We start from the raw sequence: 72089 nt of genomic DNA on the forward strand, positions 1-72089 counted from the left end.
TACTAGACTATTGCGGACATTAAAAGACAAACTGATCCAGGAATTAGAGCAATATAGGTTAGGTCATGTCCTGGTTTTGACTTGAGTGAATTCAGAGGTGATTGTGTCTTGACACTTGGAGAATGGAATATTCAGAATCTTTGGAAAAGGACTGGAATACTCTGTCGGTATAATATTTTGGCCTGCAACATTTTAACTTTAGCAGATTCACTTTTCCAAAGTTTCAATCCAAGCTGCACGCATGGTTAGAATATTTGCTTTCTGTGATGAAATGATGCGCTTGCGCCTCCTGACGTGTCAAAAAGATTATCAGCTCTGTCATCGTCTTCTAAAGAAGGGGGATGCTTTTTAGCTCCTCTGTGTCAATAAGATTTTATTCAGGTTGTCTGACAAGAGTGACCACTCTAGAATACAACCAGGCTCAATACTACGATAATAGCTAATATCTTACGACAGATGCTGTATGAATATAAAATCCTGCCCGTGTACAGAGGCAGAAAATCAGAGCAGTAAGAGCAGTGTGACCTTAGAATGAATTTCCCTCTCTGACATGATGATTCCCACTCCTGACAGAACAATGGCCAGCATTTCCCTTGACCCCGATTTTCTTTCCTGTTGGCTTGCTCAACAATTATCTTCATGTGTAATATTGATCAGCTCATTCCTATACTCTGGAATTTCTGCCAAACACGTCACAGCCGCTACTACAGGGTTAGCAAGATTTTTGTCCCTGGAAGAAGATTTTTCAGCCTCTGTCACTTCTTCACATGCAGTTTAAAAAGCTGCAGTCCATGTCCTAGCCTGGGCACAATTCACCCTCCTCTTATAGGAAACTCTAAGAGAAGTCAGCCAGTGTGGGGCAGAAAATATCATTGCTCACATTGCCATGTTTTCTAAGGAGCATCCCCTCAAAGAAGGAGGATTTGGGATGTGGGAAGTGGTGTCCTGGTCCACACTGCTTCCTGAAGCTCCCTTGGCCAGGAATGGCTATCCGTAGACGTGCAAGTAAATAAAGTGAAAGCAGCCCACCAGGGACTATCCCTGGTGAACTGCCTCTGGTCATTGCCCACCCCAAGCTAGAATATGTGCTCAGATGCTGGCTGTTTCCCCTCCTACCATGAATGAATTCCTTTGGAGCACGTCAAGGTGAAAGAATACAGGCTGGGGCAGTGATGTGCCACCCCTTCTACATAGCCCTAGATAGCTGAGCCTGCGTAAGTTCTCACCTATCCACAATAATCAGGAGGGAGACGCTGCAGTTTAGGAGATTAGGATATTCAACTCCTAACTAGAGCTTCCAGTCATTTGGTCAGTGGGAGGAGTATGTTACAGAGCATCTGGCTTAAAAGCTTTGGCTCTAAGCCACAACCTCTAGAAAGGGAGTATTACAGCTTTTGCCAAAGCACTGAGTCACTAAGCTGGCGTGCAAGTTCAGGTATTTAAACATTTGGACAGCTTTAATATTAATTAAATTCCTTGATGTGCAGCTGCTGGCTGCCTGCTATATTCAGTATCTTGCTTTCTAAATTCAATAAACTCTATTTCTGGATGCTAACGCAAAGTCTTAAGTAATCTTTTTTGTAACCGGGAGATGAGGCACGCTGCTCTCTGGAGGCATGACTCTGTCCATCTCCCACCCTGCTTTCAGATACTATAGCTGCTGTACTTGTGAATAAATTGAAATTGAAATGTTCGTTCTCATTATTTGTCATAGGATGGCCATTTCCAAGTCATCGGCAACGGTAGCAGACGAAATTGTATTTGCACTTCTCAAGGAAGGCATGTCAGAAGCCTGGCCTAAGTATAGCAGTACTTTAGTGACCACAAGTATCTGTTGCCACTTAAAACAACTCTGTGGCTGCTCTCAACTGAAGCAGAGTGCAAAAGGTCTCCTGTCTGGCCTCAGGATTGGGAGGCAGTAAAGGTGGAATAAGCCACCTTCACTCAGCTTGATGCTGGTGCATGAAGCTGAAGGTGTTGCCTTATAGTTCAGTGTTTAGATGTGATAGTATATTTAAAAATCTGGTAAATCAGTATTTCTTAAAACAAGTTCCCTGTGGCCCTATTTTCTTGCCATTTCAGATGTCGTATACTAAAATCCTTGATTTGGAACTGTAGGCCTAAAAGGGACCTAGAGAGGTCATTTTGCCCATTCCTCTGAACTCGTGGCAGGACCAAGTTTATTTCTAATCTCCAAAGTACACCTCCCTTGCTGCAATTTAAACCCCTTGTTTCTTGTCCGATCCTCAGGGGATGAGGGTAGAACTTTTCTCCCACTTCTTTGTAACAGCCTTTTATACGCTTGAAAACAATTATCATGTCCCCCACTTCAGTATTCGTTTGTCTAGAATAATAAACTCTTTATTCAGTTTTCCCTCCTAGGTCGCATTTTCTAAACTTTTAATCATTTTTGTTGCTCTTCTCTGGACTTTCTCTAAGTTGTTCACATTTTTCTGAAATTTGGCACACAGCTGGAGACAATACTCCAACTCATGCTTAATCTGTGTGGACTAAAGCTGAAGAATTACTTCTCATGTCTTGCTTACAGCACTCCTGAATGATGTTTGCTTTCTTTGTAACAACATTCCACTGTACACTTATATTTAATTTGTGATACACTATAACCTGCAGATCCTTACTCCTAGGCAGTCATTTCCTATTTTGTAAGCATGCAGCTGATTGTTTCTAAGTGCAAATACTTCACATTTTTCTTTAACTTTCATTCCTCTGATTTCAGACCATTTCTGCAGTTTGACCAGATCATTTTGAATTTAATCCTATCCTACAAATTACTTGACGCCCTTCCCCAGTTAGTATCATCCACAAACATTGTAAGCATACTTGGTATAATATTATCTAAAATGTTATTGAAGATATTCAGCAGAACCAGTCTCCAACTGATTCCTGTGGGAGCCCCCTTGATATGTCCTTGCAGCTTGACTGTGAACCACAGATAACTGCTCTGTGGCAATGGCTTTGCAACCAGTCATGCACCCACTTTTTAGCAGTTCCATCTAGGTTGCATTTCCCCAGTTTGTTTCTGAGAAGGCCATCAGACAATATAAAAGCCTTACTGAAGTCAAGATTTACCACATCAACCGTTGCCCCCATTCATAGGGCTGCTTATAATGGATAATTATAGGAACTTACTGTTTGCATCTAGGTTGCTTTCAATGTTCTTCAGGCCAGAGAGAGAGATGACATCCAATTTATTCTTGTTAATCATACAAGGAATCCTGGTCCAGTGATTCTTCTGTTGGGTCATAGAATAGGCGATTCTGGAGATATGTGTAGAAATTGCACTAGGCATGAGATGAACAATCTGAGCTCCATATCAGTTCATGCTTGCACATTAATTAATTGCACTTGAATTTTTGCACAGCTCTCTCTTAATCCAGAAGATGCGGTGGGGTGGGGTGGAGGGTGTAAGCATGTGGAGTATAACTAGTGTTTGGAGCAGATGACTGAAGGATAAAAATTAGGATTGCCTGAAAAACACAATTTTAACATCCCCAACCCCCTATTCTTTATCCCCCGACGAAGAGGTTCAAAGTTACAGTATTAAGTTAGGCAAGTTGTTTTTTTATCTAATTCTCCATTTGGCCTTTTTTTGTTTTGTTTTGCAGCTCTTAATAGACTTGATTATCTTTCTGGTCATTCCCACTGATTTGATTGTTTTATTATCATTTAATTATGGTCTTTTTTATTGAAAGAAGTATTTTGTTTACTTTGGTACTGTCTTCTTCTATATGACTGTTTTAGGCCGTTATAAGCCATATATTTTCTTCTTACTTTAATTTGATTTGTACCTCACCCTGTTATAATTCCTCCAAGCTCACCCAGCAGGCCAGTAGAAGAGTGGGCAATGGAATCCAGGATTTACATGGTTACTGAGAGCAAAGAAATTTGTCCTCCTTGCAGGGGTGTGTTGGCTGTTTTTGTTTCTCATATGGGCAGTGTACATCGCAATACATATATATGACCTTACAAAGGGTAAGATAATGTAGTTTATGGCAGCATAACCATGGAAATTATATAGAAGATGCGTATTTCTGGCAGACTGGGAGGGAGTTGAAGTTAACATACTTGTTCTGCCCACAGGCTTGCTGCTACTCTTGATCAACTATGTGAGTGAAATTGAGCATTTAATAAAGTACTAATTAAAGTAAATACTATAAAAGCATTAATGTCCATAAGGTGTTTAAATTGAATTCCTGGGTACTTTGGCATCTTTCCAATTTTAAATAAGTTCCGATCTAACTGTATCAGATCACCAATTCAAAGGGCCTGATTTTAGTTTATGGAATATTCCCGTTAATAATGATACCTTAGACATCCATTAAGTTTGGGACATTAATTTTATGGAAAACTTCCAATACAACTCCATTAGATTTTTTTAAACTAAATTAGCAATATAGGCTTTTAATAAGTGTCATAAATAGCTGTATTTAATGAGAAGATTACCCAAATTAAAACCAGACCAAAATAGAAAATACAGTTCCCTCTGTTTAAGTCATGCCCTTCAGAATCCATTTAAAAGTTACAACCAAAATGAAGCCACAAGTGATTCAAACTCCTTGTTTTATTGTTGCCTGGTGTAAAAGTGAAGGGTTGATGTAAAGTCATTGAGGCTAACATTTTCTATAAGGCAATCCTTTTGCACATACAAAACTGCACACTTACTTTGTCATGTTCAATTACTTAATTGTGTGTGCAAACTGAGTAACGTGAGTGGCTATGCAGACTTGTGTAAGGACCACACAGACAGTCTGTGACATGTAGCTTATCTGTCAGCTCTAACATTTATGCTTAGACCATTCTGCTTCCTTCTCCAGTGAACTAAATGGAATTGCATAAATGTATAGAGGTACTTGAGTCTTAAAGATTTATGTAGGAAGGAGTCATTTGATCAGCTGGTCTAATTTCTTGCATATCACAGGCTACAATGCCACACTGCATCCACACCCAAAATCCAACAACTGTCAGTATGTGTATGTGAGGTCAGACTTAGGGCCCTTGTATTAGATCAGAAAGAGACTTCATACCCACATGTAGCCAGTTCTCTCCCTAACTAAATCCTTCTGACCCACTTCAATGAGAAAAGTAAATGTGTTGTCCAAAGGCTGGCTCTATCCTATTTGACTATTTTAAAAAATACACTGGAACAAAACTTTTTTCTCCCTTCAGAATTTCACTGTACTTGTTCAAACTATTGCGCTAACAATAATTCTGCTTTGCATCTGGCCAGAGATAGTTACTGCCTTTGAAGTATTGTGAAGTTTGATGAATGGCAAAATAGAGATGTTTGGAATAAACAAAGACAATATCCAAAGACCATATCCCTTTTTAAGTTTGCCTATCAGTGCTTCTCTTATGGGCAAATATATGAAAAAAGAAGAAACATCACCAAAGTTTTAATCCTTCTGGCTCCAACACAATCATAAAAGTTTAGGTTTGGAAGTGCCCTCAGGATGTTATCTAGTCCATTCTCTTTCTCAAAACAGGAGTCATCCCAGCCAGGGCTTTGTCAAGCTGGTACTTAAATACCACTAAGGATGGATATTTCTTATGTAATTTATATGGCCCCAATTAATTTAGCAACCATGAATCTTGTATTTGGCTTTACAACATCTGTGTGAGGTAGGGAAGTACAAATAGTATCATTTGGTTTGACTATTGGCCTGCTAAACCCAGGGTTGTAAGTTCCATCCTTGAGGAGGCCATTTACGGGTCCGGGGCAAACAGATTAAAAAAAAATCTGTCAAGGTGCTTGGTCCTGACAAGAGGGCAGGGGACTGGACTCGATGACCTCCCAACATCCCTTCCAGTTCTGTTACACGTATATCTCCATATACAACTGAAAAACTGAATCACGGTGAGACAGTGATTTGAGCAGGATCATAGAGAAAGTCTGTAGCAGACTGAGGAAGTGAATTCAGGATCTTGCCCTAACCCCTGCATGGTCCATCTTCAGATAATCTCCTTTTGTGTCTAGATGTACTCTGTTTAAATTTCATTGAGTAGAAGCTTACAAAGCTGCCCTGAATGAGTCCTGGGCAAAACAAAGGGCAGTTTTCAATGTTTGCCCTGTGAATAGATAACTATTTGGATGGAAGAATAAAACATTCATCATGAACAGGATGGAAGCAGCAGACTATGCTCCTATATATACTGGCAATGGGATGTTTAATAAAAAAAAAACAAACCCTAGTAGTAATAACTTGTTAGCTTCAAGCAGGCTTGCTGTCTTTTCAATTGAAATCACTTGATCCTCCTTGCATGAAATGTAATCGCACCCATGTGGATCTGGGAAGCCAGTTAGGTTTCTTGGATGCACGTGAATAGAGGGTTTGTGTGTGTGTGTGTGAGTTGGAGAAACAGAATGGGGCCAGAAGGGGGTGAGGAGGAAGTCCAAAGTAGCAGAAACCCTGGGATCCTCTCTGCACTACAGGTGACTGGCAAGCAGACCCCAGCAGTGTGCCCTGAAACAAGGCAGGGTTTGGATTGCCAGGGAGGAAGAGCCTTGGCAGATGCCTCAGGGAAAATGGCATAAGGGATGTTGAGAGCAAGCCTGAGAAGGGCTGGATAGGAAGGATCCCAGGGAACAGCAGCAAAGATTGGATCTGCAGAGACCTTGGCTGCTGGCTTTACAGTCCCTGTGCGGGAACTTGGTATAGTGGTAGGGCAAGATGGCATGCGTCTGTGCCTGCAGAAGAGAAGAAGGCCTTAGAAAGCACTGAAGCAAGATGAGGACTAGGGCCTGGAGCTGAAGCCAAGGATCCACCTGTTGACCATTTTGTGTTGGGCGTTATTGCTCTGAAAGAGGTGGACTAAACAGCAGTTTTGCTGGAGAGCTGAGTAATAAGCAGAGAGACTACTGTAGCAACACAGTTACCATTAGTCGGGGGAGACACATGGAGACAGAACAGCTACAGTATACCTAGAGCTGACAAGGTGCTTCTGCAGCGAGTTTACCCTTTCATAAACCCATAAAAGCTAGAGAAGCTGCTGCATTTCCTAAGGAGATTTGAGCATCTAATTACCAACGAGTGTGGCATATGTCTGATCTGCTGAGAAGCATTCACTGTCAGCTTTGATAGGCTTAGTTTTTCTGTAGGTTTGAATGCAGGTCTCTTGAGCTCAAGACTGATTAAAGATATCTCTCTGCTGCCCATTTCTTTGAGGGATCGGTATTTTTTTTCATTCCCATCTGCAATGGTCTGTCATTACTGCTTCACTTGTTCCTAAAATAATTGTCTAGACTAACTAAATTACAAAACAGAAACTACAGAAATCTTGTCTTGCCAACTCTCTAAATCTGGCCCAGTATCTCATGGTAGTGTGTTCTTTTTAACTTGCTTTCAGACATATATTGCTTTTTGGCAAACTCAGATTCATGAACCAATACCTTCAGAGTCTCAATACCAAAAATGTTGGCCAGCTAATGACACTTAGATTACTTAAAACTGCTTCAAGTTTCCTGTTTCTGATTTGTTTTCTGTGAGTGTCTTTCATATGTCTCCTGGGCCATCATTATGGAAAATACCACACTGTAGCTTTTGTATATTAGCTGGGATGCATGGAGTGAAGTCATAAGATTATGATTAATCCAAGGCCTACCAGTGTCTAACAGATATATAATCAGTTTATTTAGATGTGGATAAAAGCAGTAATTATTCAGTAACTTTAGTAAGGACAAGGACCACGTTCGAAAGCCAGGGAAGGTTCACTGAGATAACATATTGTAAAGAAATAGAAGTATCCCAGTGGCTTTTACAAAGCAGCCAATGGTTAATCTTGTTAGAGATTTTTATCGCTATTGTTCAGCGAAAGGATTTCTGAGGAAGCAGGCAGATAAGAATTGGGACTAATCCAAATATTAGCAAAATTCCTCTTCCATTCTTATTATATTTTGTAGCTAAAATTAGGTACTAGTTTCACTGTTTGAACTCTCATGAAACTTACCGTGTAGGTAAAGTATAGCTGAAATGTTACATGGCCTATTTTGAAATCCCCAGGTTTGTAGAATTAAGGGCATGATCCTGCCACCAGTATTTGGGCAAAATCCTCATTCCCCATAAAATTTACCATGGGGGACAGTTCACAAGGAGCTTTGATGTGAAGTCCAGAGGTTTACAAGTCTGCTTGTTGTCATACACTGGATCATGAAGATGACAACAACAGGGAAAAGAAATGGGATTCAGTGGACAATCCTGGACCCAGCTGGATGACCTGAAATTTGCCAGCAATCTGGCACTTCTGGCCCACAGCCACCAGCAGATGCAAGAGAAGATGTCAGACCTTGCTGGCATCTCATCTACAGTTGGCTTGAACACCCACATGGTAAAAGCTTAGCTCTTGAAAATCAACAGCAGTCATACTTGGCAGCAGGGCTCTGGAAGAAGTGGAGGTCTTTACATATCTGGGCAGCACCATCAATAAATAGTGGGGCACCGCTGCTGATGTGAGAGCGCAGATTGGGAAAGTAAGAGCAGACTTTCTTCTCAGGAAAAACATATGGAATTCTAACTAGATTAGAACTCAGACTAAGATCAGGTTATTCAACTCAGTGTCAAACACCAACTACCAACATCACAGGGCAAGCCTTGAGTTGGAACTCATAAGGAAAAAGGAAGAGAAGGTGCCCAACATACACCTGGCATAGAAATCTGAAGGCAAACACTCAAAAGACAGGCTGTGCCTGATCAGAGCTGGTAAAGATCCTCTACGAGAGGAGATGCTGGTAAATGGTTGTCAATGGCCTATGCTCCAAGATATGAGAGTGGAAGAGGCTTACTACCACTACTACTTCTACTCATTCCCTGAGTTAGGACAGCATGATCTACAAGCACCTTTCCCCTTGTAAGGTGTAATATATCTACAGTACAGTAAAAATACACCATGGGCTTGTCTACATTTCCCCCACCTTTGAAGGGGGCATGGTAAGCAGGGCTATGGGAGATTACTAATGAAGTGCTGAGGTGGATATGCAGCACTTCATTAGCCTAATTCCTCCCTGTGGCAACTTTGAAGCATAAAACTTCCAAGTGCTGGTGTGCATATAGCCGTGGGCACTTTGTAGTGCCTCTGCTACTTTGAAGTCCCTTTCCCCCTGCTTACCATGCCCTCTTCAAAGTTGCGGGCAAGTGTAGACCCAGCCCATGTTCAATTAAGAACTGATTCTGTATGATCCTTAGTGACGTCATCTCCCATTGCCTTATGAGTACTCCCAGCACCTCACCTTGTAGGACTGGGGCTTTAGTTAATAAAATGAGAATATTTTGTTACTTCCCAGTCCAAAGAGAAGTTATCTGCCTAAGTGTTGTGACGAGAAACCCTGTTCTAGATATGGGAGTTCTAAATATTCTCTCTTACCACTGCAAAATCAGGATTAATCCAGTCAGATCAATGGTATAATACATTAGGATAAGTGGTGTGTGTGTGTGTGTTTTACCAGAAAATGCTGGTTAACTGAAATCAAAACAGCTTATGGAAAAGTGTTGTTTTTGTCAAACTTCCTGTTTAAGGGAAGGAGGAGAATAGTTAAACATGGTATAAATGGAAAGACTCTATTTCTGTTGGAAACAGCTTTTCATTTTGGAATTTAAAGGGGGGTTTAGTATAGCAAAATTAAAAGGCTGATATCACAACAAAATATTTCTGTTGACTTGATGAAAAACTTTTGGGGGACTTTTGATTTGTGAAAACTTCTGAGATTTTCTTTTTACTTTGTCCCAGTTCAGGACTGGCCAGTGGCAGACCCCTCCCAATAGGTGAGTTGGGGCTGGAGGGGGTGGGGAGAAAGAGGAAGCTATTGTCCAGGAGCCTGGGTAATTAAAAAGGGTCCATGGGCCTCCAGCTGCTCCAAGCCATGCACTGGGACTAAGGCAGCCCCCACTATCCACCCACAGTTCGTGCTGCTCCTTGGAGCAGGTAGCAAGCCCTGTGGCCTTTGTGGGGGAAGGGCATCTCTGTGCACTGCCCCTGCTCTGAGCACTGACTCTGCGACACCCATTGCTTGCAGTTCTAATGGGAGCTGCAAAGGCAGTGCCTGCAGTCAGTGGCACGTAGGGACCCCTTGGCTCCCCTCAGCCACTGCAGGTCGCTTTTGGGACCTGCCCAAAGGAAGCAGTGATCCCCTCCTGTACCCAAACTTCCTTCCAGAACCTCCACTGCCCAAACGTCAGAAGGGCCCCATCCTTACAAGCATGGCCTGGGCATATATGGGGGCCCATTGACGGTTCAGCCCTGGGGCCTGGGATTGCTGTTGCTCATCCTGGAGGGTAGATTTCAACATCTCAAACTGTTAGAACAGGAAATCTGTTCCCACAGAGCTCTGTGTAATCACCTCAATTTTGATGGAATAAAAGGACCTTCCACCTGTCAAGGTGAAATTAAAGGTTTCATGTCAACTGCCAGGAAAAGAAGGGAATAAAGGTGTGGTCTTTGCCAGCGTTCTGCCTCAGGAAAACTGTTTCTAGTGAGCAAGGGTGCAGAACACGTGAGCTGTGTGTGTGAACAGTGGTGCCTTGCTTGCCTGTACAGTCGCTGTCCTGCTAGTAATTAACTCGTTATTTTATAAAGCAGCCTGAGAGAGATGAAGCATTAAAAGTATCACGGAAAGCCCAGTTCTTTACTATTAAGAGCCTTAAAGGCTCCTGCAGATGAACAGAAATGCAGGGATTGGTCAGTCACTCTATCTTTGATTCGGATCATTGCTCACAGTTCATGGGACTGTAAGATGGAGATGAATGTATGCAAATGATTACAGAATGAAAACTTATGTTGGCCATTTTTCCACTAAACATTTTTTGGTTTTTAATTTTTATTTTTTTGAACATAGAGTGGAGGGTGGGGGTGTCTCTGGCAGTTACATGGCAGAAAAGAGGTTTTGGGAACTAAGCGGTAAATCAAGGAAGAAAACCTCTTCATCTATTGCAATATGTCTTTATAGAAAGAAAAAATATCCATTTCTAGTAGTGAATGGATATTACCTGTCATGCAAAAATAACATAAATATATTCTTCTCATGCAAAAATATGATTGCCATGCTGGAAGTAATCCCTATCCATTTTTCTTGGTGGTCTGTCATGTTCGACCATGACATCTTGAGCTTGAACAAGCTCTGCGGTTGTGGACTTGCATGTGGCTGAGGAATCCAAGTCTTCAGCAGCATGGGTGTTCACAGTACGGGCAAGGGAATTCTACTGGCTCTGTCGGTGTGGCTCCAAGGCAGCTGACACATCCCTTTGTCCCCTGGGGGGAGTTAGAGGGTCCCATTCACTGAGAATTGCATCTGATGAGAGCTGTGGGGACAGTGCCAGCAGCTGAAGGCATTGTGTGGACCTACATGACAACCACTTCCAGGAACAGCTTGGGGGCAGGGCAGGCAGAGATTGCCAGGTGGGAACTGCCTGAGGTAAATGCTGCCCAAACAGTCTTCACATCTCTTCACACCCCTTCCTTTCCCTGCCCCTTTACCCCAGCCTGGTGGAAGTGGTTGATGGTGGGGAAGATGAAGCAATGGAGCAAGTGGGTAGAGACTCAGGGAAGGAGCAGGGTGGGGCAAGGGTGTTTGGGTTTCTATAGTTAGAGAGTTGGCAACCCTAAAAATAAGTAAGGACTTCAGTCTTCTGAATTTTTATTTAAAGTTAATTCAGGGTTCAAACAAAATGACCAGAAACCTGATGAGGCAGGTTGTCCCATACATAACATGGTGTAAGTATCGTATCTATAGAAATGGTCCTCAGAGATGCCTATGATACATACAGACAGTGCTTTTTTTGTGCTGGTACTTGCCAGTACTGAGTACCAGAACCTCGGCAGCCCCAGCCATGGAATTAGCTGGGGGTGAGGGGTGGGGAGGCCGCTGAGTACCAGCACTTTTTTTTTTTTTTTAAAAACAAAAATGGCACTGCATACAGAAGATGCTTAAACAGAACTGAGGAGGATACTGGCTCTTTGTTTCTTGTGGACTTCCTGAATACTAATTTACTTCCTTGAAGTACTTCCTGAATATGAATGCTTTGTGATGTCTCAAGTAATAAATGCCCATGGTCAGTCGGATAAAGGAGAAACATTGAGGAGCAATGTAAGCATAGGCTTTATGTGAAAGAGATGCATCAAAAGACAGTGAAAAGGCCTGTAGAACCACATGTAGGCTTCCTGAGTATCTCCATCCTCCCAAGTCACCCACAGGAAGAAGTATCCCTGCAGGTTATTTCAGGTCATTCATCTTGTTCTCAGTGTCACCCATTTGTTGTCATTGTCATGGCTTGATACAAACTGAAATGGTAAGGTGAGAGGATCACAGAGGAAGTATTTTGTCTTAAATAATTAAATGTCTCTCCTCTGATCACTGCTTCATTTTCATTGCTCATTTGCATAAAGGAGTGTTAACATATGGTGCTACCTGCTAGCTAAATGAGAAATGGGAAAGACAATACAGAGAAGCAGCTCACAGGCATTGCCATTAGTAATCTGTCTTCCTACCTGTTGTGGGAAACCCCAATTAAAATATTCCTAAACATAGAACTTCTTTAGTAACAGAGAGTAAGCTGTGCTAGTCTATACACTATCAAAACAAAAAGCAGTCAAGTAGCACTTTAAAGACTAGCAAGATAGTTTATTAGGTGAGCTTTCGTGGGACAGACCCACTTCTTCAGACCATAGCCAGACCAGAACAGACTCCATATTTAAGACACAGAGAACCAAAAACAGTAAGCAAGGAGGACAAATCAAAAAAAGATAATCAAGGTGAGCAAATCAGAGAGTGGAGGGGTGGGGGGGAAGATCAAGAATTAGATTGAGCCAAGTATGCAGACAAGCCCCTATAGTGACTCAGAAAGTTCCCATCACTATTTAAACCATGTGTTAATGTGCCGAATTTGAATATAAAAGTCAGCTCGTCCACTTCTCTCTCTAAAACGGTGCGATAATTTCTCTTCAGTAACACACATGCACTCGGACACACCATCTGAGCCGCAGCCTGGATTATTCTATTTACTTCCCAAAATCCACAAACCTGGAAACCCTGGACGCCCTATCATTTCAGGTATTGGCACCCTTACCACCGGACTATCCTGTTACGTGGACTCCCTCCTCAAACCCTATGCCACCAACGCTCCCAGCTACATCCGAGATACCACCGACTTCCTGAGGAAATTACAAAACATCGGAAAAGTTCCTGATAATGCCATCCTTGCCACAATGGATGTAGAGGCTCTGTACACTAGTATTCCACATAAAGACGGATTACAAGCAATCAGGAACACCATCCCTGATGCCACCACAGCCAATCTAGTGTCTGACCTCTGTAACTTTGTTCTCACACACAATCATTTCCGTTTTGGGGACAATTTATACCTCCAGATTAGTGGAACTGCTATGGGCACCCGCATGGCCCCACAATATGCTAATATATTTATGGCTGACCTGGAACAATGATTCCTCAGCTCTCGTCCCCTATTACCACTCCTCCACTTAAGATACATTGATGACATCTTTATGATTTGGACCCATGGTACAGAGGCTTTAGAAGAATTCCACAGAGACTAACAATCTACACCCCACCATCAACTTATGCCTCGATTACAACATGCAAGAGATACATTTCCTGGACACTACAGTACTAATCAAGGATGGCCTGATCAGTACCACACTGCACTGAAAACCTGCATGATCGCTATACTTATCTACACCCTTCTAGTTTCCATCCTGCACACGTGACTAGATCCATTGTTTACAGTCAAGCTCTTAGGTACAATTGCATTTACTCTGATCCAACTGACAGAGACCAAAAACTACAAGAACTTTACCAAATATTCATAAACCTGAATTACCCACCAGGAGAAGTAAAAAAACAAATCAACAGGGCCAGATGCATACCCAGAAACCAGCTACTCCAAGATCGGCCCAAAAAAGCCAAGAACAGAACACCACTGGTCATCACCTACAGCCCCCAACTCAGACCACTGCAACGAATTATTAAATACCTACAACCTATTCTTAATCAGGATGCTACACTCCAGAAGGCCCTGGGTGACATGCCTGTTCTCTCCTACAGACAACCTCCCAACCTCATGAGGATCCTTACTAACAGCCACAGTCTATACCCCAGGAACACCAGTCCTGGAACCTTTCCCTGCAACAAAGCCCGCTGCCAGCTTTGTCCACGTATCTTCTCTGGAAATACCACCACTGGACCTAACCAGGTTACTCACAGAATCACGGGCACTTTCTCATGCTCCTCTACTAACATCATATATGCCACCATGTGCCAACAATGCCCAGATGCTTTGTATATTGGACAGACTTCTAACTCCCTTAGACAAAGGGTCAACGGGCACAAAACAGACATCAAAACACTCCAGATCCACAAACCAGTGAGTCAACATTTTAATGGAATGGGGAATTCTGTCAATGACCTCAAGGTATGTGTGTTACTGAAGAGACATTATCGCACCGTTTTAGAGAGAGAAGTGGACGAGCTGACTTTTATATTCAAATTCGGCACATTAACACATGGTTTAAATAGTGATGGGAACTTTCTGAGTCACTATAGGGGCTTGTCTGCATACTTGGCTCAATCTAATTCTTGATCTTCCCCCCCACCCCTCCACTCTCTGATTTGCTCACCTTGATCCTCTTTTTCTGATTTGTCCTCCTTGCTTACGGTTTTTGGTTCTCTGTGCCTTCAATATTGAGTCTGTTCTGGTCTGGCTATGGTCTGAAGAAGTGGGTCTGTCCCACGAAAGCTCACCTAATAAACTATTTTGCTAGGCTTTCAAGTGCTACTTGACTGCTTTTTGTTTTGATAGAACTTCTTTATTATTCTGCCTTTCGGCTGCATATTTTACCTGTACAGTGCTGAGAAACTGTCCTCAAACATGAGCTATGGAAGTTAGAGCAAGGTTGATTTCTGAGCATATCCCATTGAATGTTTACTACAGAAATCTATGGCTTTCTGGGGCTATTGTGGAATAGAATGTGTCTATAGAAGCACTGTGAATATAATTGACACTCCTGCCAAGAGGAATAAAAATGGAATTATGCAGATGTTCGGGAGGTGTGGCAAACTGCAGTGCATAACATTAGTATAGGGGCTGATTTTTAAGTAACAGCAGGTATTTTTAGTGCCTGAACACATAAGTGTTTCAATGAATGCATTAGTACCATAGAACCTTTACTGCAGCCTTTTTAGAACTTCAAAAAATGTACAAATTCAAGCACAAAAATCACAACAGCAGCTCAACATACGAGCAGCCTTTTCCAGGGATGAGATCAATACAGAATGAGACAGCAATAAATTACAGCTATAAGAAACTGCACCTTGTAGGTTAATGATACACTACCCAGCTCATATTTTCCTGAATGTTATCTAGACCCTGACTCTGCATTGCTATGTAGGATAGTCATCTCCAGATATTACAGCTCTTAAATTATTCGTGCCCCATGACATTCCCAAGAAATGAAGGAGCTCAAATATTGCTTAAAATTATATTGCCTCCACTTGTCCTCAGCTACCTTGGCTGGAGCTCTGATGCAGTGGAGGATTAAAGTCTGGGAGGAGCTCAGGCTGCAGCTGATTTTCTCTTTTCAAGAGCTCAGGGAAATCAATCCTTTTGTATGGAATACTAGATGTGCATTAGTAGCTGAATTTACTTCATTTGTGTTTTAACCATTGCGTTTTGCTTTCTTTGTGATCAAAGCAGAATTATATTCAGATTGCCGCATGTTGCAGTCTGTTATGCTGTAACTTGCAGGGTCTAGTTCTTGTAAGGAGATACATTTATTTGCCTGTTTGTGCAGGGATGTTAGAAAGTAGCGTGTATCTCCATACACTACAAGATTATATGCCTTTCAGAAAGAGGATCTCACAGAGACTGTCTGAGGGGAGATTATTCCCATCATCTTTATGATGGGGAATTATAACGCTAGGGCTGGATAGTTTTCTTCCTGAGGCAGCTTTTTTGGCAGTGGGTACTACCTGGGGAGGCACTTTACTGAAACAGCTACATCTGCCCCTTTCTTTTGCACGTTCACATCCTGGATTGTATATTTGTTCAATAAAGTTGCAATCTTTGTTATTTCTTATTTGTGTTACGATATCATGTACAAGCCCCTCTCATGAGCAAAGTCCTGTTGTTCTACGCAAACACAGAACAATCTTAGCCATACACTATCCATGGATTGTGCAGTGTCTTTTTCAATAATATCAACAGGAATAATCAAAATGGGATTTCATTTCTAATACAGCTACATTTTTTTTCTCTAACAGGATACCTGTTAGGATCATGTTATGCAGGCCTTGCTTTGTTTCTGTGGTATGTACACTAAGGCTTAGTTTCTTAAGCAGAGGAATGGGAGCTGTGCACAGCCAGGAGTTTTCTAATAAAGAACGAATCAAATATTCACTGTGTGACTTTGGCCAAGTCATAATTTGACCGACTTGTGGCTCATTCAACCCAACTAGTGCTTGGGTAAGTGCCCACCATGATATAGTTGTTACTGCAATAAAGGTAAGAACTATACACAAACATGATTGGCATGTTTCTGGAAGTGTTTCGGGTACCCCGTATAAGCATAGTATCAGAACATGAATAGAATAAAGTTGTAACACACAGGTCCAGAGAGCAGTGCTTGTCTTGGACTGCTGCAAAGGAGCTCAACCAGACATTGTGGGAGGGAGAGGAAGACATCCCATTTGAATGAAGAAAGCCCCCTCCACAACCACACTTAGAGGGACCTGGAAGAACTGACTATAAAATCAGGGCCCAATTCTGGACCTTTCCTGTTATTGCTGAGGATTCTGTTGCAAGAATTGCCCTTAGGACAAGGGAGTGCTCCCCAAGGCAAGAAGAGGATTCCGAAGTTGGTCCCACAGGGTATACAACCCTCTCTTATATCTTCATGGGGCAGGAAAAGGAGCCTCTTGCCACAGATATTTCTTAAAAGTTAAACAAACTCAGGTTGCAACACTCAAATCCAGGATTCTCTTGTTCTACCAGGACCACGGGTGTCCCAAGACTAGAGAGCCCTGGGGCTGAGGCCAGAACTGGCATTCCCTGGCCAACGTTCAGTAGTCTGGCTGAAGTCAGTGATGGCAGAGCCAGCCAGAGCTGGAGCAGTGACCAGCAGTGAAGGCCAGGAGCTGGAGACAGAGCCTCTGTCTGCCCCAGGGCAGTACAGGGCCTGTGACTGGAGTAGGAGCCTCTGCCTGCCCTGCAGCAGTACAGGCCCAGGTCCGGAGTCCCTCAGCAGCCCTGGAGAGCCCAGGCTGCGGCTGGAGTCCCCAGGAAGTGGGAGACTGCGGCCGGTAGCCCCACAAACACTGGCTGCCTTCACGTATTGACCATGCTGGACCAGGGAGGTGCAAGGTGTACCTTCTCTTCAGACTGTGCCAGAGGATCCAAGTGGACATAGTACAGTGCTATGGCTGAAGAAACTCCCTCTCTCCAGTGTCAGGAGGTGCAGAGGACTAGACAAGCCATGGAGAAGGCAGGGCAGATTCTCAGCTGCATGAATTCCTGTAGCTAATAGATGTTAATATCTGGAAATACCATGTCATGGTGATAAGCATTATGGCCAGTGGATATTGCACTGAACTGTTGCTTGAGTCCTCTCTTCTCTTCTTAACTTTGCTACTGACCTGCTGGGTGACCTCGGACAGGCCAACCTTCCCTCTGAAGTCTCGGTTTCCCCATATGTAAAAATGGGGCTAACTATATCTTCTTTGCAAAGCTTGCTGAGATTTATGGATAGAAATTGCTATGCATGAATGAGACATCATCTGCCCCGGGATTGGTCAGGGCAAGAATTCATTTACATACAATTTCCAACCTTGAACAACTCACCATATGTCCAACAGGCAGCATTTTTTCCTCCCTCTCTCCTTCAACTTTGCCCAAAACAGGTTAGCTAAATGTGTAACCAGCTGTCACTCTTGAAAGCTTATGTACCCTCAAAGCCTTCCAACTGCTGTAAAAGCTGTTCAGGACCCAGGCAGAAACACTACACAACCAATCCTCATCTACTCAGAAACCGTTTGAGTAAATCATCCATGAGCTCTGACATTTGCAGTGAGAAATACTGTATACTGTTGCTGCATTAGTTCTACTTTGCCTAACAGTTTGGTTGCTCTGTGTAGAGGAAGTACAGATGGTGACTCCTGGCAGGCAGTTTTACTGGCAGACATTATGCTGCATGTGTACGGGTTGTTAAGCTGACAGTTTTTACATGGCATAGACTGCAGCATTTTCTCTTTTTTTAAAAAAAATCACAAAATTACTGGTTGGAAGTCCGAGGTCAGCTGTTTCCATGGGAGACTTAAAATTGTACTGGTGTGGCAATGCAGCCATATGTTCCTTGCTGCTTTTTTGCCTTGAAATTATGGAAGTGAGAATAAGAAATCACTTGTCCATATCTTATTGCAATCTGATTAAAATAGACATACTGCTCATGAGCTGTGAGGTATACAGAATAGATTGTACAATGGAAACCATTCCAAACCTAAGGAGATCAATATAAGAGGAAGCCAGTGAACTTTACAACCGTGCATGATGTATCTTGATAGTATAAAGAGGGAATTAGCTGGCATGGTCTCAGTCAGTAACTGAAACTGATCAAAGAACACATTGAGGAATGCAGTGGGATACTGTAGGGACTAGTGTTAAATCTGGTTTTATGATGGAAGAAGGAATAACCAGTGCATTAATGACATTTTCAGACAATGGTAAATTTCAAGGAATTACAGAGACCAGTATGGGCAGAGTAGTAATTCAAAAGGTTCAGGGCAGATTGAAAATATGAGCAGAAAATAGCAAAATAAGACTTAACTTGGAAGAATGGAACCTAGAGTAATGGAGATCAGAGAAAAATAGTCTTTAATAAAGAGATTCTATTGGATGAAACCTGAGGAATTATGAAGGCCAAAAAGACCTGTGCATGATAGTAAAGAGAGGAGTATGAAGTAACTCAGAATACTAAAATAGGCCAATGTTTTAGTCAACAAAACAAACAAAAAAACAACAAAAAATTATAAATACTAAATATCCTAAATGAAATGTAAAGCTTTTTCAAAAAAGTTTGCATTTTTATTGGATTTTCATTTTAAATTTTCCTTTAATTTCACTTTCAAAATTTTATGCACTTAAAAAAGCATTGAAACTGAAATACAACTCTTAGGGTTTGGCTACAAGAGGAAGTTAAAGTAACCCAGGGAGGGACTTTTTAAAGTGCAGTGGCTACTCCACATTAACGTGATATGTACCCTCCAAGCATGGGGCATGACTTTTCCCCTTTTTGGTAGCTCAGTGCAACCTCGGCTAGGTCTATACTAGGGAAATAAATTGATTTCAGATACGCCATGCTAGCTATGGTATTTGCATAGCTAGAATTGACGTATTGGAAATCAGCTTATTTGCCTAATACAGACCTAGCCTCTAGTACTCTCCTTTGGATGTCCCATACTCCACATATGGAGTACAGGGGGTGACAGCCGACCCCAGAGAGATTGATTTTGTGCATCTTTACCAGACGCACAAAATCAAACTCCGGAAGATTGGCCCTGGCCAGGTTGATCTTCCAGGAAGTATTGACGTACTCCTGGTATGAGAACCAATAGCAATGTAACTGTAGTAGTAGCAGCAGCAGCAGCAGAGCCCTAGCTGAGTGTAAACTTGCCCTGAAATGGTAAGTACCTTCCCAGCAAATTTGCCTCAGATTTACCTCTCCTACCTCTGTCTGTGCTACAGTTGTGATTTATAATGACCCTAGCTCTCACTGAGCTGCCTGGGCTTTTCAGGATGAACAAAATGTTTTGTATGACCTGAAAAAAACATCAACGCTGATTTGCTGAAAATTTCAAAAAGTTTGGTTTCACCTTGACTTGACACAGAATAGTTTTAGAACAATTTTTGGAAGTTTCGGCAAGACAGTAAAACCATTATTCTCTCAGCTTTGCTTACAAATTCATTCTACTGTACTACATGTATATCTGAGGGCAGAATTGGGCCCTTAATATTTATTGACCTGTTGCTATTAACTTCGTGACCTACATTTGAAATGATCAAGTGATAGGTTTTGGCACCCAATCTGCTAGGCACAATAGGAATTTGGTGCATCATGGTACACATTACATAACAGCTTCACTGGATGCCAGCCACATAGTAATTAATGATTACTACCCTCTGCCTATCAGAGCTAAAAACCTTGGATGAATTTAAAATATTCATTATATGGCTATCAGTGCTTTCCCTGTGTCCTAAATGCTTTGAAAATTGGCCGGAAACAACCTATTTAACAAAGCAGTCTCTCATTTACTCTCCTTCAGATAACTTTAAAAAAAGCCATTGCTTTTATAAACCATTTAATACAGTTTATGATAGCAATAATCCCCTCGAAATTGGTTATATTACTGTAGTTTGTTATAGTGTTAACTGCCCTTGTCTTCTGCTTGGTCCATTAACTGAAAATCCAGCCATTAGCTGGTAATGGGATGATTTCTTTGGGATTATCACCTGATTCTTAGTTTGTAGAAGATTAATATTCAGGGGGTGGGGGTAGGGAAGAAACTCTGACAAAATGTAATGAAAAGTTCAGCAATTTGGCTTTTGTGAAACAGCGATCGCAAGTCTATCTGAGACTTGTGGTGGTGGCAGTATTATGTATTTGCAGTGCCAATCTTGTGTCTGGGGCTGCTGAGGTGCCAGTACTCAGTACTGGCAAATACCAACACAAAAAGAGCACTGTGTATTTGAATGACCATAGCATTTAGAAGCTCCAGTCATGGAACTCTAGCCACTGTATAAATAGAAAAATAAAAAGAATGCTTCTTTCTCAAAAGGCTCACGATCTCAGTTTGCAACTGATTATATATTCTGTGTCAGTAAGGGAGGGAAATGACAACAGAAATATGAACACATGGCTGGGGTAGGATGGTCATTTGCTCAAATCGTTGGGGGGCAGGTGGTGATGGCGATGGTGATGATAATGGTAGAGAAGGAAGCTGAAACTGACAGTCTTAGCACAGGGGACTCAAGGTTTGGTCCTCCACAATATGTCTATGAGATCAAGCCCATAATATGGGGTGGTAGAAGTAATAGTGTCATTTTTTTCTCGTAATATATCCAGATGGGTTGAAACCAGTGAAATGTGACAAGACTAATTCAGCTAACACATTCTGGGCCAAAAAACTTGTATATGTTTTTTCCTAGGATGACTGTTAGTGGGTTGAGAGTCTCAAGAAACTCTTTCCCAACAGCACATGGAATAGCCAAACATGGTGGTGGTCATGCTCTGGGAGCAAAAAGGGAAGGCTGGCCAGAGCCTCTGACAGCGTGCACGGTCTCAGAGGGTCTATGGGTAAGCTGCATGCCAATTTGTGGTTGTACCACTGTGCTAGAGAACAATCAAAATCTGTACAGCCAGCGGGTAGCAGTCACATGACTATACCACAGCTGATGGGGAACAAGAGTTACACTCAGATGATATGTCAGGTTGTGTTTGAAGAAATGGCCAAAATGTGACATTTTGTATATATCAATTGTTCAAATATAAAGAGGTGTATGATACGTTGCCTCCCTTAAGAGTCAGAAGGCCTCAGGTTGCCCAGCCCCGTTCAATCAGTCTCACTTTTGGCACAATTAATTAGCAGCTTCTGAGCCTGAGGGAGCTGGACTAACTGAGGTCAGGTGAAGTTCTAAAATACCTGGTGCTCCTAAAGGGCTAATAGCCCTCCAGTTGGGGTGCAGAATCTCAAAGAGGAAGCCAGCTTCTTTGGAAGGTCCTGAATCAGGTACTCTGGGGGGAACTGGCTTAGAAGTCTAGCACTCTATATCAGAGTGGAGAGAAAGCAGGGACAGATAGACAGAATCCTGTGGAAGGTCCTGAAGTATGGTCTGGAGGACTCCAGAGAAGGAGCTTGGGAGTCCGGAATTCTATTTCAGAGCCAGAGAGACATGAAGGCTGGCTGAAGAAGAGCCCAAATGAGACAAAAGTAACTTTTTTTTTTCATTTGGAACTATATGGTGCTATTTTGATTGGGATTGTGTTACCCCAAAAGGGACTGAACTTTGAGAAGGATGCAGCCGGAGGACAGAACCACATTAATGGCTGGGAAAGATCAAAACTGTGTGAGGGGAAACTGAGGCAGATAATTCCTGAAAGTAGTGCTGTGGAGAGTGACCCACAACACTGCAATATTTTAAATCTTGAGTGCTCTAACATTGCATATTTTCCTATGAAATTAAGTGATAGGTTGTATAGAACATACAAACAACAATCACCAGCGCACACCTGCAGCCCTTTAATCCCTCCATGAGATGGCTGGGAGAAAAGATGCACTTGGCTGCAAGCCCAGAAGGCTAACTGATTAGGATCAGGGAAAGGAGTGATTTTCAGAGGCAAGCATTCCCATTGTGTAGGTCCTGTGAATAATTTCTCCTGGTTAATTACTGGAGATCTTCCTCTCACCCATTCAGCTGCTCTCCACTTTGACAGTACGGTGCAGAGAGAGGTTGTCTTTCAGTGGCTAGATCCCAAAAGTCTACCAAATATTTTCTGATCACACACACTAAAAAAGGGCGGATGGTTTTTGTTCTGGACCTAGACCAGTTTCTAGTTTTTATTTTACTTCATGGGTGCATCTACACTTGCATTCCTCTTTCAAAAGAGGTATGCAAATGAGGCATAGATTTGCATATTTGGCACCTCGTTTGCATATTCTAATTACAAAAGGCCTTCTTTCATAAGAAGAAAGCCAGTGTAGATGCTGCTCTTTCAAAAGTAAACCCCATTTTCAAAAGAACCCATCTTCCCATTAAATAAAGTGAAAAAGGGTTCTTTCAAAGATGGGTTTAACTTTCGGAAGAGCAGCAGCTACACTGGCTTTCTTCTTTCGAAACAAGCTCTTTTGAAATTAGACTATGCAAATAAGGCACCAATATGCAAATTTATACATAATTTTCATTTTCAATTTACCTTATTTGCATACCTCTTTTGAAGGAGGAATGCAGGTGTAGACACACCACACCTGTTCCTCCATTGCTACTCTTTACTGTAAGAATTTCTTTTTCTTTTCACCTTGCAATATAATGTGTACAAGAGCTTTTGAAAGAATTCTAATGGGGTGGGGAGCAGAGCCTCCTCCATCCTACCACTGGTGGCCTAAAATATCCCACTGGAGTATATGAGAGAGATTTCCTCTGACCTCAGTGCTCATTTGCATAAGTCATAGCATCTTCGTCTGATATTTAGACTGAAATCATTCTATTTTTTGGTGTGCATGTATCAAATAAAATAAAAGATTTTAGTCCTGTGTTATTTTGTCTGAAGCTAATCTACACCTAAAGCTAGATTCAGTGGATGTCTAAAAAAATATTAAATTGGTTTTACTTTTTATAAAAGGTCATACTAAATACTCTTCCAAAAATTTTGTTGACCATACCTGATGCCGCAAAGTGTATGCTAATATTTTAAACAGGAAGTCCAGCTTGTTTCCTAAAGGGTACACAGTGGATTTTCATCCTACACACCTGTGCTTGTAGTCTGCAGAGACGATTTTCCACCTCTTTTCCTTTGAGGAAAATTCAGAATTATTACCAGCATTTAAAGACTGATGCGCTTCAACTTTTGTAAAGCGCTAAAATAAAGAAGTGAAGAAGTACAGTAGTTTAAAGGTACCGTACACAACTTTTGAAAATAAAATTTGAAAAATGTTCCTGATGAAAAATCAAAAGGAAAAATATGTGGTTAGATGTGACAATTATGAAAGACTTGAATGGAATCATCATCAGATATGAATTTTATGTATTTTGTTTCTATGTGTATACATTTGCAATTTTTAAGTTGTTAAATCAAGTAGACTTCTTTATTTCTACTGCATTTCATTTTGCTGAGAAACGATTTAATTTGAACAAGCTCATCACTTAAATTGTGGTTGTGTTTGCATTTGCTAGCCCGCCAATGTTCTACAATGTTCTAATTTTGTTTGAGAGGAGTAAAATCTTTTTTGGGTCATTGAAGGGGTTCTTCCTGGAATGCTTCATTAATTTAACTTCAGGATGCAATCACAAGCCCCCTTCTTGTTCAAGTTGAAATGAGCTACGTTCTCCACACTCGACTGTGAGCAAGTAACAGATGGTCTTGTCAGTGTGAACCTGGGTTCGGGCTTAACATGGCATTACTGCTCAGGGATCCCAGCTAGCGAGATGAAAACTAGCTCAGATATGTTGACTTGAACTGAATCACACGCTGTGATTGCTATCTACTTATACTCATGTTCTGTTATTAAGCAACTAATGGTATGTTTTTGTTCCCAGCACTTGGGCCTGCAACACAAAAGATAAGAGCAATTGTGCTAAGAGGAGCATGTGAAGTGCTCCTTCCTAGTGGCAAATCAAACCTGTTCAGAGGGCTGACACAGAAGCCGATGTAACTGAACTGCCAAAAGAGGGCTTCAGCGGCGGTTGAGTGTGTTGACCTCATGATGGGCCTTGACATATGGTGTCTTGTACCCTTGTGGAACAAATCACCCCATAAGGGGTGGGGAGGGGTTTGGCACACAAGGTAAAGAGAAGCTACATTATCAGCCTGCATGCTAGAATCCAAGGAGAGATCCAGGGGTTCTGTACTGGGACCAATCCTATTCAACATTTTTATAAATGATCTGGAAAAAGATGAGAACAGCGAGGTGGCAAAATTTGCAGATGACACAGAACTACTCCAAATAGTTAAGTCCCAAGCAGACTATGAAGAGGTGCAAAAGGATCTTAATAAATGGGGTGACTGGGCAACAAAATGGCAGATGAAATTCAGTGTTGGTAAATGCAAAGTAATGCAATTTGGTAAATATAATCCCAACTATATATATAAAATGATGGGGTCTGAGTTAGCTGTTACCCCTCAAGAAAGAGATCTTGGAGTCAATGGGATAGTTCTCTGAAGACATCCAAGAAAGGAATAGATAATAAGACAGAAAATGTCATATTATCTTTATATAAATACATGGTATATCCACCTCTGGAATACTGTGTAAAGGTGCTTTTGCACCATCTCAAAAGTGATATTGGAATTGGAAAAGGTCCAGAAAAGGGCAACAAAAATGATTAAGGATGTGGAACGTCTGCCATATGAGGAGAGGTTAATAAGACTGGGACTTTTTAGCTTGGAAAAAAGACAATTAAGGGGGGATATGATAGTGGTATATAAAATCATGACTGGTGTGGAGAAAACAAATAAAGAATTATTTACTCCTTCTCACAACACAAGAACTAGGGGTCACCAAATGAAATTAACAGGCAGCGGGTTTAACACAAGCAATAGGACATATTTTTTCACACAATGCACAGTTAACCTGTGGAACTCCTTGCCAGAGAATATTGTGAAAACCAAGACTATAGTAGAGTTTAAAGAACTGGATAAATTCATAGGGGATACGTCCATCAATGGCTATTAGCCAGGATGGGCATGGATAATGTCTCTAGCCTCTGTTTGCAAGAGGCTGAAATGGGCGACAAGGAATTGATCTCTTGATGATTACCTGTTCTGTTCATTCCGTCTGGGGCACCTGGCATCGGCCACTTCTGGAAGACAGGATATGGGGCATGATGGTCCTAAGGTCTGACCCAGTATGGCTGTTCTTATGTTCTTAGTATTTCTCCTAATGCACCATCCAGCCATCCAACAGCTATGTAATAAAAACCTCACATATTATTTGCCCTAATTTCTTATCTCTTCCTAGGAGAATGCTGTTAGAGCTTGAAGCACATATTTTCTTTTAAAAGGCAGCAACAAACCAAATTGGAATTTTAAGACTTAAAATAAATAAATAAGACAGCTGGGACTGTGATGTTGTGACTGGCACTCGTTCTGGCTCAGAGTTAAACACAGAGTCCTTCAGTGTCTTACTGTCAGTCTTACAGTTTACCAAGACAAGTGGAAAACCACATATGAAAGTTGTTTATTCCAGAAAAAACACTAACACACAAAATGGATGTTTAAAGAATTTGATTTTATTGCGGCTAAAAATAAGCTGTCTCCTTAGGATGGCACTGTAGGGCTTATTTTTATTTTCATTCACTTTAGCCTGGCAGAAGAGAGGTGGACCATGCTGGGCAACAAAAAGTGTGTATGTGCATTGACATGTCAGCTCACGGTGGATGGCCATTTTGTTACTTAAATCTACTGTTGCCAGGAGATCATGCTCTGATCTCAGCAACATAATAGTCTGCAAGTATATTTGCTATCTGAGTTACAAGCAGTAAGTCTTACATTTTATCTCAGCATCTTATATGTCAGGCAAGAGCCTCCTGAGGGAATAGTTGTCTAATTGTCTGGAAGCACGGATGAAGGTGGATTATATTACATACTGTAACATATTACATTAAGCTTGGTCCTCAGCCAGCACTGATCTTTGTTAGTTCAGTGATTCTTGTTCACTTAGAAGTCTGAGGTTTTTTTCTCCTGGGAAATAATTGCAAATAAATTTTTTCAAAAATGTTTGTAATATTAATCTTTTTTTAAAAAAAGGTATAAAGGAAATTGTATAAAATTTTGCTTTGTTAATTCTTGTATCCTTGTTTATAATTATTACACAGCTATCTCTGACTTCATACATAGGGTGCAGAGGTTAGAAAGGGCGAACTGGGAACTTTACACCTGCCCTGTAGCAGCTGCATGTGTACAATGTGTTTGTCCTAGCTGTACACTTTCTCAGCCTGGGGACCCTCTGAAGTCCTCACATGACTTAATTATCCAAATTGGCTGAACATCCTGCCACTTGAAAAAGTCATCCACGAGCCAATAAATCTCTATTAGACTAGTTTTAGCCCTTTGGTCAAATTCATACAGTTTGTTTGGATGTCTGTCTGTCTACTGTACTTTAGAGAATGCAATGAGAATGGATGACCTTGTGATGCTAGTCTGCTTTACAATAGAAATAGGTAGACTATCTCCAGAACTTTGCAAGCCATCTTAATTAGGGTTCAACAGACTCAGTTAAGGGCAGATAGTGAGTGCTTCAAGAAATGTGGGGAATCCAAAGGTTCTGAAATAACACTTTTACCTGCAGATCTGAAAGGTTTGATACTGATTGTATCCTAGTGGCTGGCTGGCATCTGTCAAGACCACCATAACATGCCTCCTGCTCTTGGTTTCTGAGGATCCCAGAGAGAGGAAGTGATATATGATGGAAGAGCCCAAAATGACCATTGGTCCTTTTCATTGTGATTGCATGTGATGAGACCTTGGATTCACCTACCTCATAGCCCTTGAGCCAGACCTTCAGCTGGTGTGAATCAATATAGGTCTACTGATTTCAGTGGGAGAAGTCTTTATTTCAAGGTTGTGGCTGCATTATTCAGCTCATTTAGTACGGTTTTTAAGTTTGAAAAGAAATGTAGAAACTGAGAGAGCTGCCATTTGGGCTTGCCCAGACCCAGAAAATCTTAATTGATATCAGCAAGTCTTCCTAAGATCATATACCCTATCCTTCCTTTGTAATGTTGCTTTCATCAGGGATTAGTGTCTAGCAAGAGAAAGTTGTTTTCACAATGTACTATTTTATCTGAAAACCAATCTGGAAGCAAAACAATGGAGTGAAGTCTGTTTGGCATTTCTAGAGAGAAAATACCAGAAAAAATAACCTTGAACAAAAATGCAAACTCAGTATCTGGATCCTATAGTAGTTCTTGAATATGCGTATAACATGCTTCTGATGAAATGGGTCTTTGCCCACAAAAACGTATGCTCCCAAAAATCTGTTAGTCTATAAGGTGCCACAGGACTTCTCACTGTTAAATTTAAAACATTTCTTGCTATATTGATGTTTTGGGGACACTGAACCAAACCAAAAATGATTGAAAGTAATTATAGCTCTGGAAATTTATTGTCAAAATTAGTATAATTGTCAATGACATGGGTAAGACCCAGTACAGATGATTTAGAATAGAATAGCCAGACATTGCTATACTGTTTTGCTTCAGTTGTGTGTGGCTTGCCAATTGAATGAAATCAGTTGATTCTGAAGGGTTAAGAGGTCACACTTGATCAATTATAGTAGGATAACAAAATGTTAAGTATCTGTTTCAAGATGATTATTTATATGGAGCTGTTACTATAGTATTTAAGCTCATTGCAGATGTAGTCAGAATCACCAAAGGACTGAATATGAACTCTTTACTCATGCTGGTGAACTAATATAGCATATCTCCATTGATTAATTGGGGACATTCATGCAATAATCACTCATATGAGTGAAGAGTTCACAATTTGACCTTAATGAATTAATCCTCACCAAACCCAGCGAGACTGAAGATAGAGATGCTGCCCTCTTACAGATGGGGAAGGAGACCCTGTAAGAAGTCCTGTTGAATTTAATGGGACAACATATAATCTTTAATAAGTGGGTGACTTTTAACCTTAGGGGCTGAAAAAAGTTTATGCACCCCTTGAATGCTTAAATTAAGATTTGGACTATTCATCTGAGTAGGGATTTGTCTACATGCCCATAGTATGTGGCAAGATGGAGTTGTGACTCTACCCTGTATTATTCTGCCGTGAAATAACTGTCTGTATTGTCTGTAACCATTTGTTAGCAGGGACATGGCCTATAAGTTTCCTAGTGTGCTTTGACATACTCCTGTTTTAAAAAACGGGTAGATCATGGCCCTCTAAGGGTATGTCTACAGAGGAAAGTTATTTCGAAATAACGGTCGTTATTTTAAAATAACTTTGCGAGCGTCTGCACAATAAAACTGCTATTTTGAAATAATTTTGAAAAAGCAGATGGCTTATTTTTAAACTGGTAAACTTCATTCTATGAGCAATGGTGCCTACTTTGAAATAGGGGCTGTGTAGATATGGAATACGGGATATTTCAAAATAAAATATTCCAGAATAATTTATTCTGAAATAATTCTGCTGTGTAAATATAGCTGTGCTTCCAGGGACTCTAATCTGGAATAGGCTCCATTTGTGTAGGCACGCTATTTCAGAAGAAGTTTTGCTTATTCCAGGGCCTCCCTGTAATAGGGTTACAGAGGATGCGTTACTCTGGAATAGTTTTTATTTTGGAATAATAACTCCAGACTAAGCTATTCTAAATTTTGCTGTGTATATATGCCCTAAGTGTGCACCTGCTGGTCCCATGGGCTACGTCTACACGTGCACCCAACTTCGAAATAGCTTATTTCGATGTTGCGACATCGAAATAGACTATTTCGATGAATAACGTCTACACGTCCTCCAGGGCTGGCAACGTCGATGTTCGACTTCGACGTTGCTCAGCCCAACATCGAAATAGGCACAGCGAGGGAACGTCTACACGCCAAAGTAGCACACATCGAAATAAGGGAGCCAGGCACAGCTGCAGACAGGGTCACGGGGCGGACTCAACAGCAAGTCGCTCCCTTAAAGGGCCCCTCCCAGACACACTTTCATTAAACAGTGCAAGATACACAGAGCCAACAACTAGTTGCAGACCCTGTATATGCAGCACGGACCCCCAGCTGCAGCAGCAGCAGCCAGAAGCCCTGGGCTAAGGGCTGCTGCCCACGGTGACCACAGAGCCCCGCAAGGGCTGGAGAGAGAGTATCTCTCAACCCCCCAGCTGATGGCCGCCATGGAGGACCCCGCTATTTCGATGTTGCGGGACGCGGATCGTCTACACGTCCCTACTTCGATGTTGAACGTCGAAGTAGGGCGCTATTCCCATCCCCTCATGGGGTTAGCGACTTCGACATCTCGCCGCCTAACGTCGATTTCAACTTCGAAATAGCGCCCAACACGTGTAGACGTGACGGGCGCTATTTCGAAGTTACTGCCGCTACTTCGAAGTAGCGTGCACGTGTAGACGCAGCTATGGTAAGCTAGTGAGGGTAGATTCACACCTCAGCTTTCCATGAATTGAAGGCTGGCTTAGACAAACCCTAAGTGTGTCAGGGAAATTGGGCCATTTGCAATTATATAAAATTTGAGAAGAATTTATTCTTGCCTTCTCTTCAAACCTTCGCCTCAAAACAAACAGAAGAATGCTTATCATAATAAATTCAGAATGTTGTTGCTTTCTCTAGAGTCATATTAGTGCACAAAATAACAACATAAAATAGATAAAGGCTTACAGAGAAAAGACAACATCGGTTTGGTCCAGCAACTTGGACAATAACAGTCAGAAATTAGGATAATAAACATTCTACCATAATTAAACAAAGCAAGGGCTAAGATAAATTCTGCTGCATGGTTTTTTTTTGTTTGTTTTCTTTCAATTTCCAAAGAATTTAAGTATCAATGGCACTCCAACTGCAAAAGAATTACTCAAAACAAATATCGTCACTGCTTTGTTTCCAGTTCTTAAGGAAGCAAGTGTTGTGTCAGCAAATTGTAAATCTGTAGCTTCCCTGAAAATAATGTCAGACAAATATTACTGATACTATTTTTAATGAACTCTCAGAAATCTTCTGGTTGAAACTATTGAGCTACTTAAAAACAGACAGCATCTAAAATATACATCAAGTGAGCAAACACATGGGCATGTAGCGCTGGCTAATTGCTAATGATTTTGGACCAGAGTATGATACCTTTAATTATGTTGAATAATACCTAATCAGTGCAATTTATTGGTGGGCTAATCAGTAATTTGGCATATCAGAATCTGGACCTTTGTTTTGATGCAGGAGTTGGAATTAAAGTGTGTGTGTGTGTGTGTGTGTGTGTGTGAGAGAGAGAGAGAGAGTACATGTACACCAAGTAATGCAGGTACAATCTCATGGTCCTTTTCAGATAGCTGTCCTCTAGCACATTGTTTGCAGGTTGTCGTTGTTTGGAAACCCCTTCTTTTAAGGGGTTTACTTCCCTTTATGGAGTTTACTTCTAACTTTGGCAGTGCAAACGAATCAACTGAAATGTAATGTGAGGCTTTAGAAGGAGGCACAAATTAATTGCGTTTAAGTTGTCACAGCATTTTAAATTATAGAATTCCAAGAAAAGACTAGATTTTTACTTTGCACTCCTATAACCTAATAATCCATGATTCAAAAGGTGAAATTCTGGAGGCTTTATCTAGACTGCTGGCTGCTCCAATATACACTTCAGTCCAGACAGAGAATCTAGGAGCTATAACTGGCTAAGGAGGTTCTCTGTCCTGCTGTAATGCAGGGAGGCGGGTGCAGCAGAGAAGCTGGCTATATGTATGTATTCATATCACATGCCCAATAGTACATACTATGACTCTAACATTAACACAGCAGTGTATGATTAATCTTGATGATCTTATTTAAAGTACTTTATAATAGACATGAAAGATTAAACTAGCTCCTTTGGTGAGGTTCAAGTAAAACTTTTAAAGTGTTCTGTGTCTCAGGTTGAGAACTTTTTGTACATGCTGTGCAACAATAAGAACATCAGTGAAAACAATGTGAAATATTGTATGCAAAAGCTTGCTGGGAGTGTGCTTCCAAAACACAAATTTCTTTATGTATGTGGCACCCAGTATTTCTCCTTGCAACGTGTCTGTGAGGGTGGGAAGTTCTATCAACTCCATTTTACATGTGGGGAAACATAGGACCAGATTCTTCAGTGTTTAGGTATCTGTTTCCGAATGATAGAAACAGGAGTTAGTGGCATCTAAATAGCTTTTAAATATTTGGCCCAAACTGACTGGCCCAAGATCACACAGGAAATGTTGTGGAACAGAAAGGAATCCTGCTCTCTGGAGTTCTTGTGTAGCTGCTTCACTACTCAGCTGTCTTGCCTCATTGCCTTTAGACTTGTGCTGGCTGTATCTCAAGCTTCCTTCCTCTGCCCCATCGCCCAAACTGGATGATGTGCAGCTTTGAGGTGGCAGAAAGAGAAGTCCTTGTACCACTTGCTCTTGAGAGCCTGTGAGAAGCTCTTGGCCATGTGGGTTCCTCACTGCTTGCAGAGATTCAGAGGTGAAACAGTTAGGGTCTTTGTGGCATAGTCACTGTGTAAGCCAGGATGAAAGTGAGTCCTAGAATCCACGTGACTTCATGGACTTAACGTGCAACATTGGCAAGCGAGGCTGTGTTCTATTCCAGTCATTGGCTGGTACAGCCCTGGCTGAGGATAATAGTCTTCCCTGGGTGACTGAGATTGTCTCTTTTACCCTAATTACTCCACCCACATATGAGGCCCATACACTTTGGCTTTTCTGGAGATCATATACATCTACATCCATTCCTGGAATCCATGAGAGACCTGTGAGCAAGTTCCTAGTTGAGAAGGGATTTGGGGACTCCCAAAAAGTAGGAAACATGATGATGGGAGTTTTCTATTTTTGGTCTTTCATGATATGTTCTCACCCCTGATATGGGGTTTTAGTGCTTCCACAGGCTTTTACCTGAGAAAATGTTTATATTTGCTGGATGTTTCTATTACTAATGAATGAGAAATTAAACAGCTTTCTCAACACAATAATTCCACTTAGTATTTGCAGGTCCTTTTTAGTTTTAGATCACTGAACAAACAATGTGAATTCACATGGGGGTGCAGTAATGCAAAACAAACTTTTATGATTCTCCCAAACAGGCTTTACCTTTGTGTGTGTGAGAGAGAGATTGTGTACACTTGGAATTATCTTTCCAATGTTTGAGAGTCTTGGACACACAGCTGGTAAACATTGAATGCAGTGGCCAAGATTTTCACAACTGGGTTCTTAAATTTAAGCTTCTAAGTAGTAGTTAATAGGTGTGGGCCTACCTATCCAGTCTTCAGTTCTTTGGCAAATGTGTCAATGGGAGCTTCCTGATGCTCAGTTCTTGGGGAAAATTCGGACGAAAGTGGTGCTGAATACAGATTTGGCAACTTAATTGTAGGTTTCTACCTTCTGGAAATCTGCAGCTGTGTGAGGGCATCCAACTGCTCCGAGATAAAATGCTGGCTCCAGTGACGTCAGTGAGAGGTTTGCCATTGATTTGAATGCAATCGAGATTTCACCCCTAAATTCTAATCCATGTCTTAGCATTCTGTAGCCTAGGACCTCTATCTTTTTTGCCGCAGTTTCCACCTCAGTAACATGAACTGGTGATAACTCACCAAGGTGCTCTGGGCCATCATTAATGTTTTTAACTGAAAATTACCCATTTACAAAAAGTTGCAGAACTTCTGAAGCAGTGAAAGTCCCTGCCCTACCTGTTAACTGCTAATTGACCAAAACAGATTTGTACCACTGGACAATGGTATTCTTTTATTACCCTGGTGGACAACATTGTTTTAAATATTTATGTCTCCGAGATAAAATAGTGTGTGTTTATCCTGGCAGAACTTCAGCCTTGCCTGAATCCATCACAGTGTGGGGTAGCCAGAGCTTTCCTTCTACCATTGTTTATAGTGTCTATGCCAGTTACAAGAGCAGAACCATCTTTCTTGATGGAAGATCATTAAAAAACGCAAAGACAAGAGCTCAGGGCACTTTCCAGAGATGATGATTTAAATTATTATACTCTCTTGGGGTCACTGAGAAATAGGCCAGTCTCTGATCACTTTTGAGCAGTTGCCAACTTGCCTGAAATATGGGGATAGGAATAAGATGTGTCTGCTTTTCTAATTAGTTTTTTTTCCTATCGTAACTTAAACACCCTCCTTTTAAGTAAGAAAAAAATAGGCTGCTTCAAAGATGTATATTTTCCACTGGGGTTTATATCATCATTTTATCTAATTATTTCCTAATTACGAGGAATAATTAAACCAAAATGGTGATACAAACTTCACTGGCAACAATATATCTTTTGGGGAAAACTCCCTAAAGCATTGAGAAAAATATAAGTGGTACATGCTGGAACTCTTTGTTCAGAGGCTTGATTTGTGCAAATATACACATACTCTCTGCAGTCTGCTGCTGCTACACTTTGACTGAGACGTAGTGTAACCAGACACCCATTTTGTAAAGAGACACTCCTGTATTTAACCCCTCCTTAGGTGTCCCAGTTTTTTTCTCCTAAAAATGGACAAATTGTCACACATTTTCTTTTTTCCACCCATCAGGACTGGCATTTCCTGCTGATGTCTGGATCCCCGCTTGCCAGTAGCAGTGAGAGAGGGGGACAATAATAGGGATAGGTGTGCAAGGCTGGTCATGGGACCAAGCTGCACAGGGCCAGGCCACTCCCCACAATAGCTTGTCAGCCCCCACCGCATGCTGGCTGTCAGTCAGCAGAGCACCACTCCCCCCCCACCCCCCTACCATTTCCAGATGGCACTGCCTAAGCGTATGCTGTGGTGGCTACTGTGTGTGGGGAAAGTACTTGGTGGTGGCTACTTGTGTGTCATCTCTGCTGCCCTCCTATTGGCCGTTTACATGCCCCCACCTCACCCAGCCACAGCAGTCACCCATATCCCACCTCTCCCCAGTCACGCACATCCTGCTTCTAGAACTGCAAAAACCAGCCCCTAATTAGAGTGCTCAGCTTATGAACAACTGGCTGGTAGGATCCTTCCTTCTCCCACCTCGGCCAGATCTTAGGAAAGCCCAAGATCCTCTGTCTCAGGGCACTGTCAGGAAGAGCTGAGCCTTGCATGCGCCACAGCTCTGCACAGTAATGACACAGGGAAGCCTCTTAGACCCTCAGATAAGCTCGGGAGTGGCAGGAGAGAAGCAGTTTTCAGGCTCAAACTCCCCAGCAGCCTCCTAGGCTGGGGCTTAGACTCCTCTTCACTCGCCCCGCCCTGGATTTTCGCCTAAGAGGGTGTGGGGCTGCTCTGATCCTTAAGCATTCTCCTCTGCTGAGCCACCACTCTGACCAGGTTCTCTGAAGCCCCTGCAGCCAGGTTTCCTGGGGTCTGGTGCACAATGAATCCTTAGGGCTTAGCCCCTTCCTGCTCTCCCTGTAGTCAGAGGACAGGAGGCATCTGGGTTATATCAGTGGCCAGCAGCCACCTGGAGGTATAAGCTTCTTTTTGATACTGCACAGGAAGACACTGGTGGCTGCCAACCATTCAGGGTGGGATATAGGTGCGGAGGGCACTTCACTTTCCATGTTTAAGATTTCCCACCCATTCTCTTATCCCCGGGCTTAATCTTAGGTAGCCTGGCTGCTCAATTTATTCTGTCCAAGCTATTTCCTGTGACATTTGTCAAACAAGGTGTCTTTAAAACAGCAACAAAAAGAATACTAAATCCTGTTATATTTCATCTTTACCTGGAAAGAAATTAACACACAATACAATGGCTTGGCTGAATGACTAGCCCATTTAGTCCCAGTATCTTGTTACTAAGCCTATGTCTTGACTGTAGGGTTTTGTCGACAAAATGGGGGTTTTGTCCAAAAAAAAAAAAAAAAAAACACTGGGAAGTGGCCAGATGGCAAAGTGCATTGTGTTGACAGAATGCAGTGGTTTTGTTGACATCCGTACCTTGCGTGCCAAGAGGAAGAATGCCTCTGGTGAGAGAGAGATCTCAACTAAAGGCTGGTATGGACATTGCAGGGGGCCTCCTGTTGACAGAAGAGGCCTCTAGAAAGCCACACAGTTGCTCAGGTGGACACCCTGTCCATGGCAATCAGCACTCTATGGTTCCTGCCTCTGAGTCGTCTTAAACCACAGGGAGCCTAGGGCGCCCTGTGGCAGGAAGCTGAGAGCATAGCAGCAGCCATGTGGCACCCAGCTCTTTCTAACGTGCTCAGAGCTGCAGCCAGAGCACAGATGGCAGAGCTGTAGGCACCCTGAGACATGCTCCCTGCCCCTCCAGCCCTCAAGAAAACAGCCCCAGGTGTCCCAGGACCCTCCCAGGGCTCGAAGAGGCATGCCCATTTGTGGTCCAGGCAGAGATCCAGGTCTTCCTGGATCTATGGGCCAAGGAAGATACAGTCCAAGACCCCAGGGCCAGGAGCCACAATGTGGACACTTATAGTCACATGGCTGAGGCCCAGACTGAATGGGGCCATCCCTGTCACACCCGTGAACGAGTCAGGACCAAGGTCGAAGAACTACAAGTGGGGGTGTGTCTGGGCCTGGAATGCCATGTGCTGCTCAGGGGCAGAATCTGCCTCCAGCAGGAGCTGAACCACATTCTGGGGTGGGAGCATGTCACCCACTTCAGTCTGAGCCTGGGTTTAGGGCTTGGTGCCTTCATCATCTCCCACAAAGAGCAAGTGCCAGAGGAGGAGGGCGAACCACAGTAGGGGTATCGGTGGGACCCTAATGAGGCTGGCAGCCTCATCATTGCCCTGGATCCAGTCCCTGGCAGAAAGGACACCTCCTGGGCCTCCTCTGGACCTTGAGGAGGGTTCTTCAAGTGAGTGCCCCATTCATCCAACACCCCCGGGCATGAGAGGCAGGCACTGATAGGCCTGGTGGATGGTGACTGTGCTCAGCTCTCGTCGGCTCACCCTTCGTGGCCGTTAGCCAACCCCAACCCTGGGAGGGAAGGCTTCCCCTTCTCCTCCACGATGTTGTGCAGGATACAAGCAGCTCGGGGATATTGCACTCCCCCACACTGAGATGGGTCAGCAGGCTTGTGAACTGTGCCTTCAGGTGGCCAAAGGTGCACTCATCCTGCATCCTGGCATGGTTCAGGCACTCATTGAATTGTTCCTTGTTGGGGTCCAGCTGTCCAGTATACAGCTTCATCAGCCATGCCAAGGAAGGGGGTAAGCTGTGTCCAGCATGATGCAGACAGGCACCTGCACATCCCTAACTGCGAGCTCATGGTGGGAGACCAATATAGACATCTCTGGTTTCCATCACGTGCTGGAAATTCAGAACACACGGGCATCATGTGCCCTGCCCAACCACCCATTATAAAGATCCATGAACTGTCCACTGTGGTTGACCACGGCCTGCACCACAATGGAGAAGTAGCTCTTCCTGTTGATGAACTTGGCTGCGCAATGCTCTGGTGTGTGGATCGGGATGTGGGTCCCATCAATGGCTCTGATACACTTCAGGAACCCCAGAGCAGTGAATCCAGCCATGTCAGTGTCTCCCAGACTGCTGACACTCCACAATAGGATTGAGTTGATAGCCTTCATGACCTGAAGAGGGAGGTGAACAAACACGCACAACAGGGACTGAGGGAGGGAATACCTGGGTCTTTGGGAGATGTGCATCTACTTCCTGTCTGCTCCCCTCTGAGATCTCTGAGAGTCCCCTGTGAGGTTGCCCTTCCCCCACCCGCCATGCAGGAGCAGGGCTGTGTGAAGATGGGACAGCCTGATCCCCCAGGGATTCAACTTCTCCCCCGCCTCAACTCCACCCCTCATACCTCCCTTTAGTAGGAGGCCTCCCCACACTGTGTGGGGACTGCAGCCTGAGAGTGCATTACCGCCCTGAGGAGGGCCCCAACTGGGGACTTCCCCATGTCAAACTAGTCGCCCACTGAGCAGTAGCTGTTGGGGTTGGCGAGCTTCCAGAAGGCAGTTGTGACCCGCTTCTCCGTGGGGATGGTGGGTTGCAGTTAGGTGTCACATCTCCAGAGGGCAGGGATGAGCCAGGTACAGAGCTCCAAGAAGGTGTCCTTCTACATGTAGAAGTTTTGGAGCCATTGCTGGTCATCCCACTGCTCCATGGCCAGCCAGTTCCACCAGTCCAAACTGGTGTGGTGCCTCCAGAGCCATTTGTCCCCTGTAGAGTGTGGTTGCAAGTGTGTAGCTGCTGTAGCCAGGACGATGGACAGGAAGGCAGCTGCCAGAAAGTTCAGCACAAGCTGTACCATGTCATCAAAAGCCAGGGGGAGCTCCAGCTGCATGGCACCCAGTGACCAGCTGCGTCACTCAGAAATACAGGGCAAGCACAGAGAGCACTGCAAGAGCTTCACTGTCCCTCGCAGGGGTAGGCAAGCCTGTAGCAGGGGGGACAGGGAACAGCTGTGTGAGGAGGTCCCTTTAAAGCATGTGTATCCTCAGGTCTCCGGCACTAGCTCTCAGAAGGAACTGGTGACTCGCAGCCCTGGCTGACATGGTTCCGAGTGGCCAAATTGCAAAGACAGCATTCCATCTGTCTGGCCACTCTCTGTTGAGAGAGTGGATCACTTTTTCATATCTGGACGCACTTGGTGTCTGGACGCACTCTGTCGACAGAGGTTTTGTCAGAAGGTATCTTCTGATAAAAGCTTCTGTTGACAAAACTCTGCAGCCTAGACATAGCCTAAGACTGTCCTGTGCTCAATGTTTCAGAAGAGATGAGAAAAAAAATACCACGCACATGCAAACAAAAACCATAGTAGATGAACACAAGAACTTAAGAACAGATGTATAGGGTCAGACCAAAGGTCCATCTGGCCTGTCTTCTGACAGTGGCCAGTGACAGATGTTCCAGAGGGAATAAACAGAAAAGGAATCATTGAGTGATCCCTCTCCTGTCAACCATTTCCAGCCTTCCAGCCTCTGACAGACACTATTCCTACCAACCCTGGATAATAGCCATCTTTTCTGAACCCTGTTAATGTACTGGTATTCACAATGTTCTCTGGTAAGGAGTTCCACAGGTTGACTGTGCATTGTATGAAGAAATATTTCCTTTTGTTGGTTTTAAACCTGCTCCCTATTTATTTTATTTTATGGCTCCTGGTTCTTGTGGTATGAGAACAAGCAAATAACTTTTCCTTATTTACATTATTAACACCGGTCATAATTTTATAGACCACTATCATACCCACCTTTAGAGTCTCCTCTTTTTAAAACCCAAAAATTCCAGTTTTTTTCAATCACTGCTCAGATGTCAGTCCTTCCAAACCCCAGTATTTTATGGTCCTCTGTTATGGGATAACTGGCACCTGGACAAATTATTTTCCAGCTCCCCAGTAGTTTGTTTCATGCCTTGAAGAATAATGGATTATATTATTTCCAAAATTCATGTATATATGTTTAATACAGGGCTGTTCTTTTCTGTATAAATATGCAGGATTTTTATAACAATCCAGATAAGTTCTTGACTTCCGTTTTGACAAGTATCAAAGAGGTAGCCAAGTTAGTCTGTATCTTCAAAAACACTAAGAAGTCATGTGGCACCTTACAGACTAACAGATATTCTAGAGCATAAGCTTTCATGGGCAAAGACCTGCTTCGTCAGATGTATGAGTGAAGGGGTTTTCAGAGGAGGATTTAAAGAGAGAGCCTCAATAAAGGGGAGGACCAGAGCTGACAAGGTCTTTTCAGTCAGGGTGGATATGGCCCATTATCAGCAGTTAGTGTGGAGAATTCAATTTCTCCTCCTTTGATATTCACAACTCCACATTAACTGCCAATAATGGGCCATATCCACCCTGACTGAATAGACCTTGTCAGCTCTGGCCCTCCCTCTTCACTGATACCCACTCTTTAAATCCTCCTCTGAAAATCCCCCCACTCATGCATCTGACGAAGTGGATCTTTTCCCATGAACGCTTATGCTCTAAAATATCTGTTAGTCTATCAGTTGCACAGGACTACTTGTTCACTTCCATTTTGTACATTTTCCCACTGATTTCTACAGAATAGTTGCTCTTCCTCTTATTGGTTTTGAAGTTAGAAAAAAAAAGCAGTTACCTAGGTCTCTAATTTCATTTAGTTAAGTTGTGAGTTGAGTGGCTGATTTATATTCAAAATGAAATTAACATTTTTCCCACTATTGACCCTGTCTTACTAGCCAGAGCTGCTTTTCCCCCTGAATATAGGTGTTATATGCATGCAATCCTTTTATGGAATGTGTGACCTGTTCCTTGATTTTTTTTGTCTGCTGTATAAACTCATATTTAAACTCTGCTTGCCTTTAGCATAATATTTTATACAATACAGATGCATACAGACTATATAAAGTTATCCTACGTCAGAAGTAATCTAAATCCAGGAGCCTCAGGTCACCATATAGCTCCAAGTTGGGTGTGGGAAGCAGAACAAGTAAGGAACAATAATCTTTCTGCTGAGCCTCATGCCAAAAGCCTAAGAAAATGCGTGCTCTGTACTAATTGGCAGGTGCCAGTGAGGCATCCAAATAAAATAAATCAGAGGAGGTAGAATGATGATTAATAATACATTTCATATGGAGAACTTCTGATGCCTGAAGTATGTAGCATGGGCAAACACAGAAGATTCAGCCTACTAAATACCTGGCAAACAGAACTCCTACATCATCAGATCCAAAGTATAATAAAAATGTTCTTGGATATGATGCTGAGTGTATAAATTTGTTCGCTTAAATGCTGTAGACAAAAGCCAACAGAAATAATGGAAATGTTTTTTTTTTGTGTTGGCCCAAGAAAACATGAATTTTCAGTATACCAGTAGGTTTGTTTACAGTCCATTTGAGAGAACAAAAAGACCCAATGGCACTTGACAACTCTGTTTAATGAGAAAGAGTTTGGATGGTCTGTGTGCAATGAATTTGATTGTTTTCCAGAGGAATGGTATCTACATGGGAAAACTCACCTGCACAACTGTATCAGTTCATAATTCAAGAAATAACTGTAGCAGAGGCCAAGGAATAAAAGCTTTATGGAGACCAGCTCACTTCTAAAACTACTCCCTCCAGTCTATAACTGAAGCCTGTTGAAGGGAGAATATGGGAAAATTTGCATTTCCTTTCCCAGTGATGGAAAAGTTCTGCTTTAAATGGAGGAATTCAGTCTCCGGTGTGGTCAGTTCTAAACTCCAGCACCTTAAAAATAATTAAATTCACATACAAAGAGAGATTTTACAATATGATCTTATTGAATGCAGATGGATGGAAGAAGCAAATTATTGTTTTCACTCCCCCTTTTTATTCCAGAGATACATCTTTAAAATCAACATTGATATAAATGATCTAATTTTCCTAACATCTGACTGAAAGTAATCTTTCCCTCATCAACATCTGCTTCATTGGAATTTGACCTCAACATTCCAGTGCCTCACGCTTCACTCTGGTGTGTTTTGGTTGCACTAGGCAAGAATGATGGCGGGAGGTGTTTTTTTGGGTGATGAGGTGCGGAGCAGTTCCTCAGAGAAGAATGAAAGAGTAGAGTCAGCCAACTTTTTACTGACCCCATGACCTTCCAAGCATTCACATACGTTGGCCACAATCCCAGCCTTCTTGAAGCTGGGATGCAGCAGCATACAATACTTCAGGCACTTTTCCTGTGAGAATTCCATAAAAGTGCATGGGGAGTAGGAAAACGAAAAATGAAATTAATGTCAACTGTGTGCTGGGGTACTAAATGAATTGTCCAAAATGGGAACATTGCCAGTCACAATATTATTCATGCATCTGACAGTCTGCATGAGGTGGGTAGGTGTTACTTATATGAATATTTCTATCTGGGGAAGATCTGAGTTGATGATAACACACAAATTTGTTTGATCTAGAGTGTGAATTGGTTCTTTTTCACACAAATATTTTGGTTTGTAACTGGTAGAAGTAGTTAAATTGTCATCATAAATCTAAGTCTCCTTCTCAGTATTTTGAATAATCAAAATCTCAGCATTTGTCTGTGTGCTGTACCATGTCATATACCTTTTGGAAGTGCAGTCTCTGTTCTGGTATCTTTAGGCTAAAAGGGCTAGAGAAACAATTCAAAGCTGGAGTTGGTTGAAAATTTTCAGACAGAACTCTCTTCAGGAAAATGTTTCAGTAGCACTGAAATCTTTCATGGGAACAATTTTTTTTTTTTTTTTGATGCCAGATCCCTGAAGTTCCATGCCTCTCCAAATTCCTGAGCTCCTTGAATGCCTGCCTGGCTGGTGGCCTGCCAACCATTTGACTATTTTGACCCTTCTTCCCAGCTACTGTTATTCTGTGCAACCTGTCTCCTAGTGTGCCCAATTCCCCCAGGTGACTCACTGCATGGATTCCTACTTAGCTATGGAGCCAGACATTGGCATGATTTCAGTGATTACACAACAAAATATTCCCTTTCTATGGAAAAATTAGAGTTTATTTTCATCCTAATTCAAGAATGGGAAAAAAAAAGAAAGAGAACTTTAAATGTTGTGTTATGAAAGTTCCACCACTCAGCTAGCTCTGTCCAGAGCCTCAAGCATGGCAGTGACATTGTAGAATCAAGTGTTTCCAGCTTCTCAGTTTGCAGACATGTTGCAGCTATGTTGTGATGCATACACCTTCATTTTCATAAACTATTGGAGGTATTCTTGTCCTTGAAATGAAGGTTGAAATTTGAATTTTGGTTCACCATGCTTTGTCATTAGAAATAAACCAAATTCAAAATTCTTCCAGTTCCACCTATTCCTACCAGGTAACACGGAATATTTGGGGGTTGGCTGATTTTTTTGGTGACTGGCAAGTATTTCTATCAATCTAGATTTTTTTTTTAACATCTGCTTGCACAGCTCAAATAAGCATTGTTAAAATGGACCATAAAACCTATAATGTATTTAACTTGTTCATTTGAAAAAAAAAAGCCATTTTATCAGCTCAGGAAAACCTGCTTTTGATTCAAATTTGGACTTCAGGTTCATGTGACTATTATACTGGAATATGTTATGTTGCATAAGGCAATGAATACGTCAGCTTAAATTAAGCGTAACAGGTGTCAATACTAGACTTTGTGTGTATGCTGTGAACAGCATATGGCAGCTCAGGCTATTTAACTTGCTGAAGAACATGAAACTGGGGTTTGGGTAATGTGTGAGTTTTGTGAATAGAGCTCTTTGGCATTCCCTAGGAGAACATAAAGAATCTTTGTGAGCTAGATTTAAGTCGAACTCTTTCATAGATCCTTAGTCTAAGATGGATTTAAGATGGCTTTAAGGGTATGTTAGAGCCAACATGTTCTGTGTCCAAATCTATGTTGACTGCGGGTTGAGCTCTGTGTGGCGTGTTCCCTCAGTCTAAGAAAAGAAGCTCCATGAGAGCTGTATTTGTTTCCATAGTGCCTGTTGAACGGCTTTAGGTTTCTTGTTTAATGGCAGTTTGGCAGTGGTGAAGTGCCAGAGCTATGTTAGCTCTTGGCCTGTTCAAGTTTTTCTGGATCTTTTTTTCTTTTTTTTTCAGCCTGTTCTTGAGTGCTGCAGTGACCAGTAAACACTAAGACTGGGGAGTTATGAGATGTGGGATTCTGCTTACGCCAGCTGCCTGTAGCAGTGCTGACCAGGGACTGTTGGAGTTACCCTGAAACTCGTTTCTTTTTGAAATTGTTATCATGAAGTCTTGGGAACTGGGATGCTGAACTGCCTGCCGGAAACCCCATTGCTTCAGGAACACTTGCAAGCCGGCTTGAGAGATGTAGTGTCAGCTGATAGCCTAATTATGTCTTTGGATGCTTTTTGCTTTGAGATGTATGAATGTCTGTGGTCAATGGAGAAGCTGTGATTCAGGTCTTGCTACTCGCTACAATTCTCAGCAAACTTAAAGAACCAAAGCCGTTCTTTCTACCTTATCCACCCTCCTGGGTTGATTTAAGAGGGCAGGGTTCACTTTTGCAAGCTATTTATCTCAGCCACTGGCCGAGGGAGAAATAATTTTGAGAATCTGAAGTTGACTTCCCTGGTTTTTAATGCACATATGAACTGCAGTGGTAAAGGGCTCTTCTTGGACATTTACTTTATATAGCAAGGTGGTATGTGAGACTTTTGCAATGGAGGACCACGTACATTTGCTTAATCAAACTAATAATCAGGTTGGTTCATTACAGATGTTTCTCAAAGGAAAACATTTCTGCATAAGCCATTTGACCTGTCCTAATATAGATGCCTCAGAATGTTTGCGTACACATTATCTCTCATCCAATCAACAGTGGGATTTTATTTGTATTAGCTTTTGGTGTAGTTTTCCAGGATTGATGCAGGTCTGCCACACAAATCAAGGTTGGACATGATCAACAATTGAAAGGGGTCACTCTAAAGAAAACTGACCATACTTGAGGTGCTTTACTGTACGATCCAATTTCCTCTGATTCCGCACTGCGACATTGTTCTCGCAACATGCATGGGAGAACTGCACTTCTGAAAAGCACTGAACATTTAAAGCTTGTATTCAGGGTCCTGCAGTACAAATTACAAGGATGAGAACTGCAGAATGCGCCAAAATGGTGCACTGTAACCACCACATAGGAATGACCTAAAAATGACATAAAAAGCAGCTAATTTGTGTCCTCTTTCAAATTAGTTTGCATTGCCAGCCTCCCTGGGCCAGTTAGATTACAAGTTGCTATGCATACTATGGATTTAGGAATCCTAGAGAGAGTACTGCATTACTTCTGTGTCCTGTTTAACTTGCCATATTACATAATAATTGACAATGGAGTTGCTGCTAATTTACCCTACTGTAAATGAGAGGAGACTCAGGCCCTGAGAATGAGATTTTTCAAAGCCCCGTCTAAGGAAGTTAGGTGTCCAAATTTCTTTGAAAGTCGATGGGAGTTGAGGACCTAATTCCTTTAAGATCCATTGAAAATCCCACCCTTTGTAGATATACAGCATAACTGTGATTCTACTAACTTTTTTTTAACAACTTATTAAATGTTTTGGCCATTTAATTTGATCATTAGTTCACGTGATCCTCTAACTTGTCCAAATAGCACTTTGGGAATGACATCATTTCCTAACATTGTTGTTTTGTTTTTGACACATATTTTAATCACCTTCAGCTGTTAAAACTGAGCAGTTTGTTCAAGAAATCCATTAAGAATTGACATTTACAGGTAGCATGAAAAGTATACCCAGGTCATGCTTGTTTTCCTACACCAGTACACAATGATGTCAGAAAAGGAAAAAAAAATATATGTATGAGAAAAGGAGGCATGAAATCCAGAGGATTATTGAGGACAATAGGGATCCAGAAATATAGTTTAACGAAACAAGCATGTACTGGCAAAGAATTACAGACTGGCATGGTCTATCTGTTTCTTGCTTCAGGACATACACAAATGTATGTAAACACTGAGCATATAGTTCATAGTCATGTATTTGAGTTTAGTTTCTTTTAGCATTCATCTCAAACTTATTTATTTAAAATTCATAGAATCATAGGGCTGGAAGGGACCTCAGGAGGTCATCTAGTCCAGCCCCCTGCTTCAAGCAGGATCAATCCCAACTAAGTTATCCCAGCCAGGACCTTGTCAAGCCATCAACTAAATATTCTGTGATTTTTTTTAAAAGAAAACAACAACAAAACCCTAAACTCCCGGCTTTATTGTGAATGGTTTCCTGTAAGTATTTCATAATCATAAGCTGTACTATGTGATTGGCAAGCTAAATCACATGGTACTGCTGTCATCTCCCAAATGATTAAAGCAGGAATGTAACCCGAGATCAGTGTATGCTTAGGGTCCTCTTTGCCTGATCCATATTGGATATCTGTCTGTTAACGCCGTGAGGAGGTGGAATAATCAGCTTGAGCTGCCAAAAGAAGTGATTCAAAAAGAAAAAGATCATGGTCTCTTTGCTAGGCGGGAATTCAGTACTGTAAAGAGGCCATTTCTTCAACAGGTTATGATGTAAATGTTGTACAAATGTGTTCAGTAAATGAATTTGTAACTGCAAGAAACTGACTCTTCTCCTGTTTCAACAGTATAAGAATGTGGGGTAAAGCACAGGGCATGGGACATCATAGGAGGCTGTGATGAGGCAAAGGAACTCTATGAGATACCGCTTGGAATTTAAAAACTTGTCTGCAAAGTCATCCTTCTATGTTCTGTGATAACCAGCACTGGAGGGGGAGAGGGGAGAAGGGGTAGTAGCAGCAAGCAGCTAATTCTGTGAAGGGAAGGATATATAAATATTTAGCGAAGCAACTTGGGGCTAGGCTGAAACAAGGCACTGTAATAAGGTCTGCAAACCTCACACTGAACATAAATGCAGGGAGAAAAGTGGGTTAAATAATGGCAGCTATCTTAGACAGGCAGTCTCAAAAGGAATGGTAAGTTCTTCCAGAATCCATTGTCTTTGCTGCTGGACCATCAGCAGTGTCTGGTTTCTTCATTATCGCACCTTTAAGGCAGGCTTGGGGTGTTTTCCAGAGTAAGTCCATTTGAAGTACAGATCCCTAGTCAATATTCATAACTTGACATGCAAAAATAAGTCATATGTACAAAAGGATAATCGTATCAGTAAATACTAACTTTTTCAATGACACCTCACCTGACTTATCTTGTACAAAATACATCACTATGCCATAATCATATAACAACACACACAGACTTACCTGGTGTTGCTCAGGTTCTTCAGGGCACAGGGATGAGGGAATGGGGAGTGTAAGAGTCAGTGAAGGTGCTTGAGGATGTGGGGAGCTCAGGACAGGAAGCTGGGGTGCAGGAGTCAGGGATGGTGGAGTGGAGAGTGGCTCAGGGCAGGGGACATGGGGTTCCAGAGGCAGAGCAGGAGACTGGGGGTGTAGAGGGCTTAGGGTGGAGGTGGAGTGCCCAGCAGTTTGGATGGTGAAGGTTGCGAAGCCCTGCCATTGGCTGCTCCCCACGGCAGGCCAGGGTGATGGGCACCATGCTTCTGCCCATGGCTTCTCCCAGGACAGGGGTGCTTGCAGGCCTGCTCTGGTTATTGTGAGGTCTAACAGTCTCCTGTGCTTGCTGACCCCTGTTATTATTTTAGAGTATAACTGTCCCTGCTATCAAACCGCTCCCTTACCGTTTGATGGGAGACAGTCAGATTCCATGCTTATGCCGTTGTCCTGTCAGAGCTAGACCCTGACTTTGCTTTAAGTTATGATAAGCAGAAGGTACCTTCCAAATTTGGCGGTCCTACCTCTTACCATTTGGGAGGAGTCTGTGAGCAAATGGGCTCATGGACAGGTCAACAGACAGATGCACAAACACTCTCATATATACAGTAGATTATTGTGTGACAAATATGGGCTGCAGGGTCACAGAAAGTCTCTTCTGTTCATACTCAGTTTGCTTGATCACAACCTGTTAGCCGGTGGCCAGGTAATGTGCGGTGAGGTACTCCCCTGGGTCCTAAGCAACCCAGTTTTTTTACTGTTAGAGCAGGCAGCTCCTAGCACTCTCACCCACGGCCAGGCTGTAGTAACCAAATGGTTAAAGTTCTTTTTGTTGTGCCGGCTGTGTTGCAGTGACAAAAGGATAACTGGGTCAGGCTCAGAGCTTAACTAGTTACAAGTTTATTAAGCTACAGTTATAAGCATGCGGTTACAAAAGGCTATTGTTTACTTCTTATATGCTAGCAAAGTACAGGTGTTAACAAGTTACGTTACAATCCAATACAAAGATATGTTACCATCTAACACAATGATATCTTCACACAATGACATCTAGTTACAGAGCTCTAATTCTTTAGCTGTGCACAAAAAAGTTGGAGACCTAGCATGGGTGTATCTTACCCTCTCTGCGTCTCTCGATACCAGCGTAGCCAAGCCGGATCGGTCACTCAATTCCGCGGAAAGACGAATACGAGGTTGGGCGTCCCCAGTAGTGGACCTCGGGAGGCAATCATCTGACCCGACCGGCAGGTAGTTGGTGGAATGCACTCAAAGTTAGAGTTCTGCTGGACCCATCTTTTATACCCCTCTTGGGTTACGTATTCTCTTTCTTATCTATGGTGCCAGATCATACTGGTCTGTCTTTTGTGATGCCAGTTTGTTACAAGGGCATTTCTTACTTAATTTGCACTTGTAAGACAGGAGATAAGCAATTTGAGAGTACAGGACATTCTTTTTGTGTGGGTGGGGCACTTCCCCTTCTGGGATGGTTGTGTGGTCATCATATCCATCAATGCCATCTGGGGTGATTTCTTGAGGGTCCCCCCCTCTCTTGTTGACAGTTTGGCCTGTTAGCCGTCTATCTGTACTTTCTGCTCCTCAGGGTCACAATAAGCTAGCACATCTGGGCCTCAATGAGGGCATCAAAGACTGCTGTCAGCAGCCGTTTCCATGCCCTGTGTGCTCCTCAGTGGGGTGGGGGGCAGCGAGCAAGCTGGCTTGTAAGGGGGAGACTTTGTCTGGCTGCACAACCCTGCACACAGGGCTGGCCCTACCATTGCTGGTGCCCTATGCAGCCCAGCATGAGTACCTGCCCCCACCCCCAGTGAAGAGAGCAGCCAGTCTGCAGAGGAGGATGTGGGTGCGAAAGCTGGGCGGGATAGGGATTGCCAACTCTCTCAGACTAGATGCCATATGCAGGAGCAGGGCAGGGAGAGGGGCAGGCAGTGATCAGTGGTGTGACTACAGGATAGCGGGGCAGTGGATGGCCAGGCTCCTGGCTGGAGAGAAGCAGCCCTTTGAAGGGGAAACCACCAGTTATCTCCAGCTGCATGACCACACTCTGCTCCTCCAGAGTGATCTAGTCCTGCCTAGTGAAGAGGGGCTGGGCACAGTGGGTCAGCCAGTGCATGGGGCCCCTAGAGTCGGCACTGACAGCCGCTGCTTAACACCCCCCCGCCCCAGACATATGCAGTACACGACACCACTAAATTTGGGCATATGTCTGAGGCTGGCTGTGCCCACACAGCTCCCAAAGCGACCAGTCTTGGAGGCGGGTAACTATAGCTGCCCTCGAGAAGAAACAAGGCCTGTTACAGTGGGAAGGGAGTGCAGAGATGCAAATGGAGGTGGAAAGGCCTGGGACAGCAAGGTAATCAGGCTACTTCCATGAACACAATCCAGAGACTGAAAAAGATGCCACTCCCAAAAAGTGACGGGGTGACAGGCTTAACTGGAGGATCCCGGACTTGACCTGACTGAGAACAAATTCAGGACACTGAGGCCCCTTGAGAGACAAGGGACAAGTGACAGGCACTTTCAAAATTAAGTGTCTGAAGTCAGATGCCTCAATCCATGTTAAAGACTTGAAATCAATAGCCTGACTTTGGAGTGTGTGTGCACTTGACTCTCCCATTCAAGCTCATGAGAGCTGTGGATGCTCAGACCTTATGAAAAATCTAGCCACTTATTTTGATTAATTAATGCTTAATTTTACCAAAATACAAAATAGCAGGAAGCCACTTTTGAAACTGGCCCAATCGTTACATTGATAGGCTGGCTTTATATTTGAGCCTTAAACTGACAGGAAATTGTTAATTTTGTACCTTTATAGAGAGAGACACTACATTGTATAAGCATAGTACAATTATGTAACTTTCACACATGTGTAACTTCCATCATGATGCAAAATCTTTCTGTGGCTCAGGCCTCAGGAGCTAAGGGTAATGGTGACAATAATGCTGACCTGGAGGGCTGACACGGTTTATTGTGATTTGGAAATCGCCCATATTAATCAGAAGGGACTGTTTTACAGAGCAGGTTCTGGCAGCATGCTTTGCTTCAGAGATGAAGTGCAAAAATGCCCTGAAGAAATTGGACAATTTGTCAGCAACTTCTCATCTTAACTCATTTAGTCTTTACTGAGGCAAAATGGAGGTGTTGGCACAGTCACATGATTCTGGGAGGAAGGGAAGAGGGAGGAACATGCAGTTCAAATTAATAGGGGAAAAATCAGCATCCACAAAGTCAGTAAAATTCAGCTTCCATTCAGTATCCACAAAGTAAGGCAGTCTGTGACTGGGGGACTGACTTTACCATGGGGAATTGGGACTGCCAGGCTTGGCCCAAATAAGAAAATTACACTCTTCATACTTGGCAATTCTGTGGCACCTTCTGTCAGAAACTCACCAAGCACTTTCATAGTATGAATGAATTCTCCAAAACAGAGCAAGATGAATTGCACAGGACACATATTTATTTATGAAAGTTTGACCAATCTCATGCATTAACTTTGATGGATACCAGCAGGGCCTGCCTCTTTGTGGTGCTTATAGCCAAAGTACTGTGCCTTCCCCCAGAGCTAGGCACCCCCAGTACCCCTGTTCAAAATCAATGCTTGCAACTCATCAGAGCCTCAGAGCTGCAGCTGCCAGGACACCACTGGAGCCACCAGGACCACTTGGGTCTGCTGGGGCCACTGGAACTGCCAGAGCAGTCAGGATCTCTGGGACTGCTGAAGTGGCTAGAGCCACTGAGGCCACCAGGGCTGGAGACGTTGCTGTGGCCAGATCCACCACTGCTGGGGCAGCCTGAGGCTGGGGCCAGTGGAGCTGCCAGAGCTGCCTCTGCCAGGGCCACCACACACTTCTCCCATGAAGTGGTGGGGCACATGTGCAGAGCAGCAGGCAGCACTCCCATAGTGGGAGTGACTACGGTGGGATAGACAGACAGACAGCTCTCCTTTTATAACAGTATAGATTCAAAACTCCTTTCCTGTGCTGTCTGCAAATATTTTTGCGAGGGAAATCTGGACAGAAGAATATTGGGGGGAAGTTAAAGCACCATGAAAATTCACAGCGACAAGCATTTGTAGGAGCAGTCTGGTGGGAATATATACTCCCGTGACTATTTACATGGTACATTTTCAAAAGTGTATCTTGAAGGCTCTTTGTGGATTTATTTGGGATCCATCCTTTTTTTCCCCATGAGCTAGGTGTATGCTACAGACGACACGAGATGATGGTAAACTCTCAGGCAGATTCATCTTGCATCTTACTATTTTTCAAACTCTTCTTCTGTAATAACAAATTCAGTCTTTCCTCATTTATATCCATTCTGAACACTTCTGAAAAGATCATTTTCTCAGCTTGTTATTTCAACCAAATCATCCCTCTTTTCATCCCTCCTCCTGGCACCCTGACCCAGCAATATAAAACACTCTGTGCTTCTCTTCCCTTCTTAGGAATCTCTGGGACCAACCCCGTACCAGAGCCCTATCTACCATTACTGAAATAACTTCCACCTTGACCTGCCAGAGATAGCAGCCTTTGGCATCCACTAGGTAAAGTTTCAAACCCTTGCACACTTTATCACATGTTGCCCCTGGTTCATGGGAGGAAGCTGCCCATAAATTAAACTCTTTCTTCTGCTACACACGATGCTTGCAAAAAACTTGAAAATAGTTAGACCGTTGGTGTGCTGAGGCCACTGCCTATGATGTTAACCCATATTGTGTCCTTGTGTTCTGTCTACATTGGTCTCTTTCATCTTATCTTCAAATTATTTGTACACTATCTAGAATAACGGGCCCCAGGTTCATGATTAGAGGCCTTATCACCTGCAAATGATCAAAAAGCATCACAAAGATGTTGAGTGACTTGGCTCAAGGTCAAGAAAAGTCTGTGGCAGGGCCACAGATATCCTGACTCCATTCTTGTGCCTTAAAAGCAAGGGAAAGTGATTTAGACGTAAGCCCACTTTAGATAAATCTTGGGAACAATGTGAGATTCTCAGTGAATGTTGATAAGGTTATAATGTATAAAAATTTTACTCAGTCCACTGGTATCCATTAGATGTTTTGCTGATACGCTCAATAATGAGGACAAATTGAGCAGATGTTTCTGTTCCTGCATAATGGTTTTTGAATAATAAGCTGTGGTTCCAAGAGAGGTATTTTAATAGATACAGTGGGTAAGTCTACACTGCAGCTTGGGGCAAGTTTCCCAGTGCCAGTTAACAGTTTGAAGGTAGCTGGGCTCTTGCTAGCATGCTAAATATAGCAATGTGGACATTCTTGCTCAGGCTGTAGCCTAGGCTTACACGCCTACCTGATCCATTTGACCAGAGCCAGCACCTTTACATTATCTCTGAGCCATGCTGGTGAGTGTCTGTCTACCTGGGCCAAGAAATTCACTACCAGCTGCAGTGTATATGTACCCTATTACAGCAAATTTAGCCTCAGATTTAGAGTTATAAAAATAAAGATGATTTATTTTTAATTGTTTTAAAATTGCAGTGACAAATTTTTATGCAAACATTCCTCAGCCATGCTTGTACCCCAAACATCACATTAGAACCAGAACATAAACCACACTGCAAAGTAAAAACAAATGTAAAAATTACTAGCTTATGCTTATGCTTATGCTCATGTATGCTTCTGACAAAGTGGTTCTTTGCCCATGAAAGCTTATGCTCCAATATATCTGTTGGTCTGTAAGGTGCCCCTGGACTTCTTGTTATTTGAGCTTATTTTTACTGTGCAAAATGAAATGGGAAATGTATGTAACCAGAACATATTACCAAAAGCAAAATTCATTTTAAAATCTTAAATGATATTCAAAACAAAGGAAAGGATTTTTGGTTTCAAGTGTGATTTTTAACTTCACGGATTCCCTGGAACTCCAACACTATGCATAAAAGCAAAAAAGCAGTACAGTAGCACTTTAAAGACGAACAAAATAATTTATTAGGTGAGCTTTCATGGGACAGACCCACTTTTTCAGACATAGCCATACCTGAACAGACTCAATATTTAAGGCACAGAGAACCAAAAACAGTAATCAAGGTTGACCAATCAGAAAAAAAATAATGATCAAGGTGAGCAAATCGGAGGGGTGGGGGGGTGTTTAAGAATTAGATGAAGCCAAGTATGCAAAAGAGCCCCTCCAGTGTTAATGTGTCAAATCTGAATATGAAAGAGAGTTCAGCAGTCTCTCTTTCCAAAGCAGTGTGAAAATTCTTCTTCAGTAAGATGCAAACTCTGAAGTCATTAACAGAATGGCCCACTCCATTAAAATGCTGGCTGACCAGTTTGTGGATCAGGAGTGTTTTTATGTCTGCTTTGTGCCCATTAACTCTGTCTGAGAGAGTTTGAAGTCTGTCCAATACACAAAGCATCTGGGCATTGTTGGCACATGATGGCATATATGATGTTAGTTGAGGAACATGAGAATGTGCCCGTGATTCTGTGACTAACCTGGTTAGGTTCAGTAATGGTATCTCCAGAACAGATATGTGGACAAAGCTGGCAGCAGGCTTTGTTGCAAGGAAAAGTCCCAGGACTCATATTCCTGTGGTATAGACTATGGCTGTTGGTGAGAATCCTCATAAGGTTGGGAGGTTGTCTGTAGGAGAGAATAGGCCTGTGAACTAGGGCCTTCTGGAGTGTTGCATCCTGATTAAGAACAGGTTGTAGGTCTTTAATAATGCATTGCAGTGGTTTGAGTTGGGGGCTGTAGGTAATGACCGGTGGTGGTCTGTTCCAGGCTTTTTTGGGCCTATCTTAGAGAAGCTGGTCTCTGGGTATTTGTGTGGCCCTGTTTATTATTTTTTTTTTCAATATCTCCTGGTGGGTAATTCAGGTTTATGAATATTTGGTAAAGATCGTGAAGTTTTTGGTCTCTGTCAGCAGGATCAGAGCAAATGCAATTATACCTAAGAGGGGGTTGACTTTAAACAATGGATCTAGTTATGTGTGCAGGATGGAAGCTAGAAGCGTGTTGGTAAGTATAGCGATCAGTGGATTTCCGGTAGAGTGTGTTACCAATTAAGCCGTCCTTGATTTGTACTGTAGTGTCCAGGACATGTGTCTCTCACGTGGAGTAATTGAGGCATAAATTGACAGTGGGGTGCAGATTGTTAAAGTCCCTGTGGAATTCTTCTAGAGACTCTATACCATGGGTCCAAATCATAAAGATGTCGTCATCAATGTATCTTAAGTAGAGGAGGGTAATAGGGGACGAGAGCTGAGGAATCGTTGTTCCAGGTTTGCCCTAAATATATTAGCATATTGTGGGGCCATGTGGGTGCCCTTAGCAGTTCCACTAATCTGGAGGTATAAATTGTCCCCAAATCGGAAATAATTGTGGGTGAGAACAAAATTACAGAGGTCAGGCACCAAATTGGCTGTGGTGACATCAGGGATGGTATTCCTGATGGCTTGTAATCCAGCTTCATGTGGAATATTAGTGTACAGAGCCTCTACATCCCTGGTGGCAAGGATGGTGTTGTCAGGAACTTTTCCAATATTTTGTAATTTCCTCAGGAAGTCACTGGTATCTTGGAGATAACTGGGAGTATTGGTGGCATAGGGTTTGAGGAGGGAGTCCACGTAACTGGATAGTCCGGTGGTAACGGTGCCAATACCTGAAATGATAGGTCATCCAGGATTCCCAGGTTTGTGGATTTTGGGAAGTAAATAGAATAATCCAGGATTGGGCTCAGATGGTGTGTCTGAGTTAATAAGGCCCCAAGTAGCAGCAGGGAGTTCATTAAGTAGTTGTTATAATCTCTTCTGGAATTCCGCAGTGGGATGAAAAGAGAGGTTTGTAAAATGTGGTATTGGAGAGTTGCCTGGCTGCCTCCTGTTCATAGTCTGACTTATTCAACACTGTGGATGTTTTCCAAAATGGGAAAAGAGCATCATATATCACATGCATTGAAGCCACAGCATTTCCACCTTATTCATTTTATTAGAATCATAGAACACTAGGACCGGAAGGGGCCTCAAGAGGCTATCGAGTCCAGTCCCCTGCCCCGACGGCAGGACCGACCACTATCTACACCATCCCTGATAGACATCTATCTAATCTGTTCTTAAATATCTCCAGCGAGGGAGATTCCACAACCTCCCTTGGCAACTTATTCCAGTACTTGACCACCCTGACAGTTAGGAACTTTTTCCTAATGTCCAACTGTTAGCCGGTGGCCGGGTATTGTGCGGTGAGGTACTTCCCTGGGTCCTAAGCAACGCAGTTTTTTACTGTTAGAGCAGGCAGCTCCTAGCACACTCACCCACGGCCAGGCTGTGGTAACCAAACGGTTAAAGTTCTTTTGTTGTGCCGGCTGCGTTGCAGTGACAAAAGGGTTAACAGCAGGGTCAGGCTCAGAGCTTAACTAGTTACAAGTTTATTAAGCTACAATTATAAGCGTGCGGTTACAAAAGGCTATTGTTTACTTCTTATATGCTAGCAAAGTACAGGTGTTAACAAGTTACGTTACAATCCAATACAAAGATATCTGTTACCATCTAACACAATGATATCTTCACACAATGACATCTAGTTACAGAGCTCTAATTCTTTAGCTGTGCACAAAAAAGTCGGAGACCTAGCATGGGTGTATCTTACCCTCTGCGTCTCTCGATACCAGCGTAGCCAAGCCGGATCGGTCACTCAATTCCGCGGAAAGACGAATACGAGGTTGGGCATCCCCAGTTGTGGACCTCGGGAGGCAATCACCTGACCCGACCAGCAGGTAGTTGGTGGAATGCACTCAAAGTTAGAGTTCTGCTGGACCCATCTTTTATAGCCCTTTGGGTTACGTATTCTCTTTCTTATCTATGGTGCCAGATCGTACTGGTCTGTCTTTATGATGCCAGTTTGTTACAAGGGCATTTCTTACTTAATTTGCACTTGTAAGACAAGAGATAAGCAATTTAGGAGTACAGGACATTCTTTTGTGTGGGCGGGGCAATTCCCCTTCTGGGGTGATATGTGTGTGTGCATCATATCGATCAATGCCAGCTGGGGTGATTTCTGAGGGTCCCCCCCTCTCTCTTGTTGACAGTCTGGCGTGTTAGCCTTCCATCTGTACTTTCCGCTTCTCAGGGTCACGATAAGCTAGCATATCTGGGCCTCAATGAGGGCATCAAAGACTGTGCTGGTCAGCAGCCATTTCCGTGCCCTGTGTGCTCCTCGGTGGGGGGGGGCAGCGAGCAAGCTGGCTTGTAAGGGGGAGACTCTGTCTGGCTACACCAACCTAAACTTCCCTTGCTGCAGTTTAAGTCCATTGCCTCTTGTTCTCTCCTCAGAGGCCAAGAAGAACAAGTTTTCTCCCTCCTCATGACACCCTTTAAGATATCTTTACAGTGTTTACAAAGAACATATATTGATGTTCTAACTTCAGAGAGGATTGCAAACTTTGGATCCCAACTTCTTTTGAAATCTGACTGTTTGGCTCTGGGTTTAATATGTTAACTTTGTAAGACATGTGAATTTAAGAATTATTCATATCTGACAGTTTTAGCTCATTTATCACCCTGTGTTCTGGCACCATCAGTTGGTAAAGCAGTTATCTATATCAACCACTTAATATGATCAAAGGAAACAGAATGGGTTTGGTCTAAATAAAGAGAAGTCAATTACCTGAAAAGGCAATTTTTACCTGAAGTGGAGCAATTGATTTTTTTTTTAGGAACCTACTCAGCCCTCCTGGTGGGGGCAGGGGAAAGGGGGCAATCGGCCAGCAGCTGGGGTGATAGAAAAGGGCGTGGGGGTCCTAGGCCACTGCTGCCAGCAGCACAGAAAGGCTAAGACCTCTTGCCTGACCTCTCTGTGTTGCTCCTAGAATTGGCTGGCACATCCTTGTGGCCGTGGAGGTGGATGGGAGGGGACTCTGCATGCTGCCATCCCAAGCACTGACTCTGCACCTCCCACTGTCCAGGCACTGCAACCAGTGAGAGCTGGGGGGGCAGTGTCTGAGGGTAGCAGTATGTGGAGACCTCCTGCCCCACCCCACCAAGAAGCTGGTGTCCAAAGGGTGTTAGTCACTTTGGGGAACTGTCCTAGGTAAGCACTGTCCCCCATCTCCCTCCTGCACCCCATTCCAACCCAGAGCCCACATTCCACACTCAAACTCCCTCCCAGAGCCTGCACCCTATCCTGAGCCCAAACATTCCCAGATGCTTCATCTGCATCCTGACCCCTCCTTTCCAGACCCCAGACCTCAAACCATCCGGCGCCCCTCCTCTCAACCAGACCTCATGCGCTCAGCCTTCTCCTGTAACCCCTTCTGTCCAGAACCCCACCCTACTCCTGCACCCTCTCCTGACCAGACCCCACATCCCCATCCCACTCCTGCTCCCCACTCCCACCCAGCTCCCCAAACCCCATCCTGCTCCTTCCCAGATAGCCCATTTCCCAGCCAGTTCCTGCATGCTCCCTCCCACCCAGACCCCACACCCCGATCTCACCTCCTGGCAGGTCCCTTCTGACACCAAACCCCCCCGCCTTTTTTGGCCCCATGCCAGAGCTTAGAGGGGCCCACAAAATGTTTTAGTCCTGTCCCAACTTGCCTTCCATCCCCCACCACCCCCCAGCTCGGGGACTGAGGGGAGAGTCTCCTTTTGGTTGGTTTGTTTTTCTCAGGCAGGGACCATACCAGTGAGGGTTGTTTTGTTTTTCTTACATGTGTGGCTCCCCACTGATTTTTCTGTGGGTCAGCGGGCCCTGACCCAAAAAGGGTTCTCCACCCATGCTACACAACTACTGTGCTCATGGGAGAGAGCCTCGTGGTTCCTTTAGAGACTTTAGCTGAAAATGGATGGCATAGGGAGAACCAGCTGTCTGAGATTCACCCATCACTAATCTTCAAATAATCACAATTGTTTTTCACTACAAAATGACAAACTATTGTCATTCTTTATTTGCCGGCTTGCCTGATAGGATCTCACATCATGAATGAGCCTGTGAAGAACCGGCTTATGAAAGGAGGCTATTTCACATTTCTCCTGTTTAGAAACAGCTCTGTTGGTGGTCTGTAAAACAAAGTAGTGCATTGATTTTAAAATAATTTATTATAGGGCGCCACACAGCCGATTGTATGGTACCGATCTTTTAACTCTTTAGTTTTCCAAATTCCAGGGGTTCATGGCTTTGAATCAATGTGCTGCCACTGGCGGGGAGGTCCCCCAGGGACTTGAAATATATGGGATATTTACTGTCTCACTGAATTTGTGTTTTCTTTTTCATTCTTATTGTACTGGATATTAACTGCCCCCCGGGAGAGAAGCTAATCGGAGGTTACTGAGGGTAGGCTGCCTTACACAATGGTGAATTCCTTTCAAAGCTGTCTAGTGCCTCCACCACCACTCCAGGCTGGTGTAATTTACACGTCTCTGTGCCAGCTTTTGTGAAGCTGGGCCTCTGCATCTGCCACTCTGAAACAGTGGCTAATAAAAGTGAGTTCAGCACACCTCCAAAAGGAAGAAAAAACAACAGATATGTCTTCAGCTTTCCTGGGATGGAACTACTTGAGATTTAAGGGTGTTGAGAAGCTTTGTTGCCCATTGTTCTAATAAGGTATATTTCAATGATGTCAGCACAATATACTGAGGAAGTGTCACATCTGTCTACAATCGGCTACCTCTGGATAGCAGAAAACCAGCTGGAAACCTGAAAAACAGATGTTGCTTGCAATCAAATATGGGTCAAAAGAGCCTTGGGACCTTAGGGTGACTGCATCCCTCTTTAAAAAAAATTAAAAAACAAAAAAACACTTGGGGTAGTTTCAGCAGAGCCATAATTATTTTGCCTTTCTGTTTCTCTGTCTCTCTTTCTTGCCTGGAGGAGAAGGCAGCAGCAGTGGCTTATAGTTAGGGCAACAAAAGTATGGAGGGCTTTCAACTTGGCTGTGTCAGATAATTTCTGAGAAAAGGATCAGAACAAAATAACCTTAGCTAACTTCACAGAGCCACACCTGGTAATTCAGTAACACTAACAATAGCTATGCTGTGTTGGCTGGACTAAGCTTCCTACTAATTAGAGTATAAAAAATATGTATAACTCACTTGGCTGAAGTTCCCTTGTTCAGCTTGGGAATGGCAGCTAATTAAGCATATTATTCTACTCTAATCTATTCTGTTATGTTCTTCTTAGACCATGGACAGAAGGCTGAATGAGATAATCTTAGGGCTAATGTAACAAGTAGGGCAAATCTGAAATAATCCAAATTTATGAATTCCAGGAGCAGACTGCACCAAACCTTCTGAAAGAGAATGAAACTAGAGCAGGCAGATAGGCAGAAATCAGATATGGCTCTAACTGCTGCCTGAAATAAGAGTGTGAGATGAGAGAGAGGGAAAGAAACTAGATTTGCTGGAGGCTTTGACTTCCAAATGGTCATGAAATATGGCATGTTTAGAGATTTCTGCCTGCCAGACCCCTCTTGCAAGTATTGTACACAGAAGCTTCGAGGCATTTGAATGCCAAAAAGAACACAGCGACCTGCCCGTTCTTCTTCCACTTGTCCTTTATTAACAGTTTTTTATTTACACACTCTGCTTTATGGTATGGTCAGGAAAGGGGAACTTTTTCCGTTACTTCACCTTCTATTTCCATCCCTTTGAGTTAGGTCCTCAGTTTTTCTCTTTGTGCCTCAGCAGAGATGTTGCTCCTGGTGGGATGGAGGTTTTGTTCTGTATCCCTATTCTTCTACTGCTGTTTCTTTTTGCTCCTATTATCTTTTCATTTACTTATGTGTTCCTTCCTTTAGTTCTACTGCTCATTTCCTTTATTGCTACTACCCCATCTTCCCCCTCCTGTTTTGTCTGTCAGCACATCCCACCATCTTTCCCCTTCTCGCCCTGTCCTTTTCCTTGGCTGTGTCTACACGTGACTCTTCTTCTGGAAGCAGCATGGTAATGAGCTGTCTGGAAGATGCTAATGAGACATGGATGTAAATTTCCTGGGACTCATTAGCATATGGGCATGTGGTTCAGAATCTGGAAGAAGCTCTTCTGGACTCCAAAATACATGTGCAGATACGCAGCCCCCAGGAATCTTCCAGAAGGAAACCTTCCTTCTGGAAGCACCTTCTTTCCCAAAATTTGGAGGAAGAATCCCCGCAGGCCAGGCATCGGCATGTGTATTTGGAGTCCAGAATAGCTTCTTCTGGACTCCGGACGATGTGCGCATATGCTAATGAGGCATGGGAAATTTACATCCACACCTCATAAGCATTTTCTGGACAGCTCATTATCATGCCGCTTCCAGATGATGTGGCATGTGTAGACACAGCCCTTGGGTTTTCTCTGTGATAGTTCAGTGAATATGAATATATGGAGATGCATGTCTCAGAGAGCTGGAAGGGACTTCAGGAGGTCACTGAGTCCAGTCCCCTGCCCTCTTGGCAGGACCAAGCACCATCCCTGACAGATGTCTTTTTTTTTAATCTCTTTGCCCCGAGACCCTAAATTGCCTCCTCAAGGATTGAGCTGGGTTTAGCAGGCCAATGCTCAAACCACTGAGCTATCCCTCTCCCCACTCAGTGATTCTAGCATTGGTCTTGAAACCCAAGGCTTGTGAGTTCAGTTCTTGGAGAGGCCATTTAGGGGTGTGGGGCAAATAGATTAAAAAAAAAATCCTGCTGAGAGGGCAGGGGGCTGGACTCAATGACCTCTCGAGATCCCTTCCAATTCTATGAGCCATGTATGTATATCTCTATTTGCAATCCTGGCCTGTATTTTCACCCCTCCATTTTTAGATGTACCCTCACACAACATTTAAACCACCTGCCTTCTGCACCAACTCTGATAGTGATTTTTAGACATGCGGAAACTTGTTCTTCAGAAACTGGACCAAGATGCTTTAATAATTTAGCCTATATTACACAACAGCGTGGAAATGGCATTATATTACTGACCTAGTTGGGATTATAACCCAGTAACCAGAAGACAAAATCTCCACATCCCTTAATTAATTTTTTGATCTGCTCTGCTCCTGGTGGCAGAATACTTTAAATGCTCATACAAGATATAATTTAATTGATCTCATAATTTCCATTATGTTCTTTCCTCAAGAGTCAACTACTGACATTGATTCTACTCCTGCTTCACTTTCCTCAGTTGTCTGTTGAATACATGGAAAGTTATCAGCCACTGTATTAAAACAGTGAATGGACGGTGGAGTAAAACTAGACAGTGGATTATCAGAGGTATCGGTATGAGAAAGGTGATCCCACCTGTTAGCCGGTGGCCGGGTAATGTGCGGTGAGGTACCAACTATGCCCTTGTCATCATCCGAGTTTAAAACTGCAAGAGCAGGGAGCTCGTCGCTGCAAGCAGCCAAGACAGGCTGACGGATTCCCCTGGGTCCTAAGCAACCCAGTTTTTTACTGTTAGAGCAGGGAGCTACTAGCACTCCTACGGCCAGGCTGTAGTAACCAAATGGTTAAAGTTCTTTTTGTTGTGCCAGCTGTGTTGCAGTTACAAAAGGGTTAACAGCAGTCAGGCTCAGAGCTTAACTAGTTGCAAGTTTATTAAGCTACAGTTATAAGCATGCGGTTACAAAGGCTATTGTTTACTTCTTATATGCTAGCAAAGTACAGGTGTTAACAAGTTACGTTACAATCCAATACAAAGATATCTGTTACCATCTAACGTCTTGATACAATGACATCTAGTTACAGAGCTCTAATTCTTTAGCTGTGCACAAAAAAGTCGGAGACCTAGCATGGGTGTATCTTACCCTCTCTGCGTCTCTCGATACCAGCGTAGCTGAGCTGGATCGGTCACTCAATTCCGCGGAAAGATGAATACGAGGTTGGGCATCCCCAGTAGTGGACCTCGGGAGGCAATCACCTGACCCAACCAGCAGGTAGTTGGTGTAAATGCACTCAAAGTTAGAGTTATGCTGGACCCATCTTTTATACCCCTCTTGGGTTACGTATTCTCTTTCCTATCTATGGTGCCAGATCGTACTGGTCTGTCTTTGTGACGCCAGTTTGTTACAAGGGCATTTCTTACTTAATTTGCACTTGTAAGACAGGAGATAAGCAATTTGAGAGTACAGGACATTCTTTTTGTGTGGGCAGGGGACTTCCCCTTCTGGGGTGGTTGTGTGTGTGCATCATATCCATAAATGCCAGCTGGGGTGATTTCCTGAGGGTGCCCCCCCCTCTTGTTGACAGTTTGGCCTGTTAGCCGTCTATCTGTACTTTCTGCTTCTCAGGGTCACGATAAGCTAGCACATCTGGGCCTCAATGAGGGCATCAAAGACTGTGGTGTCAGCAGCTGTTTCCGTGCCCTGTGTGCTCCTCAGTGGGGGGGGCAGCGAGCAAGCTGGCTTGTAAGGGGGAGACTTTGTCTGGCTACACCACCTTATTTGATTTTCATAGAGAGGGGCTCCTGTCCCTTGGCTCAGTGATGCTCACACAAGGGCACTGAAGCTGGATGTGACTCACCACGGTGGCACCTCCTGCTGGTCAGTCAGGGATTTAGCTCAAGCTTCAGCAGGGCGCTCTTGCCTGCCTGGTGTACTGTCTGTTGTTGCTCCCTGGTTTCTCCACGCTCTGGTCTCTGGACCTGTGTGGCTCCCCACATCATGGCATCCTCTTCAGGACACCGCTCTGTGGCCGTGCCCCTACAGTCTCTCACCCACTTCTGGGGGACTCAGCAGTCCTGCCTCCATACACTCGCCGTGGTGGCCCACAGCATCCTCAGTCTGACCCCTCACCTCAAGGACAAGCCATAGTCCATAATGGCCGCTCTCAGATATAGCTAGGTGTGGTACAAGGGGGAAGGGGAGAGGTTCAGTACTGCCCACTACTCTGAGTCCTGCCCAGTGGGACTGACAACTACCACAGACCCAGGGATTAGGTGAGGGGCCTGGATCCCCATCCTCAGAAGAGTTGGGAACTAGGGCAGAAGGGGCAGGGCTTAGGGCAGTCAGCCTTGGGGTCCCCCACGCTCCCTTGGAGCCATGTGAAGAATGGTGGCAGAGTGCTGCCAAAGCATTTCAGAGGGGCCCGGCGCTCCGGCCAGCACCACTGTTACCTTGGCAGTAGTGGCATCAAGAGCTCCAGGCCCCTTTGAAACACCAGGCCCAGGGCATCTGGTTGTTTTGCCCCCTCCGCCCCCCGCAGGAGGGCCTGGTCCTGGCCCAGGGATCTGCCTGTGGCAGCCTTATGCCACCCTCCTCCTTTCTCCCTTAACTGCCTCTCATTCCCTAGGCTGTTTTCCCTTGCAGTTTTCCGGCCTTTATATCAGGGCCAGCAGTCTGGCATGTGTCAGGCTGGAGCCTCCCTTCCTCTCCCCTGAGCCTGCCCAGCACAGCTCCCGTCACATCTTCTTACCAGGAGCTGGTCCTGCACCTTCCCTGGTGAGTCCGTAAATCCAGCTGCTCTTTTTATCAGCTTCTTATATGCAGGGCTGCTCTAGCAACCTGCCCGCTGATTGGCTCACCTAGGAGCTTTTTCCTCATTGTCTGGGGTGCTGTGCAGGCTCCCTCCCACCTGCATTAACCCCTTCCTTGCCGGAGTGGAGCAATGCCTCCTTTCCAGGTACACACCCCCCGTGAGGGTATGACAGATCTTACAGAGGTAGCGGTACACCAGTTTGTCTGGACAGTTACCTTCTTTAAAAACCAGCTACCAAAAACCTGCTAGTGAAGTCAACAAAAACTAATTTTTTATCCTGACATTGACTTGTTTTCACTGCTCAATATATTGTGTACTAAAATGTAAGTATAATATTTATATTCCAATTCATTTACTTTTTATTATATTGATAAAAATGGGAAAGCAAGCTAGTTTTCAGCAATAGTGTGCTGTGACACTTTTTATTTTATTTTATGCCTGATTTTCTAAGCAAGCAGTTTTTAAGTGTGGTGGAACTTGTGGGTACCCAAGATAAATCAGATTCTTGGAAAGGGGTACGGACTCTCTAAAGATTGAAAGCCACTGCTTTAGCTGGCCAAAGCAACACCAGACCCAAGAACCCAGTTACAGTCACTTTCCATTTACATGCCTTGTGTAACGCCAGACATCTGTAAGCCATCTAGTGGGGACAGGGAATCCCATTGCGATGTGTTGCTGCATTTCAGATTAATGATATGAGAGTGAATATTCTCAGATCAGTATTTTACTGTGGAAGTATATTGGGAGTGTGACTGATTTAGTGGCTAACCTTTTAAAGATGACTTTTAATATTGTGTTGGAATATTGTGGTAGTTTTAAAGTCCTGTGGTATTTTTATGGATATGAAAAAAAAAAAGTTGTCACATGGAATTATAAAAGCCTAAGAGTAGATTCTGATCTGCAACTCATGTGAGATTGAAGAAGACAAAATGGCAGCTTTTTTATGGCTGCCTATGAGTTGCAGTTCAAGTGGACCTGCCTCTGACCCCCATCCTCCAAGAGCTGCCTTCAGGAACTGGGGTTCTGGAACAAAATTGGTCCCTCAAGTCTTACTCGTACTTTGAGCTGCTTCTTCAATATTTTAAGGATAACAATATGTGGTTCAGCTTTTTTTTCCCCAATATCTTCTCTTTGTGAAGAAATTATTACTAGAGCTGGTTAGGGATTTTCAGTAAAATCACTTTCTTGTTGAAAAATGCTAATTCACCAAAACCAACATTGTTTGTTTGGTCCTGTTGATTTAGATGATTTTTCTGTGTTGAACAAAACTAGGTGAAAAAAGTTTTTAAATTGTTGGACAACCCGTTTTGGATTTTTTGAAATTAAAATAATTAGTTTTTTAATGGAAATGATATTTCTAGAAATATAGTTCTCATATACAAATCTAAATGAAATATTTTGATATGATCAAAACAAGGATTGACCCAAACCAAATTTTTTTTCATTTTTTCAGTTTATAGAAATTGTTATAATTTCACATTGTTGTCTAAATTCAGGACAGAAACTTCTTTCCAAATCTCAAAAATTCTCCTGTGATGGAAAAGCTGTTTCGCATGCAGATGGAATTGGTATTGTTCCTACTTATGAGGATTTTATATTTACAGTTCGTAAAAATGACTTTTTTAATTAAATTCTTGGTAAATTGACTTCTGCACATTTTTTTTCATATAATGTTTCATTAGATGTATTGACATGTTGACTAAAATGCTATAAAAACATTAACATTTTTTTTAACTTTTCACTCACTTTTTCAGTAAATGAAATGTTTGGATAACTCTTTCAGTAGTGGTTTCCATCACCTGTCAATAAAAATGGATTTAAAATCATTTCAAAACCAAAATTAAGAATGACAGAGAGACAGCCATATTAGTCTGTACTCTATATAAAAAAGCAGTCATGTAGCACTTTAAAGACTAACAAAATCGTTCATAAGATGATGAACTTTTGTGGGACAGACCCACTTCTTCAGAAGGTCTATCCCACGAAAGCTCATCACCTAATAAAAATTAAGAATGTACTTCAATCCTGTGACATTAAATCAACTCTGAAATTTCAAAGTACCCTGTCAGTTTTTTAAAATACTTTTGGACCATGCTTTTGTCATCTCCAGTTTAGGATATAACAATGCAGACCCTATGTCGATGTGTTTTTTGAAAAAGCTGGGACTCTTTTGAAAAATCCCACGGGGCATCTACACACAAAATACATTTTTTCATTATTCAATCAGAAGAACACAGCACTCTTTCCAGCATCCCTCTGCCTCTCCCAAATGAGGAAAAACACCTTTTTCTGATATTCTTTTTTTTTTTGGGGGGGGAGCATGGGTAGATGCCCTCGGGGGGGGCTCTTTTTTTTTTTTGAAAGAGCAGTCTTTATGACGCCAAATTTTTCGATCCCTGGACCTTTCTTTGGAAGGAAGGGGGGCTTTGTGGACACTCTCTATAGAAAAAGTGGATCACTTTTTGATTCCCTTTTTTGTGAGTAGATGCAATCTTTCAAAAGAAGTGTTTTCAGAAGAGGCCTTCCAGAAGAACTTCTTTCAAAGGGCCCCTATAGTGTAGATGTAGCCTATATGAAAAATATTCAGAAAATTCAGCCAGTGGCACTCCCCCACCCTCTCAAAAAATGAGACTTCCTGTTTATTTGGTGAGTTATTTTTTTGCAGACAAAATATTTTTTCTTGTACCTTAGAATATGTCTTCATGGCAGTTGGAGGAATAATTTCTAGCTTATGTGGACATGCACATGCTGACTTTATGCTAATACACTAAAAACAGTGTTGCTGTGGTCATGGTGGGTGGCAGAATCTTTTGTAGGATATAAAGCTCTTCTCCAAATGAGACAAAGATACTAACAGTGAGTACTTTTCCCAGATCTGGAGAAGAGTTCTGTGTCCCTCAAAAGCTGCTCTCTCCCACCAGTAGAAGCTGTTCCATGAAAAGATAGTAACTCACAAACTTCATGGCTCCCTTCAATTAAGTGTCAGGGTGGGGCTATGTCTACACAGTCGTGTTATCTTGAAATAACAGCAGTTATTTGTAAATAACTTTAGCAGCATCTAAATGATACACATGCTATTTCAAAACAAATTTGAAATATCGGGTGCATTTTTTCGATTCCAGTAAGCCTCGTTTTCTGAGGACTAATCCTTATTTTGAAATAGGCCTTGGTGGGTTCCAAGGGCACTATTTCAAAATAGTGCTGTTGATCTGGAAATGCTATTTTGAAATAGCTGGGTGATGTCTCACAATGCATTTTGCATGTGGTTATGTTGTTTTGAAATATCTTATTTTGAAATAGGGTTGTTGTGTAGATGTAGCCCGGTAGCGCCCACATGTTCTTAATGGAAGGTTTTGAGTTTAGAATTTGTTTACACCTTTAGTTATGGAAAACTCAAATTTATTGACCTTCTGGCATGCTGCAAGGAAAATGTAACCTCAGCATTTTAGGGCCGGAAGTGAAGAGAAATAACTTTTCCATGTGAAACTGCATGGGAAATTTTGGTCAGTAGAATATATTATTGTGTATATTGAAACTTGGTCTGGACACCAGAGTTAATACACCTCCACTCTTTAGAAAAAATAAAATGGGACTTCCAGTTACCTCAGTTATTTGGGAGATGTTGGCTTTGTATTTCTTTTGAAGCATGCACCTCCAGCAGCACCATATCCAATGGCTTTGTATTTAATGATGGAGAAGGATGACACTGATTGTATCATCCTTGTATTTCTATCCAGGTATTGAGCTGGCCTGTATTTGCATAATGAAACTGCACAGTATCACAGTATTGAGAGCATGTCTGTATGGGAACAGGTGCACTATAATCCTAATAAATTTCTTGAAATGTCGGAAATCAGTGTTAATTTTTTCTGTTCTTAAAACCAACCTGGAAATGACTTTTTGAAGGCATATAATTCATGACAAGAGCTGGTCCAATACCATTTGTCAAATGCATGAATGGTAACAACATTCATCAACTAATTTATTCATTGGCTTTTAAAAAAAAAAATTCAGCGAGCTATATTAATGTTCATCAAGGATGCTGGAGGTCACATCTCAGAACTTATTACCATATAGGGCAAATATTTTTCTGTGACCCATGTTATAACTTTTATCTTCTATTAGTCTAGGAGACATACGGATACAACAATCCACATATTCAGAATCCCTGTTTTCTAAAGTGAATAATGCTTAGCACAGTGGATGTTGCATTAGTGGGGTAATGACAAAATGCCTCAAATATTCTTATTGTTATAATTTATTTGCATTTCGGGTGGCGGCTAATGGGCCTAGAGGTTCAGGACCCTGTATGGTTCCTACCCACAAAGAACTTGGAACCTAAGCATCAGACAGGAGACAACAGCTACCTAAAGCAAACAAACAGGGTAGAGAGCACAAGGTAACTGGAAGCAGTTGTATCAGCCCTCCAACTGCTTCACCCCAGGCATCTTGAACTCCTTTGCTAAAAATCAGTCCGTTTCCCTTAAAAGCATCTTTTCATAATTAGTTGTGAGCATCCAAATCCTTACTCACCCAAGACTGAGCAGTTTCCCCATGTTACTGGGGCGGCTGCTATAAATAAATCATCTGCTTGTATTTATTTATCATGCACGGAGCAGGTTTAGAGAATTACAGTAGTTAAAATGGTAGGAACACTCTTCTTTCACAACCCTCCCATTTTGCAACCCGAGGAGCTGTACTACTTTTAACAGAAATGGAAAATCCTCAGGGGATGGGGAAAAAAAAGCCGGCGGGGGGAGGAGCTCCCAGTAAAACCAACCATCATGAGAAGTCATAAGCCCTACTGAGGAAGAAAGGAGTTGGGTACTTGCTCGTCCAGCGGTGACTGTTTTACAGAGGGAATGCACATGGTTCCAGTAGTCTGTGAGCTGTGTAAGTGTACCTTAAATCTACTGCAGTCAAAGCAAAAGTAATCAAGCAACACACAGGCGAGAACTTCATGTGCTGTACATCAAAAGGCCTTGCCTGTCAACAAGTCATCATCCTTGCTGAGAGAAGACGCTAGCAGAGAAAGTAGAGAATGAGATTATCTAGTGATCTCCAGGTGAGGTATTTTCCAAATTCACCTAAAAAATGCCACCATTCCTGTTGCCTTCGGTTATGAATGAATGGCTCTATTATCTACCAATGCTGGGAGTGCACACTACTGTTGCGTTCCGTTATGAATGAATGGCTCCATTATCTGCCAATGCTGGGAGTGCACAAACTGCTTCCCTTGTATGATTTTAAAATTGTAAATCAGGGGTCCAGTTTATTCCCAGGCTATGACTCCTTCCGGTGGCAAAACGCTTACCAGAAAGTTCTGGCTGTACATTGACCCATATCCTGGCTCTTCTGAGGGGCCCACAGTTAGTCAGCATTGCTTCGCTCTGGCCACACACATACCCTTGTCAAGAAATCTATCCTGGTCTTTTTAAATTCTATTAACATAAAATATCACTAGGTTATCATGCCTTGCAAAATTATGGCACAGGGTCTCAAGTGCAGCTCTACATTGAACAATAAGTTTGTAAATACAGCATTGTGGGGTTTCCTAGTCCTTATGGCTCCTAGGTTTCCCATTGCAGCGTCCAAGTGAAGCTATGATTTTTGTTTCTCACTGCCAGACCTTCGCATTCACCCTTGGATCTGACCAGTCATTTTGGGTATTATGGGCAACAGAGGTTCTTCAGGGAAATTGTCTGTAGGCCCTGCGGCAGGCTTGTACTGTGAATCTGGTGTGATCGGAAGGCACTGGAGATGCTCAGAACAGTAAGGAATAGTTTCATCTCCAGCCCCTTTGTGGGTGGGGAGAGTATGAAAAATGGGATTTTCAGATAGGATTCAAGAGTGCAGGCTGTTCTAACCACGGTATAACCCAGCTTCCCTGAAATGCTGATTTCAATTCAATTACAATCCTCACTGCTGAATCTGAAAGTCATCAACATTTTCCAAACCTATGTAAGCTGGCTTCAGTTTAAATTTGCAAAAGGGGAGAAAAAGGGAGAATTACTCTGCTTGCTCAATCAGAGTGCCAAGCCGTCTTTTCCTGCTCTGATTGTGGTTTGAATTCCAAGGCTGAAAGTAATGCTTGGATACGGTCAGACAGTCATATGCTTCAGCAGTGAAGAACAGGAAATATCAGATTCCATTGCCTGGATAAACTAATCAAGCTGGTATAATGTTGCCTTATTAATTTAATGTCCTGTCCCAACAATTTTCATTGGAATGCTTCCGATTTTGGTTCATGGCATAGCCTTGGATGTGGAAATATCCTTTAACGCACACATAACATAGGTGTATGTTATAATATAACTTTAACATACCCCTTTGCTTCTTTCTCCCCTGACCTATTTTATCACTGTTGATATGGTAGAGTCTATTTCATCATAAAGAAAGGCAAACTGGCAGGATGAGAAACTGACATTGAGTACCTGTTCCAATTAAATATGCTGTCTGTGGCATTACATGTATGTTTCATGTTTTTCCCTTAAGGGGCAATACATTGCAAGGATCAGACAATGTTTAAAGTCTTCATAGAAATCATGGCAGTTGCAGACATGAATTTTGAAGTGTGCGACAGTCTCCTGTTGAAATTAATCATTTTTCTACCCTCTCATCAGATACCATGTTTTCCTAACCTATCTATATCTATATCTATATCTTACTTATGGTTCTACCCTAACAAGTAATTTAGTTAAAAATGCAGTGTGTGTTCATTGTAACTGTCTGATTCACATATCAAATTTGCTTGGTTTGTAAGGTAAATTCTGCCTGTAGAGCTACACATTTTTCACCTTATACATCAATAGAAATAAAGATTCTGCTGGGCAAATAATGCCCCCTTCTATTCCATTGCAATTATTTGGGTGTCATCTAAGGCACAATGTGAAGAGAGTAAGTTTGTAGTCTTTGAAAAGGAGCAAAAAAAATGACCCTCTGATCTATACTTCAGCTCTGTGTCAGTTTCAGAACTAGTCCTTAGTCAAGGTCAGTTAACAAAGAGAAGTAATTGACAAGATTGGAATTGAAACTTTAAAAGCATTGAAATACTGGGGCTTGTAATTAACAATAACGCTTATCTCCACACTTTAAAATGGGAACCAAACAGTTTCACACACAGGTCTCAATCTTCAATGGCAGCTGAATGGATAGGACCTTGTACCAACTCACCGAGAATTCACCAACTCGCTGAATTCACCGAGACACTATGCAGGCAATTTTGCAAGTGTCCCTATTTACGTGAATCCCATTCGAGAAATGGGATCATAGTAAGTACAATGACAGATGTGGAGCAAGTTTTTCAGAAGGGATTAGTGATTTTGATTAGTTCAGTTCCTGATTGCCCAACCCATGATCTCTTACAAGATCCCGATTTTTCACTAAATTGATCAGCTCCCACCCGCTAATGAGCAGGACATTTTAAGATGGGCACCCAAACCCACTCATAATTTTTCCAAGTATTGTAATTTATTCATGCCTGAATACTGATGACATTAGACTTCTGGAAGCTTCCTTTACTCATCACCAGCTTTTCACAGTTAGCAGCTGACTTCCTAGTGATCTGCCACATGCCTTCTAATTCCTGATTTCTCATCTCCAAATATGATGATCTGCTGCCATTCTTTTTTGGTAACTTTCTCAATGTTATTTCCATCTCTGCAAGTGATATAATAAAAGTATGTGTCTTTTGTGCCTGTTGATTTCCAACAACAGAGGCAATTTCTCTCCACTAATATTTCTAACGTACCTGTTCCTATTCTTCTCTGTCTTGGAGATACACAAGAGTCTTTGCTTGTACCCTATCTCAAAGAGCATCCCAAAATGTTCGGCATGATTTGTTCTTATCGCTGTATCTAGATGAGATTTCATCCTGTCTCTTTTGGGATTCAACCCAGACCAAGGTAGGATTGTGTCACTCACCTGCTCAGCAATTCTGGTGCCTCTGGTGCTCACAGCCTTCACACCAACTCGCTGCATACAATCATACAAGTCACGCCCTGGTTTCCATCACAAGTTGCTGTTTGCAGAGTGATCCCAGCACTAATCAGCCTCAAATTTCCTCAGAACTGTCTACCTGTAGTGCCTAGCTGTCTTGTGGAAAACACACACAAGTTTTCTATTACTTTAAAAAGACAACTTGTTATCTTGATTGCACTTAACAATCATTTCATTTTTCAAAGTGCTGAAGTTCAGATTAAAAATAAAGCAAGTGTATTCAGCCAAAGGTTTTTAAATTCAAGAATAAGGGATGAAAATAAAGAGTTACAAGCAAATAAGTAAAAATATGCTATCTAATAGCTGAGACCTAGCTTAACTGTTGACCAGCTGTTAAACAGAGTGGCCGCTGAGTCCAGGGTGAAGGTTTCCCTTGTCTCCTCAGGTGAAGAATCACATATAGTTCTCTGCCCCACTCTTTACAGTCTAGCCTCTCACAAAGATCATCTTCAAGAGGCAGGAAGCATTTCTGGGGGTGCCATCTCCATCTCCCCTTAAGATTAAATGAGCATTTTTTCTCACTCTCTCCCCTTATGGTTTTATTTGCCAAGCATGCAAATATATTCTTCTTTGTCTTTGGTCACATTCAAGCAAGTGGAAACTGTCTTTCCTCATGTGGAAGAAACTAGTTGATCAACTCCCCACGACATGCTTGATTTAAATACGTTAGGCATTGTTCCAGCACAGCTATATAATCCTATGTGGGTTGACCATACATATATCACACAAGTGCATCAGTGATCAGTGAGTTATTAATGGCACATTGCATAAATCCTTCTGAGAATTCAAGATTACAAGAGTTTTACATGTAGTGAGCACGTCGGTCCTCGTGACGATAGCTAACACCTAACACAGAATAATGAGTAACTACTGGTTTTTTTTTCCACCAAGACTTTCATACCTGACACAGTTTTTGACAATGAAGTTCTCCATGATGCTGTGATGTGAAGCCCATTTTTATTGTATCAGGACCTATTCTGATTCATCACCCACATTTATTCTGGGTGTTCTGCTACCCAGTGTCTCAAATTTAGGTCAAACTAGAAGAACATGAATGGACTGCACAAAAGGATAATCATATCTAGCTGACAGAGGGAAAGGGGGAAAGTTTTGGCAGGGCTCCAATAATCAGACACATCAGTTTAATAACATTAATTTACATCTGTTCAGCGTTGTCATTAACTCCACAACACCGCAACACTTTATATATTTGAATTTTCACCATTTGTGTATATCCAGTTCCCAGGTGAGTGGATTTGAAATGTTTTATTTCCATTTGTAGATATTAGGATCACACCCATGATGAATAATAATGTTAATGAGTGACAAGCACGAAATAGTGGGATGGCTGATTTGGTATAACTATTTCTCTTAAACAATAGGTTATTTGATCAAATCATTCTCAGGGAAGGAGGGAGATGGAATTACAAAGGATGAGCTCGTAACTGAGAATCAGATATTGGGTTTTGTGCTTAAAGCAGCTGCAAGGGACGGAGGTCTATTGTATTCCATTTTAATGCCTGAGATCTGCAGACAAGATGGTCATGGCTTTGTTTCCCAGTTTAAACTAGGTGTGCTTACATCTG

Source organism: Carettochelys insculpta, chromosome 10, assembly GCF_033958435.1.
Source record: "Carettochelys insculpta isolate YL-2023 chromosome 10, ASM3395843v1, whole genome shotgun sequence".
Classification (NCBI taxonomy): Eukaryota; Metazoa; Chordata; order Testudines; family Carettochelyidae; genus Carettochelys; species Carettochelys insculpta.